The following is a 72089-nucleotide window of genomic DNA, read 5'->3' as shown; positions in this document are numbered from 1 at the left end:
AAAGGAATGGATGGAGGGGTCAGAGGGAAATCAAGAAACAGCAGTATTGCGAAAGCCGAGAGAAGAAAGGATTTCAAGGCAAGAGCTCAGCTGTGGGAGGTGCTGCTGAAGAAGTAAAATGAAGGACAAGAAGTGACAGAGGGTAGGACGGAGGCTCAAAGGGAGCTGGATCAGGGCTGAGGAGGGAGCAGGGATGATGTTGCACTGAAGCAGGTTGGGGAGCGATTTGAGGATAGGAAAGCAGGCAAAAAGTGGAGACGGTTAAGCAAGCATATAAAGGATTAACACATGCATATTACTGGCATTATCTAATAAAACTCCAAATTCTCTTTCATTACAAATCTTAAAATTTTCTCATATGACAGTCTCAATTGGAACATTGGTGTGTGTGTGTGTGTGTGTGTGTGTGTGTGTGTGTGTGCGTGTGTCTAATTCTCCTTTGCTTCTGTTCTTGCCATCTGTGTTTGATGTCCCCAGGACCACCACAGGTCTGGTAATTTACCAGGAGTACTCACAGGGCTCAGTATACACTCACAGTCAGGTTGATGATTTATTACAGAGAAAGGATGCAAAGCAGTATCACCAACGGGAAAAGGCACAAGGAGAGAAGTCGGGAGGAAATTAGACACACATTTCCAATAGTCCTCTTCCAATGGAGTCACACAAGACATGCTTAATGCTTCCGGCATCGAATTATGACAACACATGTGAAATATCGTCTACCAGGGAAGCTTAGTAAAGACTCATTACTGATTACATGGCAGGAAATCTCATTTAGATTAGGTCGTGAGGGTATGAACCTTACGATGAGATTAATACCCTTTAAAGCAGAAGAGGAAGAGGGCACCTGGGTGGCTCAATTGGTTGAGTGTCCAAATTCAGCTCAGGCCATGATCTCAGGGGGTTCGAGCCCCACATCAGACTCACCGTTGCCTGCATGGATCTCACTTCAGATCCTCTGTCCCCATCTCTCTCTGTCCCTCCCCTGCTCGCATTCTCTCTCAAAAATAAACAAATGTTTAAAAAGAGGGGAAGAGGGAGAAATCTTTCTGCACACGCATGCAGGAAAGGCCATGTGAGCATGCAGTGACAAGGAGGCTGTCTGCCAGCCAGGAGGAAGGTTCTCAACAGAACCCAAATCCGCTGCCACACTGATGTCAGACTTCCAGACCCCAGAAATGCAGGAAATAAATGTCTATTTTTTGAGCTACCCAGTCTATTGTGTTTTGTCACAGCAGCTCCAGCAAACTAAGACAGCATCTAAAGTTGATTCACTGCCCCTCTGTCTTAATACTTGTTAGTGGTATTCCGGCTTCAGTGCATAACCATCAAAGAGGCTGAGCAAGGTAAAAGGTAATTAGCCAGATTATCAGTGTGTCTGGCGACAGCTAACCAGACCCAGACACTGTTCTGAGGGCCAGGGGCACAGCTGTACCTTAAGGAAAACCGGTAAGGGCATGAGAGGGCCAGAACTTAAAGCAAAAAGAACATCAAACAGCAACATTACTATTTTTCACGGGGGTATTAGTTTATCCCAGCTCCCACCTTTGACCAAGACACTAGTATTTCCAACTAGTGGAAATAAGGCCAGCCACGCCCAGATGATAGGTCACAAGCGGTAGAGTCGAGGTAGCATTCACAAAAACAGACTTGCCCTGCTTTAGAACCAACTTGGGTTGCCAGCAGAGAAGTCTGTCCCAGTTGCTGTCCCCTTGCTACATAACAAGAGACCCCACAACTTAGTGGCTTAAGGCCACGACCATATTACTATATCTTAGGATTTTTTGAGTCCGACATTGGGGCAGGGCTGAGTGATTCTTCTATTCCATGTTGTATTTATAAGCCTCACTTGGTGCTAGTCAGCGGATAGGACCATTCTGGAGGCTCCAAGATGGCTTTACTCACATGTCAGGCATCTTGGCAGAGGCTCAACCAAGACTAACAACTGGAGAACCTGCACATGACGTCTTCAGGATGGTGGTCTCACGGTACCTGAACTTCTTATAGACAGACCCAGATGCCCAGAGAAAACACTGTAATGCCAAAGAAGATGGAAGCCTTCTTACATAGCTACAAAAACCCCAGAACATTATTTCTACTACATTCTATCGGTCAAAGAAATCACGAAAGCCAGCTCAGTTTCAAGGGGAGGTCAGTTAGATTTTACTTCTGGATGGGAAGTGCCGCAAAGAATGTGTAGCTCTTTTTAAGCTACCACATTCACTATTTCCAAATTTATTCCCAATTGTGGTAAAGTATGGCTCCCTCTTGCCACGTTTTCTTTCCCATTTCATTTATAAAGGGGAGGCACTGATTTTCAAAAGAAGGAACTATTCTAGCTGTCTAAGAAGCTAGTAAGAAGTTGCCTAAAGGCTTTAGTTTTTACTTTACACCAAGGAAACATTGATACTTATTTTGAAAACCAAAGAATTTCCAAGAACTGCTCTCAAATCTATATACGAATGATAAATTTGTCTCACATATAAACACTAAGGTATGATAGAACCGGGTCTGTTCTCTCAATAGAATAGGGAATTATTTTTTTTTACCACTGGACTCTAAAACCTAGGGTTTAATTTATTGTAGGGTTATATGGCAAGAGAAGACAAAACATGATTCCTATTTGGGGAATAACAAATTCCTATTTGAGGAGGGTGTTTAATGTGATTCAAATTCATGCTCAGTAGTCATAATAAATGAATATGTACAAGTACATAGCCATTCGTGGTTGGTTGGATTATGTTTTAGGATTGAGATACCATACATTCACTTGTATACATTTAGTAAATATTTTTTTACATATTAAAAATCACAACTTTCAAGAAAATGAAATTTCACTAAAGTTTTAAATCTTATTAAATCATTGACAAGATGTAATGAGAACCAGTTTGCAACTAGAAAATACTTCTCTGTTTCCCAATGTCAAATCAAAATAAAGAGCATTTTCTTTCAATCTTATTTGCAAATGAGAAGTTTGTCTGCAAACAGTCTACATCGTATAAAAGGTAACATCTACAGGTAAGGCATTGAAAGGTTTTAAAAAATATATTTATAGGCAGTAATCTCTTAGACATTGGTCCTGGCAATATATTTCTGGATCTATCTCCTCAGGCAAGGGAAACAAAACCAAAAATAAATAGTTGGGACTACATCAAACTAAAAAGGTTTGCTCAGTGAAGCAAACCATCGACATAAACAAAACAACAATCTACTGAATAGAAGGAAGTATTTGCAAATGATATATCTGTTAAAAGGTTAATATCTAAAATATATAAAGAATTCATAAAACTCAACACCAAAAACATAAAGGATCTGATTTAAAACTGAGCTAGGACCCAAATAGACATCGCTTCAAAGAAGACATACAGATAGCCAACAAACACGTGTAAGGATGCTCCACATCACTAATCATTAGGAAAATGCAAGCCCAAATCACAATGAGATATCACCCCATACCAGTCAGAACAGCTAATGTCAAAAAGGCAAGACATAATGGTTGTTGGTGAGGATATGGTGAAAAGGGACCACTTGTGCTCTGTTGGTGGGAATGTAAATTGGTACAGCCACTATGGAAACTAGTATAGACGTTTCCCAAAAAACTAAAAATAGAAATACCATATAACCCAGTAATTTCACTTGTGAGTATTTACCTGAACAAAACAAAACACTATTTCAAAACAAAATATATGCACCCCTATAATTCTTACAGCATTAATTACAGCAACCAAGATATGGGAGCAACCCAAGTATCCATTGATAGATGAATGGATAAAGAAGTGGTGTATATATTCAACGGAAAATTACACATCCATAAAAAAGAATGAAATCTTGCCATTTGTGACAACAGGGAGGGACCTATAGGATATTATGTTCAGTGAAGTATATTAGACAGAAAAAGACAAATGCCATGTGATTTCACCTATATGTGGAATCTAAAAAGGCATCTGAGTTTTAAACATCACCCTAATTACTTACATAGGTTCCACTTTAATTATTACTTTTAAATTTTCTTTTTTGAACGTTTATTTATTTTTGGGACAGAGAGAGACAGAGCATGAACGGGGGAGGGGCAGAGAGAGAGGGAGACACAGAATCGGAAACAGGCTCCAGGCTCTGAGCCATCAGCCCAGAGCCTGACGCGGGGCTCGAACTCCCGGACCGTGAGATCGTGACCTGGCTGAAGTCGGACGCTTAACCGACTGCGCCACCCAGGCACCCCTAAAAATAAACTTTAAAAAAAAAATTAAAAAAATAATATAGCTCTTTGCTTTTAAAAGGATCCATTTGCTTATTTTTGCTAACTTTACCTTATAGGTATGAGAAGACAAGGTATTTCATAAGCAATTAATTCTGAAGAGGATGAGCATTAGGTAAGTAGCTACTGCCTTGAGTATTATGGTTTTAGAAAAATTACAATTAAAGCAGAGGAGATGGGGTATGAGAGAAGGTGATATTTAACTAAGTGATCATTTATTTTGTTGCAAATTTGAAACCCCATTAGAGATTTCCATAAAGTTTCAAACTACTAATGATCCCAACTTTTTGCGCTGAGGGAAAAAGTTCCTATTTAGATATTTGACGGTAGAGTGTTAAAAGGTCATTTGTCAGCAGGATCACTAGCTGTAGAACTTGTTAGGAAAGTTTGATATTGCTTGGTCCCACATTGTTGCTGCCTAAAATCCCATGGGCAGCTAACAAGACCAATTAGGCAAATTCTGGTTTCGCTGAGATTGACCCCTTTCAATATTTTGAAACACACATAAGTGTCTGTCAAAGTGCATCAGCCAACTCTGTATTTAAAGATAAGAGGAGAAGCTGCTGGCAAAAATTTCTACCTCCTGCAGAGAACTGAGATTTAAGGCCAACCCACCCTCCTGCTAAAGCTTTGCCAGGAGAAAGATTATTAAAGGAGGTGGCAGATTGATGTTGGAAAGCTTGCTACTCAACTACACATTATACACGTCTCTGCATTTACTCTACCCTCTGTGTCCTTTTATGTTCTTTGTAGATCAGAAAGTACTCTAATGCCTTTCCATACTGAGCTCTTTATACATTATCTTATATATTTTAATGTATTTTAGTTTAAAATGGAAAATCAAAATTAAGTAGCAAAGTGTAATCTTTGAAAGTGAGTAATTTCACATTTAATATTGCTTTTGTATTGTCAAATGTTTCATGTGGGGATGAGAGAGAATGCAAGTATGATCAGATTTTTGTAATATCTTTCAAAAGAGATAATCAGATATTTATAACATCTCTCTGCTTGTTTAGGAAGTCAATATTAATTTTCAGGTAAAATTTGAAAATATACAATAATTAAGCTTCTATAAATGAGATCATTTATATTCTGTGAACTTGTTATCTCTTAGATTGTATCCCTAAGTCTCTACAAACCCAGTTGTTGTTTGTTTGTTTTTTTTTTAAAGAACTAACCTATATGTTCCTATTATTCATTCAACAAATATTTCTGAAGGTCTATGTGTTTCAGCCACAATCCACAAAAATCCATAAAATCTATAAAAAGACTGAACAAAACAGAATGGGTCCCTGATCTCCTACAATTTAAAATCTAGTGAGTAAATCTTAGTGTTACTGGATTGATCCCAAATAATTCAATATGTAAGTAGAACGTTTTCCTTTGGGTAAACCATGCTAGTTTAAAAGAGATACTCTTTGGGGTGCCTGGGTGGCTCAGTCACTTAAGCGTCCCACTGGCTCAGGTCATGATCTCAAGGCTTGTGAGTTCCAGCCCCGGGCTTCATGCTGACAGCTCAGAGCCTGGAGCCTGGAGCCTGCTTCAGATTGTCTCTCTTTCTCTCTCTCTGCCCTTCCCCGACTTGCAGTCTCTCTCTCAAAAAATAAACATTAAAAAAAATTTAAAAGAGATACTCTTTAATGGCAGTGTATTGAAAGAAATCTTAGCTATAATTTTGTAACACATGTAACCTTACTTTGAAAGAACCAGTTTGCTAATGACTGAAAAAGGCACTCAAATGAAGCAATTTCAGAAAATGGACATGTACATAAACACATGCACATACACAATGCAGTGTAAAACCTAAAGTCACAAAATGGTTAATGTTAAATGCCCTTTGACTAGTATATTATTTTTTATGAAAACAATCATCTGGACTTTTTGTTAAAAATTATATCCTCAGACAACCTCCCAGATATTATGATTTAGTAGGTTAAGTATGCATCCCAGGATTATATGTTATCAATTAGTCTAATCTGATTCAGATGCCCCATGGCTTACACTTTGAGAATCATTGCCTTAAATAATAAATAGACTGTATTTATGAGTTAGCAAATTAGACCAGGCTATAGGACTTCCATTCCTGTCCATGAAGACTTACCTGCTAAGGAACTTGTTCTCCTACCATAAAATAACTAAAAAACTAAAAACAAAATTAAAGAGTAGCAGCAGCAACAACAACGAACAACCTTCCTTACCCAGAAAAGATATATAAAATTATGATCTTCATACATTTCAAACAGTAGTAGCAGACTATAATTCCTCAGAAAAAAATAAACGAGATGAGTTGTATGGTCGCTCCAGGTTAATTCATGGAAGTAGTTCTCAGAACTAAGAGCAGTAAGAGGAACTTAAACATTCCTGAGATGAGAACATAGAAATTGGACTTTAGGAAAACCGAGCCAGCTAGAAATTGTGGGGTACCCTACAAGAGAACAGGGGAACTGGAAAGAGACAGAGACAGAGAGATGGACGTACATAGAGGGGTTCCTTCTAGTCTTTGGCTGAGTATTTAAACACATGTGAGATAAAACACAATAAGAGTGGGAAAAAGAAACACCAGGAATTAGGCTGAATAGTTACCCCATGCTCACAGAGGGCTGAAAACAATTCACATTCCTGATTCCTCAGTCAGAATAGAAAATATCTCATAACGTACTTATAAAGTATTGAGTAGCATCAGAGAAGGGTATGACCTTAGTGATGAGCTAAGAGAGCCCAAGACTAAAAATTGTTTGGATTAGCCCTAACAAAGTTTCAAAGAAAACTTTGAAAGGATAAACTTGGTCTCAAATAGCTCAACTGAATGCTAGAAAAAGTTCAACGCTTTTAAAAGGCAGACAACAAAATCTGGTTACCAATAACATAAAATTCATTAGGTGGGATATTCACACAAAAATTCTGAGGCATGCCAAAAAAGCAGGAAAGTATGACCTAGAAGAGATATAAATACCAGTCAATAGAAATAGACCTAAATAAGAGATTATGGAAGTACAAGCCAAAAACTATAAAACGGAAATTGCAAATCTAATAAATAGGCTCAACAGTGTAAAGGAAAACTTAAAAGTGATGAGGAGATAAACAAAAGATATTTAGAAATAGAACTGCCGGCAATGAAAAATGCAATATGTAAAGTGAAAATACACTAAGGAGGATTAACAGCAGATTAAACACTGCAGAAGAAAAGATAAGTGAACTTGAAATTACTGAAAGAAAAAAAAATCTGTCAACCCTCAATTCTATATGCAAAGAAAATGAAAATATTCTTTCACGAATGAAGGGAAAATAAAGACTTTTTAGGACAAAAGAGAGATAAGTAGCTTTATTGCCACTAAGCTCTCCTAAGGCAGGAGGATAATACCAGATGAGAATTTGAATCTTCTCAAAGGAGTGAGTAGTGCTAGGTGATTAGCTGTTTCAGGCACAAATAATAACAGTGTTTTGTGGGGTTAAATCATACATAGAACTAAAATGTCTGACTATTACATTAGCATCAAGACGTGAGAGCAGAAAGAGAAGTTTTTTATATCAAAAGGGAAGTGATATAATGCTAGTTAAAGTGATGGTGACAAGTTAAAGGTGTATATTGCCAACCCTATGGGGAAAACTAAAATATAAATTAATATATGCTAATAAACCAATAGTGGAGCAAAACTGTCATCATAAAATAATCATTAATGCAAAAGTCGAGAAGAGAATTACCAAAAAAAATAGAGGAAGCGTTTAGTAAGATGCTAGATTTGAAACTAAACATATCAATGGGGTGCCTTGGTGACTCAGTTGGTTGAGCAGCCAACTTCAGCTCAGGTCTTGATCTCATGGTTTGTGAATTCTAGCCCCACATTGGGCTTGCTGCTGTCAGCACAGAGCCCGCTTCGGATCCTCCACCACCCTCTCTCTCTGCCCACCAATGCTCTCTCTCTCCCTCAAAAATAAATAAACATCAAAACTAAACATATCAAAAATCACATTAGATTTGAGTGGTCAATACACTTCAATTAAAAGATAGATATTGGGGTACAAGTGCCCCCATGCATCAGTACTCCTGTATCCCTTGGGTAAATTCCTAGCAGTGCTATTGCTGGGTCATAGGGTAGGTCTATTTTTAATTTTTTGAGGAACCTCCACACTGTTTTCCAGAGTGGCCATACCAGTTTGCATTCCCACCAACAGTGCAAGAGGGTTCCCATTTCTCCACGTCCTCTCCAGCATCTATAGTCTCCTGATTTGTTCATTTTGGCCACTCTGACTGGTGCGAGGTGATATCTGAGTGTGGTTTTGATTTGTATTTCCCTGATGAGGAGTGACATTGAGCATCTTTTCATGTTTATAGCAGCACTCTCAACAATAGCCAAATTATGGAAGGAACCTAAATGTCCATCAACTGATGAACTGATAGAGAAATTGTGGTTTATATACACAATGGAATACTACGTGGCAATAAGAAAGAATGAAATATGGCCCTTTGTAGCAACGTGGATGGAACTGGAGAGTGTTATGCTAAGTGAATAAGCCATACAGAGAAAGATACCATATGTTTTCACTCTTATGTGGATCCTGAGAAACTTAACAGAAACCCATGGGGGAGGGGAAGGAAAAAAAAAAGAGGTTAGAGTGGGAGAGCGCCAAAGCATAAGAGACTCTTAAAAACTGAGAACAAACTGAGGGTTGATGGGGGGTGGGAGGGAGGAGAGGGTAGGTGATGGGTATTGAGGAGGGCACCGTTTGGGATGAGCACTGGGTGTTGTATGGAAACCAATTTGACAATAAATTTCATATATTGAAAAATAAATAAATAAAAGATAGATATTACCAGATTGGATAAACAATTTTCAATGATATGCTGTCTGCATGAAACCCAAAGTATAAATATACAGATAAAAATGAGTTAAAAGTAAAGGGTGCAGAAATATATGCCATGCCAAAAAAATCTTTTAAAAAGCTTCAGGATAAGAAATATTACTAGAGGGGGGTGCCTGGGTGGCGCAGTCGGTTAAGCGTCCGACTTCAGCCAGGTCACGATCTCGCGGTCCGGGAGTTCGAGCCCCGCGTCAGGCTCTGGGCTGATGGCTCAGAGCCTGGAGCCTGTTTCCGATTCTGTGTCTCCCTCTCTCTCTGCCCCTCCCCCGTTCATGCTCTGTCTCTCTCTGTCCCCCCAAAATAAATAAACATTGAAAAAAAAAAATAAAAAAAAAAAAAAGAAAAAAAAAAGAAATATTACTAAAGGAAAAGATGTCATCTCATAATGATAAAGGAATCAATTAATCAAGAAGACATAAAAACCCGAAATATGCCTGCATCTAATAACAGATTTTTAAAACATGGATGAGACAAAACTAAGAGAAATCACAGAAGCAAAATTATAGTTGAAAGTGTCAACACTCTTCCCTCAGTAATAGATAAAGTGATGCAAAAATTAGACCAAAAAATTCAATAAGGATGTAGAAGACTTAAAATACACTTTCAACCAACTTTATCTGATTGCCATACAGAACATTCTCACCAAAAACTGTAAAACTACACATGGTTTTCAAGTTCACAGAGAATATTGACCAAGTTATTTATACTCTATTTTGGCCCCTAAAGCAAATTTGAATAAATGTAAAGAAATTAAAATCATACATATGATGCTATTTGTTCACAATAAAGCTAAAAATTAATACGAATAAATTAAGAAAAAGTGTATATTTGTGTATTTAGGAATTTTAAAACATGCAGCTAAATAACTTTTGAATCAAAAGGGTATAAAAACGAAAATTTGAATGTATTTTGAACGGTGTATCACAACGATACCACTCACATCGAGCGCTTAAAGGAAAATTCATAAGATTAAATAAAGGCTTATATTAGAAAAGGAAAAAAAAAAGGTCAAATAAAAGGCCTAAGCTTCCACTTAGAAACTTAAGAAAGCAGAGAAAACCACAAGGCAAGTAGAAGGAAATAAGTAATAAAAGTAATGCTAGTCGGTAAAACAGAAAGCAAAAAAATAAAAGAGAAAAATTAATGAAAGGAATAGTTGGGTCTTTAAAAGTGTCAGGAAGATTGTTAAATATCTAGCCAGACTGATTAAGAACGAGGTCGCAAAGTTGCAGTAGCTGGGAAGGACAATGAATACTGAATACACTTTCTATATTGAGAATCTATTAAGAAAGGAATATCGTGAACACCTTTATGCTTGTAAATTTGAAAACGTATATGAGGTGGCCAAACATCTTTAAAGACACAAATTAGAAGTTCACCAAATAATAAACAGTAATGTAAGAAAACCGTATGTATAAAAATTGAACTCTTATCTAAAGCCTTCTTACAGAGAAAAATCCGAGTCTGAGGTAATGCAATGATGAAAGTCTGAGGTAATGCACTCCATTTTTCAATAAACAGTAGAGCAAATGGAGCTCTTGCAAAAAAAGAGATGTGAATGTTGACCCCTACCTTACATCATATGCGAATATTAACTTTAATGCATCAGACTTCTAAGTATAGGGTAAAAGTTATAGAATTTCTAGGACAAAATAAAGTTAAACAGCTTTCTGTCGTGGGGTTAGATGTTAAAAAACCATAAGAGGAGAGTAATTAACAATTGGGACTTCATAAATTTTGTTTAAACGATCATCAAAATACATTATTAAGAACATGGAAAGGTATATAATGGATTGGGAGAAAATATTTACACAGCATATATCTGATCAAGGACTTGTATCCAAACACATAAAGGATTCTTACATATCAATAATTAGAAGACAATCAAATTAATTTTTTAAATTGGGCAGGAACTTGAACAAATTCTTTTTTTTAACGTTTATTTATTTTTGAGACAGAGAGAGACACAGCATGAATGGGGGAGGGGCAGAGAGAGAGGGAGACACAGAATCGGAAGCAGGCTCCAGGCTCTGAGCCATCAGCCCAGAGCCCAACGTGGACCGCGAGATCGTGACCTGAGCTGAAGTCGGACGCTTAACCGACTGAGCCACCCAGGCGCCCCGAACAAATTTTTTATAAGATAAGGTACCTAAATGGCAAACGAGCACATGAAAAGGTATTCAACACCATCAGTCATTAAGGAATGCAAATTAAAGCTACAATCAGATGCAGCGCTTGGGTGGCTCAGTGGGTTAAGCGTCTGGCTCTTGATTTAGGCTCGCGTCATGATCTCATGGTTTATGAGTTCAAGCTCCGAGTTGGCCTCTGTGCTGACAGCACAGAGCCTGCTTGAGATTCTCTCTCTCCCTCTCTCTCTCTTCCCCTCCCCAGTTTGTACTCTCTCTCCAAATAAATAAAATAGGCATTAAAAAAAAATAAAGCTCCAATGAGAAGCTACCATATATCCAATAGAATGGTTAAAGCTAAAAGTAAAGACAGTACTAATTCATGGCAAGGACATGTAATAACTCAAACACATTGGTGTTGACAGAAATGCAAAATGGTAGACATTTTAGAAAACAATTTGCCAGTTTTTCTAATGTGTAAATATTATACAACTACATTAATTTGCCATCTACTTGTACTTTAAATTGGTGAATTTTGCAGTATGCACTTACACCTTACAACATTTGTTTACAAAAAAGACATGCTGGAATCCATCATACATGAGTGTTTTTCTAGTTATGAAAGTATTCATCAAAGTCAGACAGCCTTTAACTACGCATAGCTCTTCATTCACTACAAAGTCCTGGCATTCCTCTCTCCAACTTCACGGAACTTTGTAGTCCCTGACAGTGCAATGTTACTGAAAAACTTTGTTCCAAGAAAATGATTGTTAAGATCGTCATCTTCTTTTTTTTTTTTTTTTAATTTTTTTTTCAACGTTTATTTATTTTTGGGACAGAGAGAGACAGAGCATGAACGGGGGAGGGACAGAGAGAGAGGGAGACACAGAATCGGAAACAGGCTCCAGGCTCTGAGCCATCAGCCCAGAGCCCAACGCGGGGCTCGAACTCACGGACCGCGAGATCGTGACCTGGCTGAAGTTGGACGCTTAACAGACTGCGCCACCCAGGCGCCCCAAGATCGTCATCTTCTTATTTGATAAAGTAAACATGACTGGTCAAAAGCAGAAATCATTTATATTCAAATAAAGGAAACGCCAAAAGCATAAAGGCTTCCCTGTAATACATTTTTTTCTCACTTGAAATCATTTCTGGAGGCACATGATATAGTGTGAGGGAGATCTGAACGCACAAATATAGAGGACCTGGTAAAAGCTACAGAAAAAAAAAAAATGATCCAAAGACGCCAAAAACCGCCTGGGAAGAATGGTATCACTAGAACCACTTGAACGTCGCTGAGAGGGTGGGAAGTTCCTCTTCTGACCTGCCTAATGGATCGTTTCACAACATGGCAATTTCATCTGTTGGTCATTTGTAGTAAGTTCCCGAAAGAACAGAAGGGATTTATAAATCAGGAATTCAGGACAGTAGTTGTTATTTTGATGAAAATTGCGTGGTGGTGGGATTACATGTTAATGAAATGAAAATGAGCGTTTGCTCGCACCCTTATGAAACTCCACTCATGCTGCCCGTAAGTATAGAAAAAGAAAACTTGGGGCGCCTGGGTGGCGCAGTCGGTTAAGCGTCCGACTTCAGCCAGGTCACGATCTCGCGGTCCGTGAGTTCGAGCCCCGCGTCAGGCTCTGGGCTGATGGCTCGGAGCCTGGAGCCGGTTTCCGATTCTGTGTCTCCCTCTCTCTCTGCACCTCCCTCGTTCATGCTCTGTCTCTCTCTGTCCCAAAAATAAAAACGTTAAAAAAAAAAAAAAGAAAAAGAAAACTTAGTTATACCTTTCATCTCAAAGGTCAAACAGGTGGTAAATTCAACCCTCACAGATTCCTTACCTGAAAGTATACAGGGGAAAGAAGCCATTAAATGCAGAGCTATTTTAAGTCTTTATGTTAAAAGCTTGCACTTTATATCTTCCTCAGAAGAAATTTAGGGAAATGAACAGCATGTCAGCTTTTGAGGGAAACCAATCTGTGCTGGATTTTCAGTCCTGCTATTCCTATCTATAACCTTGGGAAAGGTGCTATGAATTTCAATTTACTTTTTCTAAAACACTGGGGAAAGAATTCATGCTTTGCAATGCTCTTGAGGTGAACAGAGAAAACGTATGTGGTATTTAAAATTGCTATATATTGTATTTGCTTCTTATTTAATCTAGACGCCTGGTTAGCCCAAAACCTTACCTACAGCAAATTGGAAGCAGCAAATAAGAAAATGAAGTATGGGCAGAAAAAGGGAAAGATCAAGTAAAACCTGTGTAATTATATAATGAAGGAAATGATCATCAGAGACAAAGAGCAGAATTAAATTGTCACATTTCATGCATGTCCAAAACTGCCTTATATTATGTATGCCAAAAATGATAATGTACTAGAACTTACTGAGAAAATTATATTCCATTTCCTGTCCTCTGCATAGTCCGATATCAGACGTGTATAAGAATGTGGCAGAAGGCTGATGGAGGCTGACCCTCATGTTCTCAATTAAATTATCATTGAACAGTCAGGAAAATCAAAAGCAACTCAACAATTAACACCACTGTGAAGAAAAGAAGAAAAGGAAGTACATACACCAAATCTGCTATATGGACTAGAATGCATATTTTTGCACGACATATGATATGCCCCAACATATGAACTAGAACAAAGACATTGTAAATAAAGAGTAAGCAGGCGGAGCCTGGATAGCTCAGTGGGCTAGACCTCTGATTCTTGATTTCGCCTCAAGTCATGATCTCATGGTTCATGAGACTGAGACCCCTGCGTCAGGCTCTGTGCTGACAGGTGGAACCTGCCCGGGGTTCCCTCTCTCACTCCCTTTCTGCCCCTACCCCACTCATGTGCGCATTCTTGCACCCTTTCTGTCTTTCTCCCTCTCTCTAAAAATAAATACATAAACATTAAAACTTTTTCAAAAAATGGTAAGCAAGAGCTGTAAAAATAAGCATGAAGAGGGGGGGAGGAAGAGGAAGTGAAAGAGAAGGAAGCAAAAGAAGAAAAAGAATCATAATTTTAAGTGTTTAAATATAGTTCTAAACTATTCCTGTATAATTACTGGGTCAAGTAGAAAATTAAAAATCATATTTCTTATTATTTGTAAAATATGACTAAAATGTCAAATCTTATGAGATGCCAGAGAAATTATATTAAGAGATAAATATATCATTTAAAAATGATTTTATTACTAAACATAACGTTAAGTCTTCAAATAAGATTACAGGAAAAGAAAGTAACCTAAATGAGAATAATAGGAAGGAGTTAGTGAGCAAGCAGAACAAACTGATTATTAAGTACTAAAACTATAAAAGTATGTGCCAATATCAATCTTTATGAAAAAATGAATAAAATTTTAGGCAAATAATTTAAGGGTAAAGGAGAATGCACAAAACAAGAAAACAAAAGAAAAACAAAGAACACATGTTTAAAATATGAAATATTTTCAGTAAGATAAGATCTCAAAAATGGGTTATGGAAAGAAAAATTACCAAAATTCTTCAGGAGTGGAAACATTTAACACAGCCACAAAACTCAAAATAAGCAGACATTAACTTGACAAAAATCACCTCCAAAAAAGTATGTGGATAATATGTTTTATACGTTATCTCTGTCATACTTAAAAAAAAACAAAACAAAAGCAACAAACCAGGCAGTTCCTATTCTGATGATCTATTTCAGAGCATAGAAAGATATAAGCAGTTCCTTTTAGAAGTATGCAATCCCAGAAACATATACTTTGTTGTTTTAAAGTTTTAAAAATTTTAAGTAAGTTGAACATGAAGCTTGAACTCACAACTCTGAGATCAAGACCTGAGCTGAGATCAAGAGTCATATGCTTAACCAACTAAGCTACCCGGGTGCCCTAAGAAAGGTATACTGAAACATACACCATGGTGCTTGGATGGCTCAGTCAGTTAGGTGTCCGACTCTGATCTCAGCTTAGGTCTTTATCTCATGGTCATGAGTTCAAGCCCCACACTGGGCTCCATGCTGGTGTGGAGCCTACTCAAAAATACAGGCATACCTCAGAGATATTGCAATTTTGGTTCCAGACCACTGTAATAAAACAAATATTGCAATAAAGCAAGTCAAATGAATCACTTTTTTTTTCTGGGGCTTATAAAAGTTATGTTTACACTATACTATAGTCTAGTAATGTGCAATAGCATTATATCTTAAAAAACCAACATGCATACCTTAATTAAAAAATATTTTATTGCTAAAAAAAAGGCTAACCATCATCTGGGTTTTCAGTGAGTTGTAATCGCTGATCACAGATCTCTATAATAAATATAATAAAAATTTACAAGTTCGAAATATTCCAAGAATTACCAAATGACACAGAGACACAAAGTGAGCAAATGTTGTTGGAAAAAATGATGCTCATAGACTTGCCTGATGCCACAAACCTTCAAGCTGTAAAAAGTGCAATATCTGCAAAGCACAATAAAACAAAGTGAAATGAAACAAGATATGACTGTATCCAATTACTTTCTTTTTCATTATCAAATAAAACTTTTTGTGTCTCTATGGTGAGATATGTAATATAAGACACAGGGATCTTCTGCACAGTTTCAGAAGAAATATGCTCTTCCTAAAACCCTTAAGGAATGGACTCTAGTTTCTATTCCGTCATAGGGGACCCTGAAATGATCCTTGTCTAAGCCCATGTTGTCCATTCTCAGGCATGATGCTCTGTTGCTCAAGGCATCCAATTCCTGTCCATGTCATCAGAGAAAGACATCAACATGGCTCCCAAGACCCCGGCACTTGAGTTTAAGTTCCCCCCACTTCAGTGCTGAGGCACACATTCCTTCTCTTGAATGATCCAACCCCTTTTCTCTAAGAGTAAGAAAAAGGAAAGTATCCTTCTACTTTTCTGGAACAAATAAAGCTTTGATGTCAGCAAGCATTGCCTCTGCTTTGTCCTTTTTCTGGTGTGAGGTGACAATGACCCCTCACTCACAATGATGAAACTACAGTGGGGAAAAAAATGAGTTATTCTTCTGCATTCAAATGAATTAAATTCGAAACAGAAAATAAGGATGTCTTGTCAAATTATAAAAAAAATAATTTCCCAAAGTTTTCAACTACAGTATTTGATTGAATTAGTTAGCCAGGATTCTTCTACTAAATTTCAGTTATCAATACAGTGGGTCATCAACAAGTTACAAGTGGAATGAATATAATGCCATATATATGTGTATACACACACAGTACACAATATGGAAAATATTGCATATTTTTCAAAACAATAATGCTCAGCTATTAAGTATTTTGGAGATTGATATTTTAAATTGCACATGTTAATTAATTCCTTCTTTCAACATGTAGTAGACATTGCTGTTGCTTACCAACAAGTGAATGAACGTCACCTCTGTGTGGAAGCATTTCAAGCCAATATGTGATCTCTCTCCCCCAGTTTGGCCAGCAAGTTCCACATCTTGCAGCTTTAGAACAATACAGCCTCTCTCAGCCTGGATCACGAAATTAGCCCGTGGAGATCAATTGCTTACAGTCTCCTAGACCCCCAGTACACTTGACTTAAATGGGAGGAAAATGTTAATTGTTCCAAGTCACCTATGTGCTTTGTTTTTAATTATTGTTTCTGTTGTTTGGATTCGTTTTTGTTGTTTGTTTGTTTTTTAGTTACCCCAGCGTAAACGAGTTTAATCTTACTAAGATGATATCAATAACATACTAAACTCAGGTACTATGGAGACTTCTGTCCTCTAGAAAACTAAAGAGGCAAGAGCTCTAATCGGAGAGAGCTGATTAGTCTATCAGACAAGAGGGCTGAGCTTAGCAAAATGACGACAATCACAGCATCATGCTCAGAGGTGGTAAGTTTCAGAAAACACCAAACTCATTTTTAATAACATCGAATGCTGATTTATGTATTTGTAGAGATGTCAAGGAGACTAGCCAATCAAGCCCATGTCCATGATTGAGATTTACTCTTCCATTCAAGAGCAAGATGAATTATAATGGAAACTTTGGTTATGAGACATGAAGGCAGAATATAGAGATTTGGTCGCCTAATCTTAATGGCTACAGAAGATGGGCATGCCTGTTTGGGAGAGGAGGGATTCCTGGTCAGAGCATCTCTCTCCCAAAGGGAAATAAAACACCGTGACCATCCTTATGGTCTAGAATTCCTTTTCCTGAATTCCATGTAGACATATTCTTTGTTAAGATGTTAATGTCACTGATAAAGCTACAAATTGCTCATATTGTCAAAATAGGCTTAGATTCTCATCCTTTTTCAACATGGAATTATGAAGGCATTTCAAGTAATTTCTGTGGAGAATTTACATTACCCATCATATGTTACTTTTGTTCTCATGCTCTTGGAGATTGAGTAATCCCTCACACTTCTCTCATTCACTGAATGTTTACTGGACATCCGATATTTATTAGGCATAATTCACAATGAATAGGATGAAGCCCCTACTCATGAGACATAGTCTATGAGGGAGACAGTGAATAGATAAACATGTAATGGAAAGTGCCAGAAAGCACTTTAATAATGAATTTTTCACCATCACAAATATTTTATTTGCAACGGACATTGGCTTCTTTACCACAGTCCTTTAAAGAAAATGGGGCACCTGGGTGGCTCAGTCAGTTAAGCATCTGACTTTAGCTCAGGTCATGATCTCACGGCTGGTGGGTTTGAGCCCCGCATTGGGCTCTGTGCTGACAGCTCAGAACCTGGAGTCTGCTTTGGATTCTGTGTCTCTGTCTCTCTCTGCCCCTCCCCCCCCCCTCTCTCTCTCTCAAAAATAAATCAACATCAAAAAAAAAAAAAAGAAAAATCTTCCATTCATAACGTTTAGGAATATTAACACACTTAAGGAAAACAGTATGCATTTGCACTTTAAAATGGCTAGCTGTCAAAGGAAACCTTCAACAAAACAAAAAGACAGCCTACTGAATGATGGAAAATATTTGCAGATCAGATATTCAATAGGGAATTCATTTTCGTATATATAAAGAACTCATGCAACTCAATAGCAAAAACACAGAACACAAAAATCTTATTAAAAAATGGGCAGAGGATCTGAATAGGCATTTTCTCAAAGAAGACACATATGGTACTTAAAAAAATGCCCAACATCTTTAACCATCGGTGAAATGCACATCAAAACCACAGTGAAATACTGCCTCACACCTCTTGGAATGACTAGTATCAAAAAGACAAGAAATAACCAATGTTGGCAAGGCTGTGGAGAAAAGACGGATGGAGGTTCCTCAAAAAATTAAAAATATAACTCTCATATGACCCAGCAATTTAATTTCTGGATATTTACCTTAGGAAAATGAAAATGCTAACTCAAAAAGATACATGCACTAGACAAAGATAAATACCATATGACCTCTTATATGTGGACTCTAAAAGGTGGAAAAAAAAAAAACCCAACTTCATATATCTCTTCAGATACAGAGAACAGATCGGTGATCGTCAGAGGTGGGGAGTAGCGGCGTGAGCGAAACTAGTGAGGGGAGTCAAAAGTTACAAACTTCCAGCTATAAAATAAAGTAATGGGACTGTAATGTAGAGCATGGTGACTCCCATTAGTAAAATTGTATCACGTACTTGACAATTTCTAAGAGAGAAATCTTAAAAGTTCTCATCACAAGAAAAAAAATTGTAACAATATATGGTGAAGAATGTTAACCATAATTATGGTGGTGATCAATTTTGAATATATACAAATATCAAGTCACCATGTTGTACACCTGAAACTAATATAGTATTGAATGTCAGTTATATTTCAATTAAAATAAATCAGACTGCACAACAAAAAATCGATCCACTCTCATTATTATCCACTGTATAAATATGTTGCACACAATGAATTTATCTTTTCCCCCAAATGCATGTGAGCCAAGAAACATTCTATAAATAGTCTAATAATGAACACATTGCACAAAATTAAATTCAAGACACTTACAGAAGTGCTGTCACAGCTCCAAAGCTGTTCCTGTGGATGAAACACCTAAGGAAGATGCCATAGAGTGTAGCCACATTGCTTTTGCTTCCTATTTCTAGTTTTGCTGAGCTATAGATAGATTCAAAAAGAGTTTACAAATAGCAAGGCTGCAATGCCATGCTGATTTCTTGCGGAAGCACGATTCATTTTAATTAAGCATTACCTTAAGACAGGGGGTATTTGGATGACAAGAAATCATACCACTAAAATATCTGCTGGAAAATCATAGGCTAGTAAGTAGTCCTATATCAAATGGCAATGCTGTATTCTAAACCACAAAGAAACAAAAAGGATGGGTCCTATGCATTCTAAGGGACCTCTGAAATCCCTGTGAGACTGATATTCTCTTCTCTAAATATCATGGAAGGTGTAATTTCTGACATCTCTGAAGCAATCGGAAGCAAACAAAACTATGGAGTAACTGACACGACGTGGTGCATAGGTTACAAAACAGGAAATGGAGAGACATGTTTCACTTTTTTAAGAAGGAAGAAATAGAAAATGTTACAATAACTCAGGTGTGATTTAGAGTGTCTAAATCTGGATGTATCTTTAAATCTCAGCTCTGATTCTATGCCCCACAAAAAAGCAAAGGAAATCTGGAACCCTTTCTTTTTTTCCCCCACACATTCTTTTTGTTTAGTTTTGTTTTGTCATTATGACAGAACAACAAGTGGGAACATGAACCAACTCAAGAGAAATATGTCTAAGGAGAGAAAGACAATCTTATCAAAAAGTTAAAGGAAAAAACCGCCAAAGAAAAGATGGCACACAAATTGGGAAACTGAGTGAATAACGCCAAATTAGCAGTGACAGTCAGCTATAAATAAAGGAGTTCACTATTTCAGGGACTGCCCACCCTTCTCTGGGAAGGACTAGTAGTAAAAGTTTTAGGTTTTGAAGGCCATATTGACAGGGTTTTGGAGTGATGGGGTCCGGAGCTGATGGTCCAGAAAGAATTCTTGAGACATCCTTGGTCCACAAAGGGGATTTTATTAAAGCACGGGGACAGGACCCATGGTCAGGAAGAGCTGCACTGGGGTTGTGAAGAGTGACTGATTCCATACCCTCAGGTTGGGAGGGGGTTAAGGATAGCATAAGTCTCTAACGTATTTTAGAAGCAAGGTTTCCAGGACCTTGAGGGGTTAGCTGCTGCTGTTAGTACTATTTTAGTAAAAACTCCATCATGAGACCCTTCAGATGTGTAGCAGGGGGCCATAAGCTTGAAGTATGATTGCCAACCTATTTCTTGGGGGAGGTAGAGATAAAGGAAGTTTCCAAAGGAATTTTTGTATGTTAAAATAGACTTACAGGATGCTGGGGGTTGGGATAATGTTAAGCTAAGATTGCCTTTCGCCCTGAGCAAAGTGTCATCACCAGGCAGGTGAGCTCCTAGAGGACAGTCACTCTGCCTATTTCAAGGACTTGTCAATGGGCTTTAGACAGTAAGGAAATTTAAGTTTTAATTTGCCGGTGTTTCCCACACCAATATGGTCTCAGTTGCAACGAATCAACTTTCATTATAGTGTGGAAACAAACATATAAGTAATATCTAAATGAATGAGCATAGCTATGTTTCAATAAAACTTCATTTATAGACACTAAATTTGAATTTCAATTTTTTTGAAATTCTTTGCTCACAAGTCATACAGAAATATGCCGTGGCGCAAATTTAGCCCTTAGTTTGCAATACCTATACTATCCTAAAGAACATAACCAGAATAAAGGTTATGTGAAAATTTCTGTTTATTTTATGATGCTCTGAATGTTTTATGTTTAATAAACGTGCAAAATACATTAATAGGTTTTTTTAAGGTGTGACTAGGAAAAGAAAGTCCTATTTCTTATTTTGGTCAAGTCTGTGTGGTACGTACATCTAAAATCTTTAATCCCTTCATGGTATTAGATCCAAAATAGATTACCTAACTAGTAACCTGAGTCCTAGAGAGTCAAAACCAAACATCTGGGCCACAGAAGTAAAATCTTCAAAGCAATGCCAAAATGTGCATAAGAGAGAGAAATGGCCATTGTCAGTATATTTTTATTATGTCTGATATTTAACCACAGAAAATCCTCAGATCCTCAACAGCAGTTGATTACTACGTGTCCATATAAATTTATTCATTTTGGATTCCTGGTTTTCTATGTTTAAGTGATTCTTTTTTTCTGGAAACCACAGGCCTAGAGAAGGAGATCTTTGTGGTCATTCTTGTCCAACCAGGTGTAATCTGGGGACGTGAGTCCTGGGGCTTCATGCTGCTTTCCAACTAGACAAGTTCTGACTTGTCTAGTGATGGGACGTTGTTAGAAGACTCAACAGTGAAGGGGTCTTGTAAGAAACTTTGATGGCTCTTTTATCCAGGAAGATACTGGCAAAAGTCGTTACATTTAGTTTGTACACGGGGGTGGGGGAAGTGTTTCTGGAGGCTTCACTGTGCTGCAGAGTAATCAAGAGCAAAGCAAACAAAGGAAAACCTTGTCTGCAAAAAGTACTAGATATGTGACCGGGAGGCTCAGCGCTCCCTGAAATGAAATTCATTTGCATCATTAGTTTTTCCCTTTGTATAATTTTAATGTCAAATTCATTGGTTTTCAAACGTTTTTGTTAGGTTTTTTTAAAAAAAAAAATGTGTTTATTTATTTTTGAGACAGAGGGAGAGACAGAATCCAAAGCAGGCTCCAGGCTCTGAGCTGTCAGCACAGTCCATAGTGGGTCTGCTTAGGGTAACTCTGGATGAATCTATTGCTTATAATTCTCTCCTCTAAGTCAGTGGTTCCTGGGGCTTCTTAGAACACAATTTGACAGCTGTTAGTCTTTATTGTTTTCTTTACTATTTTACCTTTGCTCTGCTTTGCTTTGCAACAGTAAAAAATTTTTTTCCAGCAATATACAGAAATGACAATCCATTACAAATGTTCTGTTTCAGAATGAAAGCCCACACAAAGTTGTTATAAAGTTATGAAGGATTTCAAATTAAGACCTGTTCAAGTTCCCTTCCCCTTTCCCCACAAGAAATAAGAATCCTGCAATATGGCCCACTGTAGATTACTGTGCGGTCTGTTTCTTCTTTCGGTTGCTTTTGGAAAGAAAATCTACTTTATTTCACAACACTCAATCTTGGAAGTATCCACATAGTGTATTTTTCATGCACAGCACTCACAAATATTCCTACAGAAGGCAGACGCTTCAGGGTGGGGGAAAGAAAGAGAGAGAGAGTTCTTGCTAACAGGAAGTATCTCAATGATTCAACTGGAAAGATTTCTAGAGAAGGCAGTGAAACTAGGGACAGAAAAGCAACCCCCAACTGTGAACAGTCATGGGAAATTGAAAGATAGGAGGACATGCATAATTTAGCCTGGCTGACAAATTAGCATTCATTCCAGTCTATGAATACACTGCCTTGGCCTGCCCACAATTAAAGTGCCAGCTTAGCTTTTAATTCAAGGGGCATTATAAGATCAGAAGAAAAAAATAACAGTTTCTAAAGTCTTTTATTCAGGGCACTGAAAACATCTTGAATTAAACTGAAAGAACAGCTCATTTACTTTCAACTACTTTTGCCACTTGTTTCCATAGACCAAGAGAAATGCAACATGGAGATTGCTTGGGACAGTCTTTGGGGCTCCAAGAATTATTGGTGTCTGCTCTTGCTGCTGCTGGTTATTTGGCCTAAATGTTTAAAATATAATTAGGACCCCAATTAAAATTTAGCCTGTCAGTGTTAAATGTCACTGAATGCAGCTATTTTCAAAACCACAAACTTTGAATTTAAGAAGTGGGGCACAAAATATAATCATTTAGTAGCCCTTAACATAAACAACATTTTCAAAATTAGATACCTGGTCCATGTGGGCTTACAAATGCAAAAGAGGGCACATCTGGAGATGGAATTGTATATTAATTTGTTCCTTGATCTCAAGCTGCTTCCTCAAGTTTGTAAGGATTTCATTTATTGTAGATTATTTGGACTTCTTTCCAAGCTGTTTTCTCGACCTGGGAGGTCAACGGAGGGAGGAGATGGTGAACAATAGTAGTCAGTTAGGGAATTGTTATTTTTTTAAATAGAAAACTTCTGAGGTTGCATATTTATCCCAAATTGTGTGTGTGTGTGTGTGTGTGTGTGTGTGTGTGTGTGTGTGTAGGGTATAATGTAAATTCACATTTCTACAATATATTTTCTTTTAAAATCATATAATAGCATCTCCTGAGGATAGATTTGGGAGTAGAAAGAAGGAAGATTTATTTATTTGTTGACAGTTTCTTAAACTAAATCCAGTTTCCATTTTTCTAATAATTTCTCAATGTGTTAAAACCATATTTTACATGTATTTGTGTGTATATATGTGAATGTATCTATGTCTCTCTCTCTATATATAGATATATATATATATATATATATATACACATAGAGAGAGATAGAGATATAGATATATCTATATATAGATATATAGATATATATAGAGAGAGAGAGATACAGAGAGAAACATAAATACAGACATATATACCCTGACTGTATGCTATTTGTGCACCTTTATAAACTCAGTTCTATGTGAAGGACACTGAGAAAGCATCAGCTTTTCATGTAGCCTGTGGCACAATAAAGTGTACCAGATAATGAGCTAAAAATATATTTGGCTGTGATTATGAGGGATCAGAGCATGCTTGCTGAAGGGTCACCAAAATGGAGTTAATTCTGAAATAAAAGCAGGGTCTTCATGGTATGAAAACACCCAGATGACAAGTGAAAATCAAGTCAATCACCAAAGCAATTGGACAATGTTTTACAGCTGTAGTGTTGTTTATCCCAAGTTCAGAGCTTACACATCAAAGGAAGAGGCATTTCTCAAGCAAGCAGAAATTCTCATGATCACCTAGAAGATTGTTAAATGCTTTAGAGACAAAAATACACACATTTTACTATAAGAATCAAACAAACAATATGTTAATAACCAAAGAACAATGATTAGAAAGCAGATGGAAAAAGCCATGGACCATGGGTTTTCTTTCCACAGCTTAATTTAATTTCAGTGAGGAAATGGTGATTTCAGCCTCTTTCTAAGGCATTCCTTATTTACCCATCCTTATCCCTGATCTCCAAGAATCCCGTAGCCCTAATAGACAGAAGAGTTGGCTGGAGAGATTGATATATTGGTAGGAAAGAAGGCATTTTTAATATTAACATCCCAATTTTAATCCTCCCAAACATAATTGTGTGTAAGTAAATATAGATTCATTTCTAACTATGTCAAGGTGCTGTGTTTGGCATCACGAGAGAGAAAGGATAAAGGTTAAGGATCTCCGTTGTGGGAAGCTTGCTGTCTAGGGTCAAGCTTCCAGACAATGGACCACATACACGGAGGCTTGGAGATACTGAGCCTTTCAGCAATTGGGGCAGCCAGGTGGTCCTTGGAGAAGATAAGGCCCAAGGCCAAAACCTCCAGCTGTACTCAATCTTTATTTTGATTTCCTTGGAGATTATCCTAAGCTGGATAGCACTCCCTACGGTCCCCGTGATCCGCTAAATGATATTGAAGAAGTTCTCTACCAAATAGACATCTACTTCTGAAACCAGCAAGGGTTTGTAGGCTACTTGGATGGGTTCATCTTCCAGTTATTTCATAGATCCCTCTTATCAGATAGAGGGAGTTTTACTCTTTTCCTACCTTTTGGGATTTTTAAAAAAAGTTTATTTATTTTTGAGAGAGAGAGAAAGTGTGAGTAGGGGAGGAGTGGGGGGGGGAGGGGTGTGGGGTTGGACAGAATCCTAAGCAAGACCAGCGTTGTCAGTGCAGAGATAGGTAGGGGCTGGAACGCGCAAACCATGAGATCATGACCTGAGCCTAAGTCCGACTTTCAACTGACTGAGCTACCCAGGCGCTGAGAGTTTTTATCATAAATGAACATTAAATTTCGTCAAATGCTTTTTCTGCATATGCTTAGAAAATCATATAGTTTTCCTTATTCTGTTGATAATTCTGTTAATATATTAATATCAGTCAGCATTTGTTGACTTTCAAATGTTGAACTTGCATTTTCTGGATAAACCCCACTTGGTCACAGTGTATTACCCTTTTTACATATTGTTTAATTCTCCTTGCAAAGATTTGATTTAGAATTTTTACTTCTGTATTTACAAAGAATATGTGCAGGTAGGTTTTGATTTTGTAATTCCTTTATCTGTTTTTAGTATCAGAGTAACATGATCCTTAAAAAAATGAGTTGGGAAATATCTCCTCCTCCTCATTTGTCCAGAAGAGATAAGAGTACAATTGATGTTATTTCTTCCTTAAATATTTGGTAGAATTCTGCAGTGAAGTGCTCTGGGCCTGGAATTTTCACTGAAAAAAATTTTGACTACAGATTCAAGTAAAGCTATCCACATTATCTGTTCCTTGGGTGAGCTTTGGTAATTTGATACTTTGTCTTAAAAAGATTTGACATATTTTATATACATTTTTATATTTACTAGCATAAAGTTGTCCACAAATTTTTCTCATCCTTGCAAGATCTGTAGGATCTGGTATCTTCTCTTTTCCCTGATAGCAGTTATTTGTGTCTCTTTTTTATTTTCCCAGTTACTTTGGCGAGAGATTTACCAATTCAATTGACCATCTTAAAGATTGATATTTTAGTTTATTGACTTTTCTATTGTTTTCCTTTATATCTGTTCTTATGTTTATAATTATCTGTAATTATTATTTAATTATATGTCTGATCTTTAGTAATTATTATTCTATCTCTACTTACTATTTCTCATTTCTTCTACTTTTGTTGGATCTATTTTGCTGGGTTTTTTACTTATTTTTTTAACTGGAAGCTAAGGTCAGTAATTTGAGATCTTTTACATTTTCTAATGTAAGTATGTAATTAACATAAAGTATTTAAATTTTTTTCTAAGCACTGCTTAAGCTACATTCCACAAATTTTGATATGCTGTATTTTGATTTTTATTCAACTCAAAATACTTTTTTAATTTCTTGTGATTTCTTCACCGGCGTATGTGTTATTTAGAGGTAAGTTATTTAGTTTTCAAATATTTATAACTTTTCTAGGTATCACTCTGTTGTTTATTACTAATTTAATTCCATTTTGTTCAGAGAACATACTTGAATTATTTTAAATTTATTGAGACTTGTATTATGGCCCAGCAAGTGATCTATCTTCATAAATATTCCATTTTCACTTGAAAAGAATTAGTATTCTTGCTGTTTTATGGACGGATAGCCTATAAATGTCAATTACATCAAGTTGTTTACACTGTTTTCCTCATCTTCTCGATCCCTATTGATGTCTTGTCTAGTGTTTCCATCAATTATTGAGAGAGGGATGTCGAAATCCCTGACTGAAATTGTAAATGTGTCCATTTTACTTTTCAGTTTTATCAAGTTTTGCTTCATAGATTTTAAAGTTCTGTTGTTATGTGAACATTTAGATGTTATAATTTTTTGATGAATTAGCCTCTTTATTATCAGAAAGTGACCCTCTTTCTTTCATATAATATTCCTTGCTCTGAAATCTATATTTTATATGATTACAGTCATTCCAGCTTTCTATTGATTCATGTAAACCTGAAAACATTTACATTAAACATATTTATATATTTTATTTAAAATGGGTGTATTATATACAGCTTAATGTCAGCTTTTAAAAACACCAATATAAAATATTTGTCTTTAAAAAAATTTTTTTAATGTTTATTATTTTTGAGAGACAGAGAGAGACAGAGAGCAAGCAGGGAAGGAGCAGAGAGAGAGGAAGACACAGAACCTGCAGCAGGCTCAGGCTCCAAGCTGTCAGCACAGAGCCCGATGGGGGCTCGAACTCACAGACTGCAAGATCATAACCTGAGCTGAAGTCGGCTGCCCAACTGACTGAGCCACCCAGACACCCTGAAAATAGTTTCCTCTTAATTGGTGTAGTTAGAACATTTATGATAGTATGCCTTCAAATAATGTCATTCTATTTCATGAAGGCCTTTAAAACAGAATTCTTCCACTTCCCCTCTCCCAGCCTTTGTTCCTTTATTTTCATGTATTTTACTTCTATGTATGTTATTAAATCTATTTTGTAGTAAAGACATTTTGAAAATGGCATTTATTATTTTTTTAAGTTTATTTATTTATTTTGTGAAAGAGAGAGAGTGTGAGGAGGGGAGGGGCAGAGAGAGGCAGAGAGAGGATTCCAAGCAGGCTCTGCTCTGTCAACACAGAGCCAGACACGGGGCTGGAACTCACGACCGTGAAATCATGACTGAGCTGAAACCAAGAGTCAGACACTGACTTAACTGAGTCATCCGGGTGCGCCCGAACCTGACATTTAATTTGTGAGAAGATCTTTATCTACAAATTCAATTAATACTATTTAGAAAATGAAAAGGCCAACCCCAAACTGGGAGAAAATATTGGCAAAACACGTACCCAGCAAAGGACATATCCAGAATATACAGAGAACCCATATAACTCAGTAATAGCTAAGCGACAAGTCCAATAAAAATATGCATAATAATTGAACAGACACTTCAGCAAGGAAGATATATGAATGATAGATAAATACATGAAAAGATTCTCAGTATCATTGGTCCTTAGGGAGCTTCAAATTAAAACTGCAATGAATAAATATTATATACCTATTACCGTAGCTAAAACTAAAAAGATTTACCATACCAAATATTAGATTGGATGTGCAGCAACTTGACCTTTCATATGTTGCTTGTAGAAATGTTAAATGGTACAACCACTTTGAAGCATACGCCTACCATATAACTTAGCCATTTACTCAGAACAATGCTCAGTGAAAGAAAAATGTATAATTTCCCATGGGAAACTCTTAAAGGTGCAAACAAATAAATAGTGACAGAAACCAATCAGTGATTACCTGAGGACATGATGGAAAGAAAGGGAGGGGTGGATTATAAAGGGGTGATTGATATGTTTATTTTCTTGATAAAAAGTGAAGGCCTCATTGGGATATGCATACATAGAACCTCATCAAATCATATACTTCACGTATGTGCAGTTTACTGTACATAGGTGTGTCTAAATAAAGCTAGACATAAAGTATTTTACTTAAGTCTTAAAGTAGAATATTGATTTTGAAATCCATTTGTGACAAAGTTAAACGTTATTTTTATCAATTATAAATAGCTTTATATCTCTTAAATGTGTTTCCAATTGTTATAAATTAAGTGCTTTTAATAAATGATTTTACAGTTTTAATCACCTCCTGCCTGAACAATAAGACTCATCAGTGTCTAAGTGTCTAAGTGTCTAAGACAATAAGTGGTGGCCACTTAGAATTTTAAGAGATCAGGATTAAAAGTCCTGATTAGATATTATATGTAGTCATTTCAAATATAATACCTATTACAAACAAGTGATGATCAATAAAAACAAATGGAAAATTTTTCTCTGAAAGTGGCATACAAATGCAGTATGTATTATCTCCCCAATTTTTTATATATTAATTTGGTTATAAAAATGATTTAATATAAACTTCAATGTAGTTTGAACGCTTAATCTAAATCTATCTTCCCTTGGCTACTCTCTCTCTTTCTATCTTTATGGTTACTCTCTTATCACTGCTTATTAATTTTTTTCTTAAATCTCTCCTGTTTAAGTTACCATATGGCTTTGTCTCTTGATTGGACCCAGCCTGAAATACTGTACTGTACTGTACTGTAAATAGTGTGTTTGTATTTTAATATACACTATTTTAGGTGACTCTGTATAGCTTATAAGTAAGATAATGCTTTTAAAAATCTAGTACTTTCCAATAACCTAGGTGACTACAATATTTTTCTCATAATATGCATTTGTATGTTTCATGAGATATGTGAATATATCGCAAGGCAAGAACACTGATAATAAATCAGAAAACAATAATACGACATGTGGCAAAGTCAACAAAGTAAACATATAGGTGACAGCAGGCATTAAAAGAGACTGGAACTTTCAATATCACATAAAAAAAATTTGACAACAAGAGTTACTCTCGTAATAGTCTATTAATCTGTCTTCTAAAATATTTTTTCCAATACTATAATTGCATTATAAAAGAGATATTAATGAAGACGTGCCTTCAGTTAAGGTAGTCTACATATGAGCAAGAAATTCCAGAAACTTAGCAAAATAAACCCAACTTAACATATTTATATAACGTGATTATATTATTTCTAGATAATCTGTGCATCACCATGCTTATTTTGAAAAAAAATTTTTAAAAAAGTTACTAAATTCTATCAAAAAGGCAAATTTAAATTGGAAAACTGAAAACAATTTTTTTTGATGTCACTACCAGCACCTACCATCTATTTTCTCGGAAGAGTTGCTACAATAATAGGAAATAACATCCCACCAATTGTTAAACTTAACATTTTATAAGGAAACATAAAAACTTAGAGTAAGTTTGAGAGTGTTTCCAAGTGAGTTTACTTGTTATGCATAATTTTGTGTTATTATGTTTTACAAATTACTCATTTCAACCTAAAAGATAAATCGGATTTTAACCCTAAAAGATACAATTTTCTGTTTCATGTCTTGAATTTCCTTACCCTGTGGAGTGTCATTTTATTTATTTATTTTTAACTTTGTGTGCTCAATTTAAGGCTGAACTAAAAACTTTGACTAGTGTGGGCAACATACGGCCACCAAAGTAGAGATCAGCCATGCATGTTACACTTTGTGTGGGTGTTGCTTTTGCCTTCTCTGGCCATTGGAATCTCACCTCTGAAGATCCATTTGGGTCTACTGAGTACAAAAGCTGGTCCCAAACAATACCTAGAGGGGCCTATGGAATATGTATTTCACTCTGAAGTCTGACTGTATTATCTTCTTAAACCATTATAGTATGAAAGCCCCTCAAGGACCACTGGAAAATGAAGGCACCAGCCTTGTTTTGTTTTCCCAGGTCTCTGGGTTGACTTGCAAAATATGAATTTGAAAATAATAGGGGCGCCTGGGTGGCGCAGTCGGTTAAGCGTCAGACTTCAGCCAGGTCACGATCTCGTGGTCCGTGAGTTCGAGCCCCGCGTCAGGCTCTGGGCTGATGGCTCAGAGCCTGGAGCCTGTTTCCGATTCTGTGTCTCCCTCTCTCTCTGCCCCTCCCCCGTTCATGCTCTGTCTCTCTCTGTCCCAAAAATAAATAAACGTTGAAAAAAAAATTAAAAAAAAAAATAAATAAAAATATTTAATAGCTCAGAACTTCACTTTTAGTTTCTTTGCCAATGGTCTAAATTATGAGGTTTAAGGTTTCAATTATCAATAGAAGTATTCTAGCTCATTTAAAGTGTTACAATAGATAGAAATATGGTATTTGTGATGTATCAATGTTATGTAACTTTTTAAATATTTATTTTTGAGGCAGAGAGGGACAGATCATTAGTGGGGGAGGGTCAGAGAGAGGAGAAACAGAATCTGAAGCAGGCTCCAGGCTCTAAGCTTTCAGCACAGCCTGATATGGGGCTTAAACCCATGAACCACGAGATCATGACCTGAGCCGAAGTCAGACACTTAACCAATTTGAGCCATCCAGGAGTCCCTGATGTAATATTATTATTAATGACATTTTCCTGCTACTAATATTAGACAAAAACAATCAACCTGAATCCATGATGTACACGTTACCTTCAATTTAGGTAAAGGGAAAAATATCTTTAATACGAATGGGAAATTATAGTAATGTATATTAATAATTAATATCTCAGATAATTGGAATTTCCACAGTCAAGAAATGACTTTCTCTCCAACTCAGATCATTTTGCCTGTTAATTCCAAAGAATTTTAGAAATACAAGACAGTTCATTTGTTCCACAAATAATATCATAGTATGTCTTCATTTGACAGAGGAATCATCTCATAATATAGAATTAAGCTTGAAAAAAGTTGAAAATTTTCAAAATCTTAAAAATGAACTAAAATGTTTCTTTTATTTTTTAAAGTTCATATTTTTATTCTATAACCACAATTAAATAGAAACTCCAAAGCTTATAACCATCGAGGACCTTGAGCTGTTTTTTTTTTTTGTAGTAATTATTTTGTTTGATGTACAAAATATATGATATGTGATATAATTAAAGTACTTATAGCACTTTGGTAATGGAATAAGTAGCATGAGATTTTAAATGAGTTTTGGCAAATAGTTTTCTGTAACTGAATTTTGTCAATTCTACCCAAGTTCATGTCACCCTACTTGTGAATTTAATCCTAAAGCTTATTGAACGACAATAAACTTCTATCACTGCTGATTATCTCACTGCATTTTGTAATTTAGTGTCACAGCAATACTCACACAAAGGCATTATTATCAGGACCATCTAATATGCAATGAAATATAGATGCTAGGATCTCAAACCTCCTAGGAAACAGAAGGTAAGGAATAGTTTGGAGTTTGAGGCACAGTCCTGCACATAAACCTCATTTCTGTTATTTTACAATTCACTTCTCTTTTTCTTTTCTCATCAGTAAAATGAGGTAAGGATACTCTCTAACTTACACAGTGAGAAGTAAGTTACTACGAGGTTTGTGAAAGTGCCTATCCCATGACGGATGCCCAACAAACATGAATTTCCTATTCTTTGTCCCCAGTAGCACAAATAGTAAATTCAGATAGTGACTCGAATCCTGATCTCTTGATTCCAAGACCAACTACTATATTCTACATGGTTGATTCATCCTCTACTCATATATTTCGCTAAATCAAAATACATACTGCATTCAATCAGAGCCTATCCTGCCAAACACAGGGGAACAGGGCCTATCATGTCTGCATGATTACACTTTATCTGCGCCAGAAGCTGTGTGTGAAAAAAGCTGTCATGGCTTGACCTCTGGATCATGGGAAACTGTTTACATTTTACTTATCTTTCTATCATTCTTCTTGGTGGTATGTTAACCTTTTTGACACACAGGCTCTTCTTAAAAAAAATTTTTTTAAATGTTTTATTTATTTTTGAGACAGAGAGAGACAGAGCATGAGCAGGGGAGGAGCAGAGAGAGAGGGAGACACAGAATCGGAAGCAGGCTCCAGGCTCTGAGCTGTCAGCATAGAGCCCAACGCAGGGTTCAAAGTCACAAACCACAAGATCATGACCTGAGCTGAAGTCAGAGGCTTAACTGAGTCACCCAGGCGCCCTGACACACAAGCTCTTCTAAGTACATGTATGCAGCGAGCAGTCAGGGTACTTACCAACAGTCCCCTCCTCTCTTCACCTCCATAGTCTACCAGGCTTAGATTTCAGGGTCCGTTATTTCACAAACTCTCTTGCTTTTACCCTAGATTCCCTCGACCATCTGTCTTTTTGGCACATGGCTCTGAAAAATCACAATTCTGTATCAATCCAATAACCCTCTTTTTCTGTGCTGGAGGAAATCACAGGAAGCAGAAAGACTAATTCCATTAAAACTCATGAATGCCAACATCGACTAGATCCTTACCAATTCACCGGACTTGCCACAACATGATTTCAAGGTCATTTCTGCGGACTCCTTTCATCCAGCTCTACTTTCAGTAACCTGTGGGCTGCTAGGTTGTTATACTGGAAAATGAGGGAGTTTTTCTGAGCTGGTTGATATTCTCAGCCTTAAGTCTCTGTGATTCTCTAATGATCAATGATCAAATGGGCATAGTTGTAAAAGGGCTTATGAACTGAAACTCTCTCCACACGTGTTAGTGATGGCATTGTCACCATTGTCACATTTGTTGGTTTGCAGATGAATGGATGATTCAGCTTTTTACTGAGTCAGGGAAGAGTAAGGCTGAGTTTGGGAGAAGAGGTAGAAAATCTTAAACCCTGAATGAATTCTACAAGTATATTATATTTCTATCCCTCATATTCAGTGATCTTTCATCTCTAAAACTCATTTTGCTAAATGACAAAATACCAAAGACGATTTTGACAGATGCATTGAAAATAGTTGCAGCCAACCCCTGGTCTCTTCCTTTATCACTCAAATCAAAAGGATCTTTGACCACAACTTAGATTGGAAAGGAACGTATTTCATTTTCATTAAATATCAATGCAATGATTGGTCAATGTTCTGATCTGTTTTGACAGCAACTAGGCAGAGTGCTATTTTTCCTAAGATATGTGGAAGCATTATACTAATGATGCATTCATCCATGACACATGAAGGCTATTCCCCTTCAAAGAGACTAAAAATGCTCTTAAGAGCAGGAGGAGACAGAGAGAGAAAGAGAGAGAGAGAGAGAGAGAGAGGGTGCATTATTGGTAATATTCAAAATATAACAAAAATTAAGCATAAAGAATTTGTATTTGATTTATCCAAAGATGCATGAAAAGCAGTTAGTGGATCTCAAAACAACCTAGGTTCCCAGCCACCTCTAAGAAATAGTTTCCCTCTCAAATTACATTTCCTTTTGCTAAAACTGCCATTTTTGACAATGAAAAGTAGCTTCACATATCTTTTTCTTTTTTTAAAGAGAGAGAGTACAAGCAGGGTACAGGGGTAGAGAAAGACAGAGAGAGAGAGAGAGGGGGAGACAATCTTAAGCAGGCTCCACATTGATGTGGGGGTCGATCCCATGACCCTGGAATCAAGACCTGAGCCAAAAGCTAAACCAACTGAGCCACCCAGGTGCCCCATCTTTCATTTTTACAATATTTGTCTTCTCTTATATACTAACGAAGGAGATATGCTATTCTTGAGCAACGAGTAACACTTGCTTTTGACCCACGGCTCCTCTGCAGGAGAGGAAAAATGTCTATTTTCAGGGAGAAAAAAAAATGTCACCTATTGAGCACATATTATGAAAGATCAATCTGCTCTTCCTGTTTGCAATACACTGTCTTTAAATACTTACCAAACATGCCCGTTTGGTACTCCTCCCACCAAACATAAGTATAAAATATGGCATCGGTAGATTAGTTTTAAGGGTCAGGTATTCCCTTATCTGACTGTTTCAGATAGCTGCGAACACCAGAACTCTGCTTAGTGAGAACTCAAACACTCATAGTATATTCTTTTCATACAAGAAGCTGAGGGAAAGACACCGTTTGGACTGCTTCCTACTTTCTTGCCATACCATTTTTTGCACGGGCTGCCAACAGACGTCATCTCTTCCCTCTGTGAACCAAGGAAGAAAGGCAAAGAAGGCCTTGGTAGACAGTGGGCAGAAACTGGCTACAGGAAGCTGCAAGGGAGCCTGGGAATTTGATGTTTTGCTTTTACTTGAGGAACAGGCAAAGAAGAAGGGGCGTGGAATAGAGAGTAAGTGAGCAAACCCACACTTTCTGCTCCACATTCTCTCTACAGTCGCCCAATTCCGTCTTGTCTAGTCAAATTGAACAGACAGCCACGGACTCAGAGAGGAAATCAGGAAGATGCTGTAGGAGTATCATCTGGAAAACTTTCCAAAATTAGTTCTTAATGAATGGCTGTTCAGATTCTCTAGTTCCCAGAATCATAAATTGATTTTTCTCACAAAGGAATCATCCAAACATTCTGAAAGAATTAATAAAAGAGCTATGCAAGTTATACTAAAAAGCAAAGAAAAGTTCTTGTAATGGACTACCCAAGATATCCTTGATAAGAGGTATATTAAGTAGTTACTTGTGCTGCATTTTCCACGCTCTCAGTTTGCCTACTGTGTGTGTATTTAACAATATGGACACCTGCAAGTAGCAATGTCACTGAGCCACCCTCGTGAGGATATTTTTATCCACATTTGTAAGATGACTTCCTCCTCTATTCCACTCAGGATTACCCTGCCTCCAGGAAAAAGACTGATGTCAGAATCATCTAAGCATGCTTAGAATAATACAGGATGAAGCTTGTGGCACTTGTCATGTGGCTTTGAACAAGGTACTAAATCTTTCTGAACCCTGCTTGTATCATGTATAAATGAGATCTTTATAAATATACCAGAAGGAAGCTATGATTGTCAAATAAACAAACATTTGTCACTGTAAAAGTAAGGAATTATTACTAAAGCATCATTTCATTCCCAAAGAACAGTTCTGGAAACTTAGTTAAAAATTCAGATGTATCAGGTTGGGGTGCCTGGGTGGCTCAGCAGGCTGAGTGTCTGACTTCGGCTCAGATCATGATCTTGTGGTCCTTGAGTTCGAGCCCCACGTCCGGCTGTGTGCTGATAGCTCAGAGCCTGGAGCCTGCTTCGATCCTGGGTCTCCTCTCTCTCTGCTCCTCCCCTGCTTGCACTATGACTCTTTCTCTCTCTCTCAAAAATAAATAAAAAACAGTAAGAAACATTAAAAGGGGCACCTGGGTGGCTCAGTCAGTTGAGCATCTGACTTGGGCTCAGGTCATGATCTTGCAGTTTGTGAGTTCAAGCCCATCATGGGGCTCTGTGCTGACAGCTCAGAGCCTGGAGCCTGCTTCAGATTCTGTGTTTCCCTCTCTCTCTCTGCCCCTCCCCTGCTCATGCTCTGTGTCTCTCTGTCTCTCAATAATAAATAAACATTAAAAAAATTTTTAATTGAAAAAGAAATTAATAAAAAATTCTGATGTATGATAATGGAAAGCCAAGAATAGACCTATTATTAGTATTATTATTATTATCATTATTATTAACACAGCTTCTGTGTTTTCCTATATGTCAGATACTTTGCTGCAAATATTACTCTGTTCCTCTATTTTACAGATGGGGAAACTAAGATTTGTGAGATAAGTAATAAGCCCAAGATCACCTTACTAGTAAGTGGTGGCCCTGGATTCATAACTACATTTCTTAAAACATTTTTAACGTTTATTTATTATTGAGAGACAGAGAGACACAGAGCATGAGTAGGGGAGGGGCAGAGAGAGGGGGAGACACAGAATCTGAAGCAGGCTCTAGGCTCTGAGCTGTTAGCACAGAGCCCAACGTGGGGCTCAAACTCACGAACAGCGAGATCACGACCTGAGCCGAAGTCAGACGCTCAACCGACTGAGCCACCCAGGCGCCCCCATAACTACATTTTTTTAATTGAGTCAAATGATTTTCTAGCACTTAATATATTACTCAGTAAAATAATCTGAAATTATTCCATCCTGGTTTTTTGTCTGTGAATTGTGAGTCTCCCGATGTGGACTATGAGCTCCTTACCAGCATACAACATGGAAATGTGGTTGGTTACCATATCCCTCCAACTTAGACAGTGTTCTCAGTGAATGAATGAATTTGTGGCTGAATGAATGTCTTACTACTAACAATCAGCGTGCTTAGGCCTTTCTTTCCCTCTTCTGGAAAATGCACAACTTTTCACAATCTCCTCAACCTGTAGCAGAGATACTCACATATTGAATCATAGGAGTAGAAACATGTGTGGACTATTTCTTACCTTTAGAAAGAGTTATCTGAAAAATCTCCATAGCGTTCCCCATGTTATTGGTATTTATAACCAATATGGTGTTATATTAGACACTTTGGAAATTAACAAAATATTTGACTACAATAAAAATTCAGTAGGATCTAAAAATATTTATATAGCATAAACTCGAGTGTGTACAGTATTTAAATATGCGCGCATGATAAAAAAAAAAAAAAAAAGGCTGGAACGGACTTTTCCCAGCGCAGGAAAGGCAGCAAAGACATGGGAGACTTCTCGGAGAAGGAGCACTAACAAACATAAAGGAACAGACACTAGCAAATTGGAGGAAAGAACACCCAGTTTTGTGTGCCCAGGGGCCGGCTGCAAGCTTGTAATAAAAGACAGTATTTGAAATGCTGCTTATAGTCACATCGTAGAGTTACATGAATGTCAGCCCCAAAAGACCGAATTTGACTTTTGGAAGTTTTGGAAGAGGTTGGGTAGAAGACGGTGATAGCATTTGTGGTTAGCTTGAATTTTCACACATTCGAGAGGAGGCAGCAAATGGCAATTGCGAAGATGGATTTGCGCTGAAGACAGAAATGTGTGTGACATCAGTCCCTCAGTGGATGTGATGCCCCAGGGAGGCAGCACAGAGTGGGAAGAGTAGAATCTTGGAGCTGAATCTTGTAGGGCCACAACAGCTAATGACCGAGTACAGTGAGGCTCAAAGGAAACCCCTTAAGAAGCCGGTTAGTAATCCATGCAGTGTCAATGGAGATCTGATCTGGCATGATGACAGTAGAATTGGAAAGAAAGGGAAAAATAAGAGGACACTTCTGTTATTTTTTTTTTTTTTTGCTTTAAATTTTTTTAAATTTTTATTTATTTATTTTTAATTTTATTTTTTATTTTTTAAAATTTACATCCAAATTAGCACGGAGTGCAACGATGATTTCAGGAGTAGATGCCTTAGCGCCCCTCACCCATTTAGCCCATCCCCCCCACCAGTATGTGAATGACGAGTTGTGTCTATGCCAGAGATCCCCATGGCCACCAAGTGGACGTGCCTTTAGTAACGCAAACTCCTAACCTTAACTTTTCCCCACTCTTGCCTCCCCAAATCTGATTCAGTTGGTTTGTGATGGGATCCAAGAGCTGGTAATTTTACACAGCTCTACAGTATATCAATGAGCAGCTGGATACAAGAACTGCTGATCTAAGAAACCACTTTGCACCCCATTCCAGCCCAGTATCTAAATGATCTTAACTGAAGTCGACATTGCTGTGTGAGCATGTTCCTCAATGGCATGAATAGTGGCCGCGGACTTGCCGAAGCGCCCTTTATTGGCTTCCTTCTTTTTCTAGTCTCACTTTGTCTTTACCTTCAAATGGTTCCTTCACCTTTCACATAAATGACTTTCACTCAAATCTTTGCCTCAGGGCCTGTTTCTGGGAAGCCCAAACTAGGCCATCTGGTTTTGACATGCCGAAATAGTATTCCGGGCCATGGTATGAAAAGAGGATGGGACATTACAGTCTAGAGGCTGGTGGCCGCAGATACAGTGATGGGACAACAGAAGTACCATAATCAACAGTGGGGACCCCCAGACGGAGCTCCAAACAGGTACCTCAGGTCCCCAGAGCTGGCGGAGCTCCAAACAGTTACCTCAGGTCTCTTCAGGTCTACGTTTGAATCCCACCCGTGCCAATTTTACTATGTGCACATACATAGGGACACACACACATGGGGACACACGCACAATTCCAGTGACTTCTAGAAGGAATAACTAGAGAATGAAAGACTACGGAAGGACTAGATTGTGTCAGTCAAGTGAGTTTTAGATTTTCGTATGGTATCTCAAATAAATGCCATATGCTTGTTCTCCCCATTGGTAAGACCTGAAAATCACATGTTACATATATAAAATGTATATGCATACGGTAAGAGGTCAACATAAAATATGCTGAAATCAATGTAACTTTCTCATGCTGATTCCATTTTTTTTTCTTCAAAATTTCTTGATCATAAAATGACAATAAAATCAGACCTACAGACGACCACGTGCACGATTCTTTACCTGGAAGGGAGAAAGACAATGTCTGAGGTTTGTGTTTGATAAATGATAGCAACTTCTTGAAATCTGTCAATTTCTTGACCCGGCTTAGATCTGGGTCAAGCAGACATAGTCACTCTGTGGGCTAAGTGAATTTCCTGCTTTTCCTTAGACATGCACAATTCCTCCACTGTGAAACAAGCTCCAATGGTTATAAATGCCCACATCAAGGCTTTTGGACCTGAAGGAGAAGGGATTGCATCTCCTGAACAGTGATCTCTCACCGAGCTGGCTTTATGGGCATGCAATCTGTGACCCACAGATTATGTAGCTGGTCCTGAACACCAATGTACAATTATGAATATTCCCAGTTATTTTTTTAAGTTATGTATTTATTTATGTTGAGAGAGAGAGAGTGCATGAGCAGGGAAAGGGCAGAGAAAGACAGAGAGCGAGAAAGAATCCCAAGCAGGCTCCACGCTGTCAGCACAGAGCCCGAAGTGGGGCTGGTTCTCATGAATGGTGAGATCGTGACCTGAGCCCAAATCAAGAAGCTGGATGCTTAGCCAGCTGAGCCACCCAGATGCCCCTAAATGTTTCCAATTATGGTGCATGGGCTGTTGCAAGAACATAATTGTCTATTAGAGGGAAGAAGCCCAAGGAAGAGGCTAGCTGAAGACAGCAGGAGGGGAACTAAGAGCAAAGTAAGAGGTGTAGTTTTTAAATGATATGTGTACATTTCTCTACTTCTTAATGTGAAGGCTCTGATCCACTGTCTCCATGATTGCAGCAAGCTCGATACCATCATTTGGGAAGTGTGATTGGTTACAGCATTGACAGAATCTACAAGAGACCAAAGTGTAGTAGTCATGATATAGATTTCCAGCTGTGCTTGAATCAAGGAAAAGTCAAATGAGTTTTTGTGACGCTTACCTATTTTTCAGGAATTATTATGCTTTTTTTTTCCAGTCTTACCTGCTCTCTCTATTGAAAGGAGAGTTGTGCTGATTTCATGTCAAATGCGTTATGCAACCTATATTTGTCTCAGTCTCCCTGTGCAGAATAGAATGAAAAAGTCTTATGGGGATTGATCTTAGATTCATCCATCTATCCATCTATCATCCATCCACAGTCTTGTCAAATATGCTACTAGATTTACAAACATCTTTCTAGAATGAAAACTTGACACTTATTTTTAGAATTTTGGTAAAATGAATTAGAATATAATCAAGTACTGGATAAAAGCTTGAAAAGTACTAACAAACTTAACATTTTAATAATGATTATATTATTTTACTAGTTATTAGCCAAATAGACTTTTCAGAGGCTCTTGGCATTTACTGTTGATTAACATGGTCTAACCTGAGATGGTAATGCTAGCTTTGGTTTCAATGGCTTTATAATCCTTGTATAATTGGTTAAAAGTGATGATTAGCTCATGTTGCAAAATTATGTAATTGCTATGTGGGTTAGTCATTAAATCTTACTTTCTATGTGGACATGATTTTAACTTAGGTCACTAAATTAAAACCAGGCAAAAAATAAAAGTGAAATTAACCACTTTATAAACTAGTTATTATTCAACTCTAGATTTACTGATTAAATGAATCATAGGATATTTGCATTTCTGATACAGGCGATTATAAGCAGGTCTTCATTATTGGCAAATTAAGAGAAAATTATCTATCAGACTACTTACATAAATGTGTGTATGCTTCTAGTATTGAAAATAGAAGATCTAATAGCAAAATGTTTGTTTTTACATGAATTAAAGTAATTATATAGTTTCAAATATTCATTTCAATTTGTATTTCCATGCCAATTCCCCCAAACAAATTGTGTTTATATGAGAATCCCTTTTGAGAGTGTTTCGTAGACAGTGTTTAGGGCCAAAGCAAAGGCAAAATATGTGTTATCCATTAACATCTGGAAGTCTCTGTAAACTATAGTCTGGCTGGAGGCAAAAAAAAAAAAAAAAAAAAAAGACCCTTGACATAAGAAGGCCCAGCCCTAGCGTCACTGAAACACTTGATAAGAAAATGGGCTTGGCAAGATGCCTCATTTTCATGGTCCCAGTTTCTTCACCCCAAAATTAAGAATAATCATGTCTACTGTAAAATTTCCATTTCAGTGTTCATAAACGCTATTTAGAGAATTAATTTTATCAGTAACCTCTCATATTAGTGATGAAATATAAAGTGTGTATAAATTCCAATGCTAAGAATAAAGTGAAATAATGAACAGAATAATGGCTAGTAAACCACTCACTGTATAGGGTACATATGATGTTAATATTATTATATTTGTGTAGTTAGCTTTTATTACTTTGCAAAAAAGAAAAATAGAAGTATCTGCAGACTCCAGACTAATTAATATATGTGTGTATTTCATTGCTATACTATTTCTGAGATATTTGTAACAGAAAACAGTGAAGTCCATTTCTGGTGCAGGGCTGGCAACAATAGCGGGGCTCCTCTTAATTCATTTTCTACCACAGGCATTACAGTTTTTAAAGGGTGGCGTCTCTATAGAAAATGAGATTCAAATTCATCAATCTGGGTCACAGTTTATGGTATGGACAGGGGCTGAATCACTATTAGGCTCATTTGAATATTGTAGATTAACATTTGTCCAATAGATGCTTATTGAATGGTCGCTTGCCACTTAATCCTCCCAGAACCCAAGCTTCTCGTGTAAAACATTTCTTCCCAATAGTTGTTTCTAAATAATCAAGGGTGGAAAAGAAGTCGAGCAATTTATTTGATCTCCCAACCCCCAAGAACATTATTTGTCTCTATGCAGTCTAGATGATTAAATGGTCTGGTTGCTCAGAGTGAATTAATTTTCATCTACATCCACCTCTACATATTTTGAAGAATAATGATATTCAAAGAGATTGAGTACTCAAGCTGTAATTCATTTCAGGCCTGCCTTAAGATCTACACAATAATAGGTTTTCCGCATGGTTGATGGAGTAATTCAGGGAGGATCTGATCAGACTCTCCAATCATTCTTCCCTTTCCATTTTAGTTTCCTAGTACTAGGGAAAGTGGATTACAGTAAAACAAATATCAGAAGATCGGGAAATCTGTTCAAATATACGCCCTCCTCCAATACTCTGTTAATCAGTGCAGTGCTTTAAATATCAAAGATTCGTTACTTCTTCATTGTACATTGCTCAAATGCAAATCAGATTTCAGGAAGTAGTCTCTTATTTTCTTAAAATGGAGGCTGCTCCATTATATACGGGCGGTGTTTCGGTATTTTGTGCAACATTTTGTGAAGTCACAATTAAAATGCTTTGGTTAAAATATTTTTGTATATCACCAACAAGAAGAGAATATATTTCAGATAACTTCAAATAATATGAAGACAACCTATGTTCGCCCCCCCCCATTAGGACCATGATACTAGTGATGCAAAACAAAGCATGCAGAATTCACAGTATAAAACCCTCTCCGTAAGAAATTATTGTGATATCTCATTTTTTTAAATAATTTGTTAGAATTCTAGCCAAAACACAATTTTTTAAAAAGCAACATAAACACTGTGTTAAGAGATCTAAATGAAATGTAAATACGTATAGACAATGTAAGTGAAGTGCTACATAATTGGAAATGCATAAAACAAATATGCAAAGCAAATTTTTGGGTCTCAAAAATGTCTACATTTTAATCAGTTTATCCCAATACTAATATTTGGAAGAATTAAGGTCATTCACTCTAAATTGAGTAGATTTTGCATTGTACAGTTAGACATATGGGTACCACAGTGTTTAAACTTTTGGGGGTAAAAATACTAGCTCACATTTAGAATCATACTAATATTGGGACTGTAGAATTCAAAATGACTGTCCCTTTTGGAGGCAGAAGAAATACTTCTGAATTTTTATTTTAAGTTGGAAAACATGATGGCAAACGTGTGGAAAACAGGCAAAGAAGTCAAGGTGCCTTATTTGTTTTGTTCAGTTTTGATTTTCCGCAAAATTTTGTTTTCATCTGCCTACTAGTATCGTGTAGTCATATTTTTAAATTAGTACCACTATAGATATCCTGTAAGTTTTTGTCAATTACCCTTTTGTGTACACGCATTATTCGATATCTCATCACCAAATAGTAAGCTAATAGGTGAGTGTAAGGTTATGGCAGACATTATTGTTTTAAATATCTTATTATTCATCAAACTTGAAAAATAAAATACAGATGGTAGAACAAAACGTCATTTTTCTGTAGTCTGAAATGTTCAAATCAATATTTTCTTATCACATGGAATGTGCATTTTAGCCAGTTTCAGTTAGAAGCATAGTTTTGTCCCCCTTTTATTACAAAATCCATACAGATATTCAAGGAGTAGTTCTCTAAATAATTATGGGCCTCCAGATAAATAGAGAGGACATACCTACAACTATGTTAGTTGCTTTCCTGTTTCTCATTTTCTTTTCCCGCCCTGCTTTATCTTTCTAATTTTTTTCACTTTCTCTACCATAAAAAATTTTTTTGTTTGCCACAAATCAAGGTATTCTAAGTAAAGTTTCAGAATCAAGTTTGTAGTTTGTTGTTCAGGACCGACATTATTTGTAAGTGAACAGAGTTAGCATTCTAGATTCCTAAGAAATTCTCCCAGATCCATGTTCCCAATTTAAAACGGAGTCAGCTCATACTCAAATCACATGCAGGTTTAGCCGTGTAATGGAGAAAGTAAACAGAGGGAAGGCATTGAGGGCCAGTTCTCCCACCAAGTGACTTGCTAGAGTTACTTGGCCTCCTCCTTTCTTTTCAGTCCCTCTCATGGAATAGATATGTAAGGCTAAGCATGTGGCTACTTCTTCCTCCTGTATCCTGCCCGCTCTTTTGTTCTACCCCCAGAACCACACCCCATCCCTCCCCACCCCCATCCCATGATCCTGATTTCCTAAACAAAATCTTTTGGAGTAGCTTTCAAGAAGGCGGAAGGTTATTTGTTAAGGTCCCACAAAGATTGAATTGGTCATGTTGTGACATAGTTTCAAGGTCCTACAGCGTGGATGGGAAAGGTGCATTCCAGGTCAACAAGCCTTATATCTCTAGTAAGCAGTAACAGTCAGAAAAAGTATGGCAACATGGAGTTCAAAGGGGTGCACATTTCTCATTTGAAGAGTGAGTGGAGCCGGATGGTTCACTTGGAAAGCTCTTTCTGCAATGTTTCATGTTCACCAATGTGCATTTACATGCAGCATAACGTAAGCAAATACAAACTCTTAAGATGATTTAATAAGACTTTGAGTATTTGCTATGTAGGGGTGCAGCAGTAAAGCTTATACCTATGTTATTTTATAGCTACTCCCCATGCTGACCTCAGATATGGCATCCACTAAATAAAAGTAGTATCAGTTGGCTAACCTATTTTATCTCTATTTACTAGTCGAAATAAGCAGGAACACATTTGCTGGTGGGACAGTGGATTAAGGGACACTGTAGTGTCTGACGTCTTCTGGCTTCATGTCACCAAGTCATTCATTAAAAAAAAAAAAAGAAAAAATGAACAAATCTGAAAATCAAGCCACTTCCATAGATTTCGTTGTGATTCATCAGGTTTGAATTTCCTGTGAAGGTATCTTACAAGAGTTGCTCTAGGCCTTTTACTTAATGTTTAATAGCCACTTGATTATTGTTTCTCCCTTGAGGGATTCTTGCTGTCATAAAGCAAGCATTTCTTGATTTGTACCATCCAAGTGCACCCTTCTCTTTGGTGGTGCAATTCCCTCCAGCCATTACTTCCCTTCACAATGGAAATTATCTGTACCTTTGCCTAACTTCCTGTGAAAGGCCTCTCCAAGCTCTTTCAATCTATGTGCAGGTACTGAGCGAATGTGTTCTGGATGTATGTTTTACAACTCAATTTAAATTAACTTTTGCTCAGGCCAAGTCTTTAAAATAGCAACGTAGTTGAAGCAATTAAGCAAGGCTCTTTGAACCATGACTCAGCGTCTTGGTTTTCAGATGATAAGATAAAATCTACCTGTTTGGGCTATTGCCTTTGCAAAAATATAAAACCATCTGATATTCATTTTAACAGTGCATAAATCATGGCAACATACATAAATCAAAGAAATGTTTTCAATTTCAGACCCCAAGAGCCAAGAGAGATAAGCTGATCTTAAAAGATCCAAGTAAACGAGGGAAACAGAGGTCAGAGACCTTGCATTTCAGACTTTTTTTTCTCTCGCAGAATGTTAATTTCTCTGCTTGTTCATAAAGCCGTAAAACAAGAAAAAGCTGCCTGCCTACCTTGTCATATTAAGTGCCCCATCACTTGGAATTAAAGCACAAAGAAGCAGGGCTAAACTGAGAATATAAGGCTAAATGAGGGATCAGAAACATTACATCTCAGTTCTCCATTTGTACAGAATGCTCAAGAATATGGACCTTCTTCATGTGGCTTTCTTTTGAGAACTATTTAATAAGATGCTTTAGAAAACAGAATATAAACACACTATCGAAAAAACTAACTGTGTAGGGTGCCTGGGTGACTCAGTACTTTAAGCGTCTGTCTCTGGATTTCGGCTCGGGTCACAATCTCACCATTCATGAGATCAATCCCCATGTTCATGGAGTCTGCTTGGGATTCTCTCTCCCTGTCTCTTTGCCCCACCCCCACTTGTGTGCTTGTGCTCTTTTGCTCTCTCAAAATAAATAAATAAATTAATTAATTTAAAAATTTAACTGTGTGTATTATAATATGTCACAGGTATGTGGGATACAGCTTAAGATAGCAGTAATAATAGTATGTAATAATAAATAAAAGTAATAATAAAAATGGATTTTTCCTTCCTGTGTCATAAGCATAATATATAATTTAAAATAATAATTTGGAGATTCTTACAACCTCGTACAGAAGGCAGGCAGGCATACAAGTCATTGTGTTACAGTTCAGTAATATTTCACGTTATATTCCATACTTCTATGAAAGTATGGATGCAGATCCATGGTGTACTTTCATCAAAGAGGAGACATTTAAGAAGGTCTAGAAAGATGCGGAAGGGTCTGACACAGAAATACAGAATCAACATGAACTAAAAGTAAAAGCCGAGTGAAGAACCTTTTGGAGAACTTTAAGAATTTCAGTGCATACGAGACATAGATTGAATACAAAAAGTGTAGTTGTTTCAAGGAAAGGAGTGAATACTGGACATATTGAATTGGGGTGCCTGTGGGATAGCCAGATGACCATGTGGTCTAGAACCCAGCAGGGAGGATGTCTAAGTGGAATAGAGGTTCCCAGTCCACAATGTAGCTGCAGTGGTCTGCATCATCAGAGTAGGTATGATGATCCAAGGAGAGTGTGGGATGGCATCCCCTAGTGCCTCTGTCATGCAAAACAAATAGTTTTTAAAACTTTTTATTTTGAAGTAACTACAGATTCAAAGGAAGTTGGAAATATAGAACAAAGAAGTCTTCCAGATCTATCATGCAGTTTCTCCCAGGTGCTGGAATTTACATAACCATGGTGCAATATGGTGCAAAACCAGGCAACTGACATTGGTACAACGAATGTGTATAGCTGTAGGTCAGTGTATCACATATGAAAATTGGTGTAACCACCATTAGAACCAAGATATAGAACTCTCCCATTACCGTGAAGATCTTCTTTGTGTTTCCATTTGATAGCCACTGAGCCACATTATCCTCTTATCCGTAGGTTAATCAACCAAGGGGCATTTACTTCTTTTTAAGAATAATTTTTTTTAATGTTTATTTATTTTCGAGAGAGAGAGAAGGAGGGGAGGGGCAGAGAGAGAAGGAGACACAGAAACTGAAGCAGGCTCCAGGCTCCGAGCTGTCAGCACAGAGCCTGACGCCGCGCTTGAACTCCTGAACCGTGAGATCATGACCCCAGCCGAAGTCGGATGCTTAACCGACTGAGCCACCCAGGCGCCCCTGGAGTATTTACTTCTCATGGAATGGAAGTGAGCCTACCACAAACTCTGAAAAGTTGCCAGTTAGATAAATATGTTGAGATTTCTTTCCAAGAGATGAAATTGATGCCCCATTGTGAAGATCTATCATACAAGCTCCATCAGGAGCCTCTTAAGTGAGAATCTGAATCCAGAAATTTGAAGGGGAAAACTTTAAAACCAAAATTCAGATTAACTTCATAAAGAAGAAAGAATTAAATTCTCTCTCTCACACATTTGTGTGCACGCCCATGCATGCGCACGTACACACACACACACACACACACAGACACACAGACGGGTGCACACACATACACACAAACCACAATTATGAACAGTTTCTCATTTCAGCAATTCTCAGGAGAAACTGAGTGAAGGAACATTCAATTAAATCAAATTGACTCTCTTACTAGGCCTGGTATCGCTAAATCTGAATAAACATTGTTTCCCTTCATGTGTCTCAATCTTACGACTTTCAGTCATCAAGATTAAATAACAGTGGGCAGATCTGACCGAGCCTTTTGCTTTTATACAAATATTATACTTTGTTTCCCCGATTCTACTACTGCATTCTATATTCTTCAAAAAACAACCAGAGCTATCATATGAAAATGTAAATCAGATTATAATACCTCATTTTGAAAACTCTTCAGTGGCTTCCCATTGTGCTTGAAATAAAATCCATATGTGCAGATGTCCCTTCAGGAACAAAGCACTTATTTCATGAGCTGTTGGGAACATGGCCAAGCCAGCCCTCAGGTATCAGCCTTCCTGGTAGATTGTCTTGGCTGAAGAAAACTGCTTCTCCCAAAGTCAGGCTTCCTTTCGGGAGAAGCCCATATCTACTACCTGATGGATGTTGCAGGACCATTTGGGACACTCTAAAGAGCCGTCCCAGCTCCAGTGCTCCCGCGGAGTTGGCGAATACCTTTGTTGGAACTATAGTGCAGCTTATTGTCTCCTTTTGCCCTACCCCCAATCATCGCAGCCTTCCAAAGTTGATGCTAAGAGTACTCCTAATAAACTCCTCCATGAGGGTTTCTGTCTTAGAGACTGATTCCAGGGGAACTCAACCTGGGGGGCTCTGACCACAGCCTACAAGGGATCTACATCGTCTGGGCCTTGCCTACCCCTCCTATTTATCTCACTTCACTGCCTCTTTGCCTGCTGCTAGATACAACACCTTCTTTTGTTTCCCTAACTGCACCACTCCTTGAAGTGCATTTTTCTTCCTTAGCTGGAGCGCATTGCAGGCTCTTTTTGTGCCTGGGCATTTTTCATTTTTCAGGCATCTGCTTTTCAAACTGCTTTCCAAAGCACCTTATCTCTAGGAACCCCTGGAAACGTCTACTTCCCAAGTCACACTCTGCTTCTTTTTTCCTTCATTTTATTTATAACTTTGAAATGATCTTGTCTCCTTCCAGGAAGGAAAGCAAAGATCCAATTGCTCCAGGAAAGCAAAGGTCATGTCTGTGTGGCTCAGCATTGTACCTATAGTGCCTAGAAGGGTACCTAACACATAAATGATCAGTACATATCTACCGAATTAATGGAGAACTCAAAATTGCCTCACGAAAAAGTTTTATTTTTATGATCTCTTAAGAAGGCTTTATTTCCAATTTTAAGTTTTATAAGTGGTATAATAGAGTCAGTAACAACGCACACCGTGTACCCCCTCCACCCCCCCACACACCCTATACACAAACTATCTTGATATCAGGCCACTGCATACAAACCCCCTTCGAAATGTGGTAATATTTTCAGTGGAAACATTCTTAATTTGACTCATTCAACTGGACTTGTGTATTTAGCATTCTTTTGGAGTTCCTGGACTTTTTCGAACAGCCTGCGATCATTTTGAATTATGAAAACATTATTTCTCCGGATTGTGCCATTATGGAAAAGTCCTTCAATAGGTAGAACGCAGCTGTCTCCACCCACTTCTCTAACGTGAAGGGATTATGCAACCAAGCGACAGAGAGCACAACCTCTGACCATGAGAGAATGTGATACCTCCAGGGAGGCAGAGGACAAAGCATGCCATAGAATAAAATAGGTCAGGGACTCGAAACATCCACTTGTGAGTTCACTTATGGGAATTACTTCTTTGATGAATCAGAGCGATCATCTGAGACACCTAGATTTAAAGTGAAAGGTAGGGCCTACCCATGAATTCTGCAGAATTATGTACCTCAGAACTTTCCTGGGGCCTGGACCAAATAGCAAAGATCTACCTGCCAGATGACTACAGCTGTGTTTCGCTGCCAGGTACCTAGCACGCACATGCACGTTCGAGTTGCTGAGACTCATCTGTGTCCACATGCTTTCTGATCTCATGCTCCCATTTTGTCGTGCATACCAACACCTGGCTCTGGTAGGAAAAGAGAAATAGTACTCAAGGCAATTCTGTGCCATCAGTGCTGACTACAAAAGCGTAGTGATGGATATTTTACTTATGTTACTCCCAAGTTTGACTTGCAAAAGGCTGAATAAATCATCCTGACATCAATACACTAACATCCTTCAAGATGACTAATTTACTTTGCAACAGACGAATCTTCCTGAAAAGAAGGCACCTTTTGATGGAAAATAAATTCTCTCTAGACACATATTTCTGAAGTGTGAATATTAATCATAGTTTGGACCTGGAAAGAAAATATGATCATTTTTTGGTGAGTATCTTGTTTTATTAATAGAGACATACATGATTCAATTTTGGCTTTATTCCAGCTCTTCCTCAGCAATCAGTTTCTCTAACAGTGACAGGATATTGTTTTCTTCTAGGGTTCTAACATGGAAAGAGCTCTGTTCTGTATAGATCTTACCATATTTCTTAAAAACCCACAATTTTTAAGTCAAATCAGATTATTGAAGATTATTACCAGTAAGAGATATATTTTGAAATTAAATCTCCTTTAGTTTTACATACTTGGAAATATTTTCATTACACGCTTCAAAATGCGTGGCTCTTTTTGATATGTCCATCAACCAATATCTCAGCACTTTTCATAAAAGTCAGTCATTGAACAATAAGAGGGAAAAAATACCCTAATGTTTAAGATACCAAATGTTTTAAAGAACAAAAAGGTGGTCTTGCCCAGTGACTGTTAGAGTAATATATGTTAAGTCATGGAGGTAATATAATGCAAATGATCAGCATTTTATGGATAAAGTTCAGGCGTTTCTACACCGCCCCTCCCCCAGTTTTAATCAGTGCCTGATGCAAGTGCAAATAGTTATTCAGAGATATTTTCCATTTATCTAGCTTTGGAAGCTCAGCTTATACTAAGTTTTATGTATTAGTCACAGAGAGACCTCAGACATCGAACTATAATGGGAGTGAAAACAGTGATGGAAAAAGATGCTGAAATGTATAATCTGATTCATCATTGATGGAATGATAAATATATCCATACACAAATGAATCGATATTGCTTCAAAATATTGAAATAAATATTTTAAGAAAAATTAATAGTATTACATGTGGAAAAAGGCAATGCATATATATAGCAAATGTTCAAAAGCTGCAATTTCCTGTTGTATATTAGATACCAAGGTAATACACAGTGTATTACCATGGTGCAAAAGGGATGTTGGAAATTTGGAATGGAGCTGATTCTCCAGACGGGGCTTAAAGCTTCCTGAGCAGTGTTCTGCTGTAGTGATTCTAAGTAATTTGTTTGCTACTTGATGTAGGGTAACTCTTTAATTTATTGTCCAGACCAGTATATTATGTGGCACCATAATAATGACACTGTTGGAGTAAGTGAAAGCTAGGGTTTTCTCAGGTACCCTGGGATGGGGGGAACCCTACCGATTGCAACAAACCAGAGATCATCATGACAGCTTTTCCATTTCTGGATTATTATATTGCAGTGGCTTGAAGAAGAGATATGTCTACTCATATGGAAAGTAATCAATAACTTTTAGTTAAATTAAAAATTACTCATTTTAGGGCACTAAAAGACTCTCTGGTATTAAAGATAATCAGTAATTGTTGCTGGGACATGATCAACCCCTAGGCCCCATCTAGGACACAGGTGCTGGCTTCTCTGCAGCTGATTGTGGCCCCATGACTAGCTCCAATAAATAAAATGTGAGCCAGTACAAGGGTATGATTTCTGATTGACCCTTTGCTGAGCTTCTCTCTTCAGTAGATGGGAAGACAAAGAGTGGAACAATCTTGAAGTCATCCATTGAAGACAGCACATCTATCGTGAGACTGGATCTCTGAATTACCATCTGGAGCAGAGTACCCACTCACCTGAAAAGTTCACTCCAGAACTATTACATGAGAGAGAAGTAAACTTTTAGGTTTCTCAACCACAATATTGGCTAGGTATCTTTTTAGGCAGCCAAGCCTTTAACCTTATCTCAGGCAAGGCAAGAACTTGCACTGATCATCTTTCTTTGATTAGGAGCAACTGACTCAAAGCCAAAGGGCTGGAAACTGGAAGTTTCTTTTGGAAAACATGTGTGCAGTTATAACAACTCAAGCGTATCCTTAGTCTATTGCTATGAGAGTCAGATGAATGAGACTAAAGATGACATTGTATAATTTGGGGAAGCACCTTTCACATAGTCTAGGTGAATAATGCCTCCTGGAATTATCGGAGGCCCAGCTCTGGATAGACATTTCCAGAAGCCCAGCTCTGTCAGGCATTTCTTTTTTTTTTTTTAATTTTTTTTTCAACGTTTATTTATTTTTGGGACAGAGAGAGACAGAGCATGAACGGGGGAGGGGCAGAGACAGAGGGAGACACAGAATCGGAAACAGGCTCCAGGCTCCAGGCTCTGAGCCATCCGCCCAGAGCCCGACGCGGGGCTCGAACTCACGGACCGCGAGATCGTGACCTGGCTGAAGTCGGACGCTTAACCGACTGCGCCACCCAGGCGCCCCTCTGTCAGGCATTTCAAATGACAAAATAATAGCACCATGTTGCCTATTCTAATTTGTCTCCTGGGAATGCCAAGCCAACCTGGATATTTTTTGTGTTTGTTTTTTTCTCTTGTTCCTTGACTGTGCATCTATAATCTATCACTTGTTTCATTCATTCTTGATTTGCAGCTGTTAGCACAAATTAGTATATCCTTTAACCTATCTTGACACGTGTCATTTCTGTTCCTGTTGTCTGAGCTTTATTTAGGCCTGTAGCCTCAAATTAGCCTTCCACCTTGCTTCCTGACCCATCCTGCGCCTGAACTACCTTTCCCAGCCAAAGTTGCTTTCCCCAGCACAATGGCTGTGGAAGACATGTAGGGATGATTAAGCTGTAAGGAGCTAGAGGAATTATGGAAACTGAATATCAGAGCAGTTGTTCTACTGAGGTGAACTGGAAGAACGAAAGACTGTACCTGGAAGCTCTCAAGGTCTCTTAGATGCTCTACATAGCATCTAAGGAGAGTTAGCGATGATCCTTGATAGCCTAGAGACTTGCTGTTATTAATCCTAAATGTGGTCCAGCAGCATTGGCATCACCTGGGAGCTATTAGAAGTACAGAATCTCAGGCCCCAGAGCTCCAGAATCAGAATCTGCATTTTTACAAGATTTGTATTTTAACAGGTGATTTGTATGCACGTTAAAGTTTGCAAAGCACTGGTTAGGAACCAGACTGGCTGGGATGAGACATGGAGGCAGAAGATGAATACAAAGCATAGACCCATGAAAAGATTGCCAATTCAACACTAAATCAGCCAGGCATTGACATTATAAGAGCAACTCTGTCATGTATCAGCTTTCCAGCTGGAAAGGATATGTTGCAAGATGATAGGTAACTCTTCCTTAAACACTGTAAGGACATAGTGAGACTTAGATCCTTGAATTTTTATTTCCTAGGTAATATATTGTTGCTTCTTAATAAATGATATTTTGATGATATATTTTGGGATACATGCTCCCAAAGTGGAAGGCAATTCTAGGGAATGATTTCTCCTGTTTATCCTAGAAGAAACCTTGAGCCAACTGAAGAAGGAAAACCTGAAGCTTAGTCTGGGACTGATTATCACATATGCCTCTAACGAGAAATAGAAGAGGCTTTTTTTTCCCTGTCTTAATACTCACAGTAAAATGCTATCACTGCAGATACATTGTTAGACTGCAACATATTAGATACATAAAGAAATACAGCAATAGGAAATACTGGTAGGAAATATTGTACCTATCAGTTTTGGTGAGAAAATATAGTAAAATCTTGTTTTGCAAGCATAATTCGTCCCGGAAATACACTTGTAATCTAAAGCACTCGTATATCAAAGTGAATCTCAAGAATCATTGGCTCAGTTGTGATCATGTGATGTTCGGTGTCACATACTACTTGTATTGCAAGACATTGCTCATTTATCAATTTAAAATTTATTAGCAATGTTTGCTCGTCTGGTGGAACTCTCACAGAACAAGTTACTCGCAATCCAAGGTTTCACTGTAATTCAATCGGGACTAATTTCCTACAAAATCACTATTTGCCTGCATAAGAGAAACAACGACAGTAGTAGCAAATGTACTTAGAAAGTCATTAGTTTCAAGTTTTAAATGCATTTACTAGGGCTTACAAATTTTCCAGTAAGGGTACCGCGGTAGCAGTATGATTAACACAAAGAAATAACGTCATACAGAAAGTGAGGGAGGGTTGCGAAAAGTATTACGTTGCTATTGAGAACCCCAGCTCCTCCTATGTTTATTACACGCACACAAAAGCAGACTTGAGAAGCTCTGAAACCAAATAAACCAAACTTCCTTTCAACCGCAACTAGACCAATTCCAGAATAGTAGACTCTGTTGGAAGGGTTGGCAACTACATAGAACACAGAAACAAAAGAGGGACGTTAGGGATCACTTCACGTGATCATAAATCAAAGCAGCTCACGCTGCAGAAATGCCTTTAAAGTAAAGCCAGTGAGAAAAGCAGCAGGCCCACCAAAAGGGTTCTTGTGTGTCTTTTTCTTATTCCTCCCTTGCATGAAAAAGAGATGACTAATATTACTTTGCTGAAAGTAACAATAATTTTTAAATATCTTAGGAAATTTTAGCCATGCTACAGATACCACTCCACAAAAAGCCACAAAAGCTCACTGGTGCTACATTGGGAGGAAGTTTCTTTCTTGGCTGGTGTAGAGAGTAGAGGATGTGAAAAGGTTTTATAGATAATTAGTGTCACCCTGATACCAATCCAGAGGTCGGAGAATCAGACTCGTTAATTTAATCGAACACTCGTTGAAGCTTCCAGCACTTCCTCCTTAAATGTATCTACTACCTTTGAAAAAGTTTTCAGCGAATGCCAATTTCGAGAATAAAGAAAACTTCAACACATCGCAGCCCTGCCAACGACTTGTGGGATGCTATTTTGAGCATTTCTCTGCCTTTTAAGTGGGATCCAAAGGAAAATTTTCAAACAAAGGGTCTTGTTTTGAAGCTTTTATCCTCTAATACAAACACCGAAATAAGAATCCCAGACAACGGGCTCATCTTTCCAGCGCACATTCAAGTGCACAGAACGGGATAATGGATCTGCCCTAATGAAGGATGAGGGAATCCATCAAAAAAGTCTTAGGAAAGTAAGTGAAATGGTGTGGCGAATTCTAAATCCTAGTGCTGTGGTTATTAGGGCTTCCTGCTGGAGATGAGGAAATACTTTGGTGAGAGAGGTTAATGACGAAATTGCAGGCTGTCAGGAAATGCCACAGTCATAGACAAACATAATGCTACTATTATACTTATCTTGTTGGCATGATTATATCTTTCACAAATTATTTGAAAAAATACAATAACATTAAAGAAAAAATAAAAGCAAATGCATTCATTGGATTTTTTGACTATGCAAATACAACTGTTTTGTTAGCAATGTTCCTTTACATGTGCAGGTACATTCATAGAATGTGAAGAATGCAAATGTCCTTTTGTGTTTGATATTTTCATTTGAGAGAGCTGGTATAATGTTTACTTCTTTTAATTTTTACAATTTTAATAGGTATATCATACTTTTATTGAAATACAGTGTGCTAATTCCCCATAAGACAAATAGACTATTTTTTGTTTTCCCTTATATACTATAATTAATTACATTCACATTTGTAGCTCATAGATTTTTTCTTTTTGTTTATTCAGAATTATTTCCTTAGTATGAATGCCTCAGTCTTGAATATCCTCAGTAAGAGATTAATTTATGGTTTCTTTTATAAAATGTCTACATTGCTTTTCTAGTTCTTCCCAATTACACTCCTTACCAAACAGTAAGGGCGACGCTCTCCCAAGAATCACCCTAGTGATAACTATCCTAACCAATTTACCTTATATATATGCACATTATTTTTCTTTAGCTTAGATTATTTATTTATTTATTTATTTGTTTGTTTGTTTGTTTATTTAATTTTTGAGAGAGACTGCGAGTGAGTGAGGGGCAGAGAGAGAGGCAGAGAGAGAGAGAATGAGTCCCAAAGTGAGGCTCGAGCTCATCCAATGCGGGGCTCAAATTCCCGAACTGTAAGACCATGACCTGAGCCAAAGTTGGATGCTCAGGTGGACTGAGCCACCCAGGCGCCCCAAAAAGGTGATTTTATTAAAGCACGGGTATAGGACTGGTGAGCAGAAAGAGTTAAATGTTTGAGACACATTAAACTTTTTCTCACACTCTTCCAAAAGTTATGTACGTATACAAATAACAATGAGTGAAATCAAATATTATTGCAATTATAATTATTGTATTTATAAGATCATGCATGTTTCTTTTTTATGAAGTGTTTATGTTCTCAATGCATTTATAATGAATATTAAATTTCTAATCCAAATGAATTATTTTTATGCTGTGCTGTAATACCATCTATAATATTAAATCTTTCTATAATATTAAATGAGAATATTTTTCCTGATCTGTTTCTCTAGATTTCATTACATTTTAATATAGTTTTGCCCATTGTCTTTATTTAGAAAATCTAAAGTTTATGCACACTAATTTGTTAATATATTTCATAGAGAATGCTTTTTAAACTTAAAGGTAATACAAAGAATATATTCTGTGTGTCAAAACATACAGTTCAAAGGTAAACAAAAAAGCACACAACAATCACAAGAACTTGCTTGATAAAATGCTAACATCTTTTTTTTAACTTTTTAAAAAATGTTTATTTGTTTATTTTGAGATAAAGGGAGAGAGAGCATCTCAAGCAGGCTCTGCACTGTCAGCACAGAGCCCAACATGGGGCTCAGTCTCACCAACCTTGAGATCATGACCTGAGCCAACATCAAGAGTCGTTGCTTAACCGACTGAGCCACCCAGGTGCCCCAGCATTAACATCTTTTCTGTCACATTTTCACACAAGTTGAAACTAAAAACCACAGTAGATAAAAAGACAAAGGAAAAAAAAACCTCAAAAGGAGAAATGAATGCAAGCCAACAGGTAGAAATACCTTTATTTGTGCCAATAATCAAACATGCAGATTTGAAGCAGAATTAGCTACCGTCCGTTGCCTACCCACAACCTGGATGTGACAGGACAGCTGACCTCTCCAGGTCCACGTTGTCAGCCCCTCCCCCTTCTGCTTCCAGCTGTATTATTGCAGAGACCAGAGGACAGCACTGGCCAGAGACAGAAGGCAAGACAAACAGACTAGGTATGTAACTACCTCACTCCTGCCTTGTGGGAACCAACATACATAAACTGTGGGGAATGCAAATAACAGCCAGAGGAAAAGGAGGGGAAAATCTGGCAGAAAAAGTAAGGAAGCTCTGAGATGGAGACTTCATGTTGGATAAAGAGCAGAAGTTTCACAACTGAGCTGAATTCAAAACTGCTTAACTCTTCTGCTTCTCCAGATTAAAAGAAGCGTAGTCTTCCCATGCCCAAGAAGGGATAAAGATGTCAAGAAACGTAAGCAGTTACAAGAATAAAGCATGTCATATCAGTGTGGTCACTGTTGGGTTATATCCTATATTTATATATCATTACCCAAGATTTTATTTTTCACTGTGAATAGTCAATCCTGTCAAGATGCAGTTGAAAGTGGGACTCACATGCACCGTTGGAGAGAATGAGATGGCCGCCACAGTGCTCCGAGTTCCCAGCTTCCCCACTGGGCTCCATGGCTCCTGACTGCCTAACTGTGGCAAGGTTAATTTTTCATCCCATCCCAGATTTTCCATCATCTCTTGATATCTAGCCTATCTTCCCTTTGCCCATAAACAGCTCTCTCCTTCCCGGGGTTCAGTCCCTAACCCGCTATGTCTCCAAAAGGAGGAGATTCTCTCATTTCCCTCAGAGGTCCTTAATGGTCTGCTCTCTTACCATCATTGACAGTGAATCTATCCATTTTCTTGGTGGAACTCCACATCTCTGTACTAGGAGTTGGGTTTGTTCCAGGCTTCCACTAGGACAAGCGACCCCACTATAGTTCTTCACATCTCCGAAGCAACTGTGTTTAGGTTTATTCCCCATCCTTAGGACTTCCCAAGACCAGCAAGCAGGTAATTGTCTCAAATCAACATACTCAATGACTTCCCTCCAGGAAGACAGATTCCCCCCCCCAAAAGTGAAATTATGATTTTATCCTAGATAATCAAACTTTTTAAATGATCAATCCATTCTTCCCTAATTGTAAAGGCCCAGTGTCTCCTACATCTCATGACACAAAAATTTCTTAAACAATAATGAAAATAGCTACCATTGATCTGGAGTGCTCATTTTCTGACAGGCAGAGTATTAGCCAGTTTTTACATAATTTTCACATTTCACTAGCAAGAACTGAGCTGTAGATAAGTTCATATGTTATGTTTCTATTTCACAATTACTACTTCAAAAACTAAATAGCTTATCTAAATTTCATAACACAACTTTGCGAGCCAATGAGAAAGATGTCAGTATCCACTGTATATAGACAAAGAAATAAGCGGTTCGGAAAGATTTCAAAATTGAGTTACCAGATGTTGCCTAACTAGTAAGTGGCCCAGTTAGAATTCAGCCAATCTAATTGCACAGCCCTTACTCTTTTCTGTCTGTATTGAGGCAGTCTTTATTGGGAAGATTATTTATTGGTGCCTTCTCTGTGATGATTCCTTTGAGGAAAATATGTCGCGTTTATTGAAGATTTAATAGTGGTTGATATTAATTAATTTCGTTATCAGGACTACCAAAGAAAGGAAAGTTCTAGAATATGCCTTTATTGTAGCAGGAGAAGCTACAGAATTCTCTACTGAAGGATTCCTGCTGAAAACTCACTGAATTTGCTAACAATGATGGTGATTCCAAGCTAAAATACAATGTGTTTACATTTTTTCCTTGGTTGAAAATAGATCTTTTAGAATCTGCGTATGGAAAATGTACTCAGTCTTTTTTAACGGTCTATTTCTGTTTGATAGATCATTTCTCTTTCATAAACATAATTTCCATTTGAAATCAGATATCTTCCTTTGCACTAGAATCCTGTGCTCACATTCCTGGTCTTCCTGAGTGCTTAAAATATTCTCTGAGCAAAGAAACAATCCTAAATAAATAATTCACTGCACTGCTTTCACGAACACTAGATTTTAATTAGCTTTTTATTTGTTTGTTTACATGTTTGTTTATTTCTCTGCTTGCTCTTTGGAGGAGAGCCCAGTGCAAACAAGGGTTAATGTAAAACCTTCAATTTTTTGTAAAAGGAGCTTTCTTCTTTGGATCTGAATAACAACATATCTGTCCTGCAAAATAAACCACTCAACTGTCTCAGATATTTGGGAATGAATGCTTATCCACTAATTGGCTTCAGCTGTTTTTTCTCTTCATTACTTGAACTGAGAAAAACAGCTGTTTTGGCAAATGGTTAAGCCCTAAGTCCCATGGTTAGTGATTTATGCACTTCAACGTGCTAATGGATGCCTTCTAGAGCAGGGTTTTGTTTATTTGATTGTTACAAGCTATAGTTAATGAATCATGACTTTCTTTAGACACACAGTGAACCCAATCTCATGGAGCAAGCAGCTCTTAATCTGGGGGGGGGGGGGTTCATGTTCAGATATTTTTTCCAGCTAATGATAATTTGCTTGATTTTACCTCTCCAGCATAACAAGAAAACGAGGAGAAATCGGAGACAAAGATTTATGTTTTTATGAAACCTGATGTGCTTCCAAGTGAGCGGGGAGTCGGTTATAACAGAACACAGTACAAGTGGGGGAGAAAAAGAAAACAACACAAAACAACTGGTCTTTTGAAGTGGGTGAGCTAGCCATACTTCTTGTGGAGTTTTTCTTTGAGCAGGCTCATTGGCATTGGGTTACATTCATCTCTTAGGGCACTGATTTAACTGGACTGGGATGAAATCATTACTTATCCAGAAAGGCATTTTCTTAGTACTATGATCAGAGGAGGTCAGTCACAAATGCTGATGCTTTCTACAATTAAAATAACTCTGTCATCCCAATAATAGTAGTAGTAATAATAATAACAATAACAATACATTTGACTAGGTTTGATGAGCTATAATCACAATCACAGTGAGCCAGAGATTAAAGCAATGAGCAAAAGAGGAAAATTTAAGATTAGAGATTTTATTTTCAAAATCTGAGGTCTTCAAGCAGATTTTTTCTTTTCTTTTCTTTTAATGTTTTATTATTTATTTTTGAGAGTGAGAGAGACAGAGCACAAGCAGGGGAGGGGCAGAGAGAGAGGGAGACAAAGAATCCAAAGCAGGCTCCAGGTTCGGGGCTGTTAGCACAGAGCCTGATGCGGGGCTCGAACTCGTGAACTGCAAGTGCGTGACCTGAGCCGACGATGGCCACTCAACTGATTAAGCCACCCAGGTGCCCCAAAGCAGATTTTCCTTAAATCATGCTTAGAGAGTTGAGATGATACTTTTCAAAGGTTTTCGGTATAGGTCACTTCAGTTGTGTCAAGTAACTAATTCTAGCCTTTAATCCTTGATGTCAGAAAATTATCATCTTACCTAACAAGATTCATCCGATTTTTTTTAATTTTTTTTAACGTTTATTTATTTTTGAGACAGAGAGAGACAGAACATGAACGGGCGAGGGGCAGAGAGAGAGGGAGACACAGAATCGGAAGCAGGCTCCAGGCTCTGAGCCATCAGCCCAGAGCCGACGCGGGGCTCGAACTCACAGACCGCGAGATCGTGACCTGAGCTGAAGTCGGACGCTTAACCGACTGCGCCACCCAGGCGCCCCAATTCATCTGATTTTTGAGCAGTTTATCTCTCATAGGAGAATACCATGCTACTATTTGACGGAATATTAGAAGTCTAATAACTCCAGGACGTTAAGTGTGTTGTCCACATACAGAAGCAGGCAAATTCGCTGAAAATTGAATAGTCCCAAGTTTTTAGAATATTTTTAAGGTTTTGGTTTTGCATGTATGCCGTGGCCCTGCCCTGCCCTTGTTTTTGCCTCTGCCCTAGTTATGCCCAGTCAGAACTGGCTGGGATGAACTTGCAGGCATACAGTTAGGGGAGCAAAGAGAACAACCGAGAACTGGAGCTCACAAAAAGGACTGAGAATCACCAACCTGGAGATCAGAATCATCATATGGTGGCTCGATTGTTATTGACTAAATATTAATGACAAGGATGAGTCTTGGAGTTTGAAGGGGTTGGAAATGCTAATTTACATGACAATAACACATAAGGCAAAGATGAAAGAAGAATGAATGTGGCCAATTTGAAGAATGGAATAGATTTTCACGTGTTTTTATTGGTGGACATGAGTGTCAAGGGGCATTTGTGAATCTCATGTGTACATTTCCCTTCCTGCTCCTTGAGTTCCTCTCTTCATCCTTCATCCAAACAGAATGGAAATCCAAGTGTGCCATGGGACCAAAAGTAAAAAGTACAGGCAGAAATAAGTACAAGAGGTCTTAGGATGCTTGATGGAAGAACAAAACTCCTTTGGAAGCAAAGGAAGAAACACATCATTGAATTCTGTCCACATAGCATGTCCTGTGTTGAACACTGAATCCTCCAAATTCACTTCATTTCTGGAACCTCAGAATGTGGCTTTACCTACAAACAAGATCTTTGCAGATGTAATTAGTTAAAATGAGGTCGTTCCAGATTAAGGTGATCCCTAAATTCAGTATCTTTAGAAACAGAGAAGAGATGTGGAAACAGATACACACAAAAAGAAGCTGGCCATGTGACAACAGAGGCAGAAATTGAAGTGATGCTTCCACAAGCCAAGGAATGCCAAACATGGCTGGCAACCACCAGCAGCCAACAGATGCATGAGAGGACCCAGCTCCACAGCCTTCAGAGAGAGCGCAGCCCTGCCTGCATCTTGATGTTAGACTTCTAGCCTCCAAAACGGAGACAATAAATTTCCGTTGTTTTAAGGCACCCAGTTTGTAGTAGGTTGTTATAACAGCCCTAGGACATTAACTCACGGGGAATGGCAGGAGGTGTGGACCTTCAGCAAGATTAAGTGATTCTTTGGTTTAGGCAGAGAACCCAAAAGCATGAACAGTGAATGATAAATTCTTATAGCAAAAGACCTAGACTACACTGGACTCCTAATGTCAAAGACATAGAAACAAAAGAAGGGACAAATTATAAAGAGGAAAATGTTTTTAATATGTAAGAGACATATAGAGATGTCCTCAAAACGTAAATATCTCTTATAAGGAAAAGTGAGTTCTCTAACAGAAACTTACAAAAAAATTTTAAAAAAGAAACTCAAATTAAAATGCAATATATTTTAGGGGCACCTGAGTGGCTCAGTCGGTTGAGTGTATGGTTTTTGATTTCTGTTTGGGTCATGGTCTCACAGTTTTGTGAGTTTAAGTCCCACATCGGACTCTGTGAGTCCAAGTCCCCTATCGGACTCTGACAGTGCAGAGCCTGCTTGGGGTTCTCCCTCTCTCTGCCCTCCCCTGCTCGCGTTCTGTCTCTCTCAAAATAAATAAATGAACTTTATTTTTAAAAATGCAATATATTTTCTCTATTTAATTGGTCATCAAAGATGGGACAAATTGCTAAATCTATTATTAATAAGAGTGTAAGGAAACAGACCCTCCATACCGTGATTCAGAGTATGATTCCCCAGGTCTTTGTTGCTGATTCACAACTAGAAAGACACACAAATTGAAAGTTAAGAGTTTAGAAATGCTTATAACAAATCAATCTTGCTATCAAATCCCAATGAGCTATTGGTAGACATGTCTGCTTGGGAAGGGAGAGAAGCTTGTCTGCTCAAAGTTACATGGTTAAGTCTCATGTCTTCTGAACTGCATACAAATCAGGAAAATAGGACCATCTTTCAACAAGCAATATTTTTCCCAGCTTTATTGAGATAGTACAGACAAATGGCATGTGTAGGTTTAAGGTGTACAATATGATGATTTGATACATGTACATATTGTGAAATGATTACCACCATAAGGTTACATATCCCCTACATAATTACCATTTTTTATGGTGGTGATAACTTTGAAGCTATACTCTCTCAATAACTTTCAAGTGTATAATATAGTTAATTATAGTCCCTGTACTCTGTGTTAGATCCCAACTAAGATTCTTAGTCATCTTAGAGCTGGAAGTTTGTACCCTTTGACCAACATGTTCCCATTTTCCCAACCCCCCAGCCCCTGGCAGCCGCCATTCTACTCTTTTTTTTTTTTTTTTTTTTGAGTTTGGCTTTTTTTTAGATTCTACAGATCAATTATAAAGTATAATATTTGTCTTTTTCTTTCTGACTTGTTTCACCTAGCAAAATACCCTCAAGATCTATCTATCCATGTTGTTACAAAAAGGAGGATTTTTTTCTTTTTAAGGGCCAAGTAATATTCCATTGTATATATGTATGCATGTATATATACATATCATTTATGCCACATTTTCTATATCTAATCATCTCTTCATGAACACTTGGGTTGTTTCCATATTTCGGCTACTGTGAGTGATGCTGCGGTGAACATGGAGGTGCAGATATGTTTCTGAAATAGTGATTTTCTTTCCTTCAGATAAATACCCAGAGGTAAAATTCCTGGATCATACGATAGCTCTATTTTTTTTTTTTGTCTAGTTTTGTCTAGTTTCTCAAACATAAGTCAGAAACATACATATAAAATATTAAAGATATAAGTAAGCATTTACATATTAAAACTTGTATATTTTGCCATCAAGTTTTTTTTTTTGAGAAATACTTATATCATTTTTTCTTTGTTTAAGTTTTTATTTTAAAAAAATTTTTTTTCAACGTTTATTTATTTTTGGGACAGAGAGAGACAGAGCATGAACGGGGGAGGGCAGAGAGAGAGGGAGACACAGAATCGGAAACAGGCTCCAGGCTCTGAGCCATCAGCCCAGAGCCCGACGCGGGGCTCGAACTCACGGACCGCGAGATCGTGACCTGGCCGAAGTCGGACGCTTAACCGACTGCGCCACCCAGGCGCCCCTGTTTAAGTTTTTATTTAAATTCCAGTTAGTTAACATACAGTGCAATATTAGTTTTAGGTGTATAATATAGTGATTCGACACTTGCATACAACACTACCATCAGTTTATTTTAAATCAAATCTATTTTTTAATTTATGGCTCAACATTATTAGCTAAATGAGAGAAATTATATTGATATTACTTACTTATTTTGTCTTAGAGAGAGAGAATGAGCAGGGGAGCGGCAGAGAAAGAGGGGGACAGAGGATCTGAAGCAGTCTGTGTGCCGACAGCAGAGAGCCCGATGGCAGGGCTTGAACTCGTGAAATGTGAGACCATGACCTGAGTCAAAGTCAGATGCTTAACCAACTGAGCCACCCAAATGCCCCTACATTATTTTTAATTCTAGTGGCAAAACAGTTTTCATTTACTTTTTTGTAAAGGAAAACACCTTTTTCTGGATGTGAAAGGAGTCATAAATCAAATAATCGTTGTGTAAATGATTTTGAACAAATAGAAACTGTTCACTCAGGTGTATGTTCCTTCATATACATGTTCAGCTTTGTAGCTTTATTTAATGATGAAATGTTAACACAATTGTACGTTCCTTATGGTAGTGTATCAGCTAATAAGTTAGGAAAGCAATCCTTAAAACTTAAGATTTATATATAAAATATAAGGAAATAGGTTGAAAGTAAAGACTTCTTCAAAATGAAGAATATTGATTAATAATTTTACTAAAGCAGATGTTTAGTGTTTCACATATAAATATTAGTCCTTTTTAGGTTTCTTTCCTTTAAGTGTGTATTTTTTTTCATCATTATAAGTGTACTCTTTAATCCTCTTTGCCTACTTCACTCACCACCCCCCCTCCATCTCCCTTCTGATAATTATTAGTTTTTTCTCTATAGTTAAGAGTCTGTTTCTTGGTTTCTCTCTCTTTTTTTTTCTTTCACTCATTTGTTTCATTTCTTAAATTCTACATATGAGTAGAATTTTACACATCTGTCTTCCTCTGACTGACTTATTTCTCTTAGCATTATACCCTCTAGCTCTATCCATGTTGCTGCAAATGGCAAGACGTCATTCTTTTTTATGTCCGAGTAATATTCCATTGTATGTATATACCACATATTCTTTATCTGTTCATCTGTTGATGGACACTCAGGCTTCTTCCATAATTTGGCTGTTGTAAATAATTCTGCATTAAACATGAGGGTGCATGCATACCTTAGTGCTTTTGCATTTTGGGGGTAAATACTCAGTAGTGCAATTACCAGATCATAGGGAAGTTCTATTTTTAATTTTTTGAGGAACCTCCATACTGTTTTCCACAGTGGCTGCACCAATCTGCATTCCCACCAACAGTGCCAAAGTGTTCCCTTTTCTTTAGATCGTTGCCAACACTAGTTGTTTCTTGTGTTTTTCATTTTAGGCATTCTGATGTGTGTGAGGTAATATCCCATTGTAGTTTTGATTTGTATTTCCCTTGTGATGAGTGATGTTGACATCTTTACACATGTCTGTTGGCAATCTGGATGTCTTCTTAGAGAACTGTTTGTTCATATCTGCGGCCCATTTTTTTAAATTGTATTATTTGTTTTTGGGGTGTAGAGTTGTATCACTTCTTTATATGTTTTGGATACTAACCCTTTATTGGATATGTTATTTGCAAATATCCTCTCCCATTTAATAGATTGCCTTGTAGTTTCACTGATTGTTCCTTTGCTCTGCAGATACTTTTTAATTTGATACAGTCCCAATAGTTTATTTTTGTTTTTATTTCTCTTCCCTCAGGAGACATATCTAGAAAACGTTGCTATGGCCCATGTCAGAGAAATTATTACTGCCTGTGTGATCTTCCAGGATTTTTATGGTTTCAGGTCTCACATTTAGGTCTTTAATTAATTTTGAGTTTATTTTTGAGCATGGTGAAAGAAAGTGGTCCAGTGTCATTCTTTTGCATGGAGCTGTCCAGTTTTCTTAACACCATTCTCAAAGCAGCACTAAAATTTGCAAAGTTAAATAGCCATATGAAATAGCTGACACAATTGGTTAAAAAGTACATTAGTAGGAGACTGTTTGTGCATGTTGGGTAAATCGGGACAAAGAATTAACCTTAAGCACTACTTTCCAATGACGCCATAGCTCTCTCTACCTATTAGAAACTAATTAATTATATGGCAGACTGGCTCATAAAACTAATAAACTAGCAAAGCATTTTTCAAAGTCATTTGAAAAAAATACACACACTACAAAGATGGAAATTATTTTGAGTATATGGGTAACCTGAACATATTAGGGTTATAAAGGGAAAATCTTTTTCAGTTCATTGCTAATAAATACATCTAATTGTATAAACTACAAAGGATTGCACTGTCAAATAATATTTTAATTTTGAGTAGGAATACCTTCTGATGACACAGTTGCAAAGAAAGGAAATATTCTGAAGTAGAAGCCAGACTAAGATTTGAATATAAATTAGTATAATACTTCCTTCATTTTAGGAACATCTTGTATAAAAATAATGTTAGATTAACTGAACAATATGCCTAGCAATGTAATAAAATATATGAAGTAGATAAAAAGTGTGTTAAATTCAAGGTTTTTCTTTCTATAAAACTATCAGGCTCCTAATCATAAACAACCGATATTATATCCTGAGGTATAACGATTATCAAAGGAAACAGCTCTTTGGGGAATTAGGGTAAAAAAACACAGTTTGGTCTCAACATTTTAGATTCATGAAATATTCAACCAGATTGACTTATTTGTCTATCTGGTATTTTTAATGATCTTAATACTTCCCTACAAGGAGGAATACAAAGTGTTTTTCAATGGCCGATCAAAAAGTTAAAACCAAAATGTGGAACTTTGGAAAAACACAATTTATGCACAATGTGATGATACGTTACATAATTTCACAATTATCAGCCTAGTAGGTAATGATCTTGATATTGCACATCTGCCAAAAGTTATCACCAAACATTTTCTAAATTTGATATCACCTTTGATTTTATTTTCCGTAAAAGATTTTATTTTCCGCAAATTAGTCTTTCAACTCAGGACACATCAAAATTAATCACAAGGTCAAGGTAAAAAGATGAAATTAGAGATATAAATAAAATAATTAATAATGTAGCTATGATATCAATTTACACATTCTGAATACAGAGACTATATGCTCTTTTAACTGATGTTTATTACCTATCTATACACACACCCACACATCTACACATACATGCTAGAAATTTAAAAAACAAAGACAAAGTAGCTCCATGATGGTCTTTTTTTTAATTTCAAGTTTTCATTTAAATTCTAGTTAATTAACACATATGGTAAAATTGGTATCAGGCGTGTAATTTGGTGATTCATCACTTACATATAACATCCGGTACTCATCACAAGTGTCCTCCTTAATGCCCACCACCCATTTAGACCATCTCCTGCCCACCTGCCTCCATCAACCCTCAGTTTCTTCTCTATCGTTAAGAGTCTCTTATGGTGTGCTCCCTTCTCTCTTTCCCCGCTTCCCCTGTTTTGTTTCTTAAATTCCATATATGAATGAAATCATATGGTATTTGTCTTTCTCTGAGTGACTTACTTCACTTAGCATAACACACTCTAGCCAGCCCTGTCATTGCGAACGGCAAGATTTCATTCTCTTTTATGGCTTAGTAATATTCCATTGTAGGCATATAACACATCTTTATCCATTCATCAGTCAATGGACACGTTGGCTCTTTCTGTAGTTTGGCTATTGTTGATATTGCTGCTATACACATCACAGTGCATGTGCCCCTTAGAATCTGTATTTTTTAAATGATCAAACATAAGTAAAATATAAGTCAAAAGCTGGCAAAATGTCTCAGGATTCTTTCCATAAAATGCTCTAATTATGAAAAGAAATAGATCCAAACTTTTGTTAAGGGAATTACGAAAAATCTCGCAATTAAGCAGTGGGCATTTTATTTTGAGAGTTGATTTATAGAATAAAACATATCCATTGAAAAACCAGAAAGTCGCTGGCTTACTACAAATAGGAAACTAATGTGATAACTCAGATATGATTGCCTATCAGTGCTTCACAAACTATGGACCAGAAGCCGTCCCTGTTTTTGTAAATGAAGGGTCTATTGGATTATATCCATGCTCATTCATTTAGCTAGTCTATGGTTACTTTTGCACAACAATGCAGAATTGACTAGTTACAAGAGAGACCATTAAGCCTAAGATATTTACTATATGACCCTTCATAAAAAAAAAAATTCCTCGTCCTGGTCTAGGTTCAGTTTTTAAATTCTCACGCTATTTCATGCATTTTTAATGCTATATATTGATAATGACACAGAAAGCTACTTTCTCATTATACATCATGAGAGAATATGCTGATCAATACTGCTTTTCAAAAAAACCTATAATAAAAGAAATGTAAATTTAAAAGTATTTTATGTGAATCCTTACATCACGAACATGATATTTGACATGAATTATTTTTAAATCTATATTTACAGGAATTAAATCATACTTATAGAAAACGAAAAACTATTTTTTTAAAAAATAACACCATCTTAAGGTAGATTCATGAGCAAATGCATATGTATATTTTTTTTCTTCATCATCATCAGCAGCAGCAGCATTATCATCAGCATCATATCACACAAGGAGGTGGACTCTGATTTTTTTAAAGTTCCTTTTAATGCCCTCAGGTTCTACTCTTCATGGATTGCCTTCGATAAACAAATCTCTGTACTAGGCAATTACTACACAAAAATTTATAATTTTTTTTCTATGCCCTGCAAAGCTTTGCATTTGGTTTGAAACACAAAATATACACTTAAAAAAGAAGCAGTGATACAGGACAACCACGCTGAATGACATGTATCTTGCAACAGATGGAAGAGCTCACCCCAAACAGGGAAAGGAGGAGAGAGAATCCCAAGCGGACTCTGCACTATCAGCACAAACCTTGACAGGGGGGCTTGATCATATGAACTATAAAATCACGACCTGAGCAGAGAGCAAGCGTCAGATGCTTAATCGACTGAACCACCCAGACACCCCTGGAATATTTCTTTTTTTAACATCTCATTAAAAATGTCAAATTATATATATATTATATATATATATTATATATATATATATATCTGCTGATATATATATCAGCAGAGAAACTAATGCTCGACTAAAGATGGGCCCAGACCACAAGGTTAGTATGTGAACAAGGCTGATAAGCTCAACACTTCTGACTGCGATGTTCATCATACTAAATAAGATGGGTTTTTCCATAATTTGGCTATTGTGGAAAGTGCTGCTATAAACATTGGGGTACAAGTGCCCCTATGCATCAGCCCTCCTGTATCCCTTGGGTAAATTCCTAGCAGTGCTATTACTGGGTCATAGGGTAGAACTATTTTTAATTTTTTGAGGAACCTCCACACTCTTTCCAGAGTGGCTGCACCAGTTTGCATTCCCACCAACAGTGCAAGAGTGTTCCCGCTTCTCCACATCCTCGCCAACATTTATAGTGTCCCGATTTGTTCATTTTAGCCATTCTGACCAGTGTGAGGTGGTATTTCAGTGTGGTTTTGATTTGTATTTCCCTGATGAGGAGTGATGTTGAGGATCTTTTCATGTGCCTGTTGACCATCTGGGTATCTTCTTTAGAAAAGTATCTATTCATGTCTTCTGCCCATTTCTTCACTGGGTTATTTGTTTTTCAGGTGTGGAGTTTGGTGAGTTTTTTATAGATTTTGGATACTAGCCCTTTATCTGGTATGTCATTTGCAAATATCTTTTCCCATTCTATCGGTTGCCTTTTAGTTTTGTTAATTGTTTCGTTTGCAGTGCAGAAGCTTTTTATCTTCATGAGATCCCAATAGTTCATTTTTGCTTTTAATTCCCTTGCCTTTGGAGATGTGTCAGGTAAGAAATTGCTGTGGCTGAAGTCATAGAGGTTTTTTCCTGCTTTCTCCTCTAGGGTTTTGATGGTTTCCTGTCTCATATTAAGGTCCTTCATCCATTTTGATTTTATTGTGAATGGTGTAAGAAAGTGGTCTAGTTCCATTCTTCTGCATGTTGCTGTCCAGCTCTCCCAGCACCATTTGTTAAAGAGACTGTCTTTTTCCATTGAATATTATTTCCTGCTTTGTCAAAGATTAGTTGGCCATACGTTTGTGAGTCCATTTCTGGGTTCTCTATTCTATTCCATTGTTCTATGTGTCTGTTTTTGTGTCAATACCATGCTGTCTTGATGATTACAGCTTTGTAATAGAGGCTAAAGTCTGGGATTGTGATGCCTCCCACTTTGGTCTTCTTCAATATTACTTTGGCTATGTGGGGTCTTTTGTGGTTCCATACAAATTTTAGGATTGCTTGTTCTAGCTTCGAGAAGAATGCTGGTGCAATTTTGATTGGGATTGCATTGAATGTGTAGATTACTTTGGGCAGTATTGACATTTTAACAATATTTATTCTTCCAATCCATGAGCACGGAATGTTTTTCCATTTCTTTGTATCTTCTTCAATTTCCTTCATAAGCTTTCTATAGTTTTCAGCATACAGATCTTTTACAACTTTCATTAGGTTTATTCCTAGGTATTTTATGATTCTTGGTGCAATTGTGAATGAGATCAGTTTCTTTATTTGTCTTTCTGTTGCTTCATTATTAGTGTATAATAATGCAACTGATTTCTGTACATTAAATTTATGGAGAGAGCCTAAATGTCCATCAGTTGACGAATGGATAAAGAAGATGTGGTTTATACATATGAAATGGAATACTACTTGGTGATGAGAAAGAATGCAATCTGGCCATTTATAGCAACGTGGATGGAACTGGAGAGTGTTATGCTAAGTGAAATAAGTAAGGTAAAGAAAGACAGATACCATATGTTTTCACTCATATGTGGATCCTGAGAAACTCAACAGAAGACCGGGGTGGGGAGGGGAAGGGGGTAAAAAAAGTTACAGACAGGGAAGGAGGCAACCATAAGAGACTCTTAAATACTGACAATAAACTGGGGGTTGATGGGTGGTGGAGGGGAGGGGAAAGTGGGTGATGGGCATTGAAGAGGGCACCTGTTGGGATGAGCACTGAGTGTTGTATGGAAACCAATTTGACAACAAATTTCATTAAAAAAAATAAATATACCCATATAAAAACCCACCAGGGAGAAATAAAAAAGAAAAAATAAAACCCACCAGGGAGAAATAAAAAATAAAAAAAAATAAAATATAAATAAATAAATAAATAAATAAATAAATAAATAAATAAATAAGACGGATTTAGTTGAAGGAGAGGGGCGTACTGTGAAATGGGTTTAGAAAAGTAGAAAGATTTGGGTCAGAAGAATCTAAAAGATCAAAAGTTTACAGTACAAGGTTGGAAAAGCAATTGACAATCCTAGGCAAGAGAGAGGAACGTCCATTTCAGGAGATGAATCATGCTGCCATTGGAGAAAGTGCAGTCCTGTCTGAAAACCTTTCAATTCAAATGTAGCTTTTGTGAAAGGAAAATGAATTTTCATCATAATTCTTTAAGGAAAGTTTCTGTTTGGTAAGCTTGTACCAATACAATGATGACTAAATGCAGTGAAGAGACCACCTACGGTTTTATTCTGTCTTGAAAAGCTGGTAGCATGTTCATTTCACCTTAAGTTAGCTATTTGCTTTCTTACGGGTCCTGTGGGTGTGTTTATAGGTCCCTCAGGCCCCATTTTGAAAAAATCCTTTCCGATTCTGTCAGCTTATTATGAGGATAATTCATGTTGAAGTGACCCTGACCTCTGATGTCAGGTCCTCCCTTGTTCCTTGACCCATCCTTTTTCCAGTATTTGGGACCATGGGCCAAGCTTTGCCATAAAAGGACAAAGTTAAGGAAGAAATAGCTCAACCACTCAGGGACTCAGCCAACCATTGGTCTTAGCTGCTAATTTTCCTCTGATCTTCTACTCCGTTTGTAGTCTCTGTTTCTTTATTTTCTTTGCTCTGATAGAACTGTGGTCCTGATAATCTCTTCAAGACCCTAGTCCTTTTAACTGTAGGCCCTCCAGTCTCATGCTTTATTCTAGTCCTTGCAAGGATGAGCATTCAGCGCCTATAATTGCCCTTCAGCAGAAGCCCCACTACGTGCAGTCAGGTCTTAGTGCTAACAGCTTGCTGCTAAGGTCTTTCTCCCATTCCTGGGTAAACTGCAAATGTGCTCTAGAATGATGTCACTCTTGAAATTTTATTCTGAATTTAATTCTTTGTGTCTCGTATTCTTAATCTTTTCCTATTATATTTATATATAACAAACCAGCCCACACTTTCAGGCTTAAAACAACAGACCTTTATTTCTCATTCATGCATCTGGGGATTGGCTGCGGTGAGTCCGCTGCAGGCGGTGGGTGGGGTACAGGTGTGTTCCATGTGGCTTTTCACTCTAGGACCTTGGCGAGGGGCGCCTGGGTGGCTTGGTCGGTTAAGCGTCCGACTTCGGCTCAGGTCATGATCTCACGGTCCGTGAGTTCGAGCCCCGCATCGGGCTCTGTGCTGACAGCTCAGAGCCTGGAGTCTGTTTCAGATTCTGTGTCTCCCTCTCTCTCTGCCCCTCCCCTGTTCATGCTCTGTCTCTCTCTGTCTCAAAAATAAATAAACGTTAAAAAAATTTTTTTAGGACTTTGGTGAAAGAGTTGCCCCCATCTATGATGCGATGGTGTCATGGCAGAAGGGCAAAAAAATGGGGTCAGAAGCACAGACTGCCTTGTAATGCCGTGTTCAGAAAGTACATTGTCAATTCAGCCACTACCATTTGTCGGAGCGAGTCGTAAGACCAGGCCAAAAGCCAGTGGTGTGAAGAAATATACTGTGTGCATGGGGAATGCTATCAAGGAAAGAGAAGGGAGGAGAACTGTGAACAAGTACCACAGTCTACCACAACACATGTAAACTAAGTTCTCTAAAACCAGACGATGGTTGCTTGACGTAACTTGAGAATACATTCTTAATGCTTCGCCTTGCACATGGCCAAACAACCAGCTTTTTCAAATAGTCTGGAAATAAGCTTAACTGGAAGACATACCGTTCCATTTTATATGATGGATCTTTCCATAAGAATCTGTTGAATGTGAGTACAAGCCTGAAATTGTAGGTAGTATTAATGAAACAGTGATGGGACTGGTTGTGTGTGTGTGTTTTAGAATTGTTAAGAGTTTGGTCTCAGTCTGCTGCCTTGCCTGCCAATAACCGCACGCATCAGTG

This window comes from Herpailurus yagouaroundi, unplaced genomic scaffold (assembly GCF_014898765.1).
Source record: "Herpailurus yagouaroundi ecotype Mexico unplaced genomic scaffold, PumYag 139, whole genome shotgun sequence".
In the NCBI taxonomy this organism is placed as follows: domain Eukaryota; kingdom Metazoa; phylum Chordata; class Mammalia; order Carnivora; family Felidae; genus Herpailurus; species Herpailurus yagouaroundi.
Note: the sequence above shows the minus strand (reverse complement) of the source record.